Source organism: Amia ocellicauda, chromosome 4, assembly GCF_036373705.1.
Source record: "Amia ocellicauda isolate fAmiCal2 chromosome 4, fAmiCal2.hap1, whole genome shotgun sequence".
Classification (NCBI taxonomy): domain Eukaryota; kingdom Metazoa; phylum Chordata; class Actinopteri; order Amiiformes; family Amiidae; genus Amia; species Amia ocellicauda.
In genome coordinates this window covers 52,209,171-52,270,118 of record NC_089853.1, presented here as the reverse complement: position 1 = coordinate 52,270,118, position 60,948 = coordinate 52,209,171, and the positions used below count along the sequence as shown (strand labels likewise).

General features: G+C 42.4%; 2 protein-coding genes across 4 annotated transcripts; both read left to right on the top strand.

Annotated features, from left to right (window-relative positions):
• Positions 1-10,014: 10,014 nt before the first annotated feature.
• ube2v1 (ubiquitin-conjugating enzyme E2 variant 1) lies at positions 10,015-15,283 on the top strand. Its single transcript, XM_066702736.1, has 4 exons — positions 10,015-10,127; positions 12,260-12,408; positions 13,139-13,264; positions 14,400-15,283. The coding sequence occupies exons 1-4, from the start codon at positions 10,070-10,072 to the stop codon at positions 14,544-14,546; spliced, it is 480 nt and encodes a 159-aa protein (XP_066558833.1). The 5' UTR covers positions 10,015-10,069; the 3' UTR covers positions 14,547-15,283.
• Positions 15,284-17,139: 1,856 nt separating this feature from the next.
• On the top strand, positions 17,140-37,260 carry slc52a3-1 (solute carrier family 52 member 3-1). 3 transcript variants are annotated; one of them, XM_066702720.1, is made up of 4 exons: positions 17,140-17,355; positions 34,004-35,117; positions 35,919-36,042; positions 36,634-37,260. In XM_066702720.1, exons 2-4 carry the CDS (start codon positions 34,084-34,086, stop codon positions 36,844-36,846), a joined length of 1,371 nt encoding a protein of 456 aa, XP_066558817.1. In that variant the 5' UTR covers positions 17,140-17,355; positions 34,004-34,083; the 3' UTR covers positions 36,847-37,260. The 3 variants fall into 3 exon arrangements, with proteins under 3 accessions (XP_066558817.1, XP_066558819.1, XP_066558820.1); XM_066702722.1 differs by having other exon boundaries at positions 17,143-17,206; XM_066702723.1 differs by lacking the exon at positions 17,140-17,355 and adding an exon at positions 17,364-17,450.
• Positions 37,261-60,948: the final 23,688 nt, after the last annotated feature.

Below are 60,948 nucleotides of genomic sequence, written 5' to 3'. Positions count from 1 at the left end.
AAGCATAGAGACCGCCCTCGCTTCAGAGGTGTCTCCAAAGCCACGCCCCCTATATCACACATGAACACACAGAGCAGAGTCTCAGCACCAGGAGGAGAGACGTGTTGGAATCGATCGCAACAATTTCAGATTACCTCATGTCTCATTCACAGGTTCTGGACCATTCATGCAGAAGCAGGGGGCACGTAGTGTAATGGCTATTTCTCCTTAATGCAACAATGAATATGGGCATGTATGACAATAATCTGTTTCTTTTTCTTTTCATGTCATGTAGAAATGTTTTTTTTAATTACTAATATGGTACTAAAAGCTTATGCACAAGAATGAAGGATACAGAACATTATTTAGCCTTTCATGTATTTTTAGGAAAGTGGACTGGTCCAATCATGGGAGGAACTACAGGAAGGGGATAAAATAGGCCTTAACTCAACCTGTAGTGGGTTCAGTTCTAATGGTTGATACCTGTGAAAGGTAATGGTTGCTCTCAGCCAGTGAATTAAATAAGCAAGCAAGCTTATGGTAGCTGTTCCACTGTCTTAATGGCATAAGCCAGGAGTTAGCTATATTTTTTGGTTTACTTAAAGCCTAATTTTCCTGGCAAGTTTTTTTTTTTATTATTTTATGTGCAAGGTTCCTGTTCCTGGGCTTACTCATCCAGAAGTTATTGCACAAACCTGATTGCTCATGTTGACTCATCGAAATAATAAACATGACAACTTTATTGGTGACAAACTCTGCTCTCCTTACCACTTATTCCACCATCCTTGGTCGTTGGGTCTGTCTACTTTCTCACAAATGGTGGCAGCAGTGGGATCCAGTGGCTATAGAGACGGGGCAAAATGTCCCCAAAGCGTGTACAGGATGAGAGAGTTGAGGAGGATGAAGAGCAACAGTCTGAGCAAGGAGCAGAAGGACCCAGGGCAGCGGCGGCTCAGTCTTAATTTGAGAGCACTGCAGAGTTGGGGGACATGCTGAAGAACTTCATGTGGCTCCAGCATGTAAGAGAGGAGCGTCTGGAAAAGAAGACACAACAACAAGACCAGCGGTGGAGAGCGCTCCAGCACCAGTTCGGGCTACTCCAGGAGGAGGTAAACCAGGACAGGAAAGACCAGCGGAAGCAAGGGGGAGCTGCACCTGCCACGCCTGGTCCAGCTCTAGTGCTGGTTCCAGCCCCTTTGCAGCCCTCTAGAGGCTGGAAAGACCCCTCGATTGTTCCGTACAAAGCTGATGAGGACATCGAACATACCTCACTACCTTTGAGAGGATTGCTCTAACATGTAATTGGCCAAGGGCAGAGTGGGCATTGAGTCTGGTCCCACTTCCCCCGAGCAGCTTATGTGGCCATGGACTTACAGGACACTCAAATATATAACAAGATCAAAGAGGCAGTGCTACCCGAATTTGAAATCCATGCTGAGACATACTGTGAGAGATTCAGGGCTGCAAATGTGCTCACTGGAGAAACGCCTAAGGAGCTTCAAGCACGGTTTAAGGACTTGTATGAAAATTGATGAACCTTAAGGTTTGGTCAAAGGAGGACATTGGAGAAACCATTATCCTGGAGCAGTTCATGCAGACACTGAGCCCTGAAGTGCGTGTTTGGATTAAGGAGCATCGAACAATGACTTCCAAGGAAGCAGCGGAGTTGGCCGAGGCCTACATTGCAGCCAGATGGAGTTACACAGGGAATCGGTTCGGGAGGGATCCTCAGCCATGGTCAAATGTCCCAGGGTCCGGTATGTCTGTGGGAGATTATGGTTGTGGTTTTAAGCACCCAGGGAAACCTCCTTTTAGGCACCATAGTCAGTCATTTAACTTTGAGAAGTCTAGCAAGGAAGCAGACCAGGTAGTTTGCTATGGATGTGGCCAGATCGGTCATATAAAACCTAAGTGTCCCTTGTAAGATGTAAGCGAGTTAAAAGTGTGCTTTGTGCCTAGGGCTAGGGAGAACAGCAAGACTGAGGAAACAGTGAGTGAGAGAACCGGGGCTGTTAACATCACTGGGAAAGTGTAATAAGCCTTTATAGATCGTGGTAGCTCCCAGACCCTAGTTAGAGCTGACTGTGTTGATCAATGTTGTTTGAGCAGGGATGGAAAAGTAAAGGTTAGGTACATTCATGGAGATGAAAGAGTTTACCCAGTGGTGGACATTAAAATGGAAGTGGCAGAACAAGCTTATGTCTTGTCTGCTGTCGTACTAAATGAAGCCCCCTATCTGGTATAAGGACAATGAGAAGAGAAGTTCATAGTCAGAGAAGGGAAACTGTTTTACAAGGATGAGCTGGGGGAACTGTTGGTGGTATCCAAAGATCTGACAGAGGAGGTCATGAGATTAGGGCATACCGTACCTTGGGCAGGTCATTTGGGTCAAGCAAAGATGAGGGACAGATTCTCCGTGCATTTCTTTTGGCCAGGCTGGTATAGTGAGGTAGCTCAATTTTGTAAATCCTGTCCAGAATGTCAAGAAAACTGGTGCAGTAAAGCGTGGGGACAGGGCTCCCCTTATTAGTTTGCCTATTGTGGATGTGCCATTTGACAGGATTGCGATGGATGTGGTTGGGCCATTTGGAACGCAGTAGTACAGGGAATCGCTACATACTGGTTGTCTGTGATTATGCAACCAGGTATCCAGAGGCATTTCCATTAAAAAAGGTAAAGTCTAGACAGGTGGCCAACGTTCTGCTCCAGCTATTTTCCAGGGTAGGTATAGCAAAGGAGATCATAACAGACCAGGGAACAAATTTGACTTCAAAATTAATGAAGCAGGTCTACCAACTCTTAGGGATTAAGGGAATTAAAACCACCCCATATCACCCGCAGACTGATGGTCTGGTTGAACGTTTCAATCAAACTTTAAAGAACATGCTGTGAAAGTTTGTCTCCGAAACAGGATCCGACTGGGACCAGTGGCTCCCATACCTGCTGTTTGCATACCGAGAGGTCCCCCAAGCTTCAACTGGATTCTCGCCTTTCGAGCTCATGGTCATCCCGTGCGAGGTCCCCTTGTGGTGCTGAAAGAAGCCTGGGAGAGGGAGCATAGGGAACCAAAAATGAACATTCTTTCCTGCGTCATCCGGATGAGGCAGAAGTTGGATGAACTAACAGAGTTAGTTCGGGAGAACATGACCAAGGCCCAACACCAGCAGAAAACTTGGTACGACGCATCATCCCGTAGACGTGCATTCATGCCAGGGCAGCAGGTGCTGCTGTTGCTGTCCACTTCGGACAGTAGCATACTTGCTAAATGGCAGGGCCCCTATAAGATCATGAGTAGAAAGGGGCCAGTGAATTATGAACTCCTGCTGCCAGACAGGAGAATGAAAAGGCAGATCTATCACGTTAATCTGCTGAAAGGATGGATTCCGAGAATGGAGTCCGGCTCTGTACAGCTGTTTGCTCGTCAAGTGCAGGAGGAAGAGGAGCTCAAGGAGCAGTACTTCCCCACCTCAGAGGGAGCATCAACATGGTGCTGCATGGAATATTTGACTGCACAGCAGCAAAGCACTCTGGGACAACTTATACCAGAGGGGCTATTCCAGGAAGAACCAGGTCGTACCAGTATAGCAAGGCACCACATTCAACTAGTGTACCCTGGTCCACTGAGACAAACCTGCTATCGAGTACCAGCCAGGCTCATACCGACATTGAAGGAAGAGGTCGACATCATGTTGCAGATGGGCATCATTGAGCCGTCGCACAGCAAGTGGTGCAGTCCTGTGGTCTTGGTACTGAAGCAGAAACGCAGTTTGCCGTCCTTCATCGACTTTTCCAAGTTCAATGCCATCTCTACTTTTGATCCCTACCCAATGCCCAGGGTAGATGAGCTTATTGAACGACTCAGGAAGGCCAAGTTTTTAAGCACTTTGGACTTGTGTAAGGGCTATTGGCAAGTTCCTCTGACGGAAGCAGCTAAAGAATTGACGGTATTCAAAGCTCTGTTTCAAAGAGGCTGTTTTAGTTCACTGTGATCCCGTTTTGATTGCATGGAGCTGCAGCAACTTTCTAACTCCTTATGGATCAGGTGGTGAATGGAGCAGAGAAATATGCTGCAACCTACATAGACAACGTGGTAATTTTCAGTGAGACATGGGAGGAACATCAACATTTGCGCGAAGTGTTTAACAGAATCCATGCAGCAGGACTGGTCGTCAACGCAAGCAATTGCTCGTTAGTGCAATCTGAGGTCCAGTATCTGGGCTATGTCATCGGAGGGGGAGTTATCAAGCCACAGTTGGACAAGGTGGAGGCCATTAGGACAAAACAGATACCCACCACAAAGAAACAAGTGCGGTCGTTTTTGGGACTGGTCTGGTGGTACCGCCGTTTCATCCCCGAGTTTTCAAGTAGGGCGGCTGCCCTTACAGTGTTCACAAAAAAGTCGAGTGCCAACCAAGTGAAATGGACTACAGAGTGTGAAACATCCTTCACCTACCTGAAGGACGCCATGTGCCAAGAGCCTGTACTGCAGAGTCCCAACTTTCACCTCCCATTTACTGTGCAAACGGATGCCTCTGGAGTAGGACTTGGGGCAGTGCTGCTGCAGGGTGAAGGAGAGAACCGGAAACCAGTGGTCTACATCAGCAGGAAGCTGTTCCCTCGTGAAATTAAGTACTCCACTGTTGAGCTAGAGTGCCTTGCAATTAAGTGGGCTCTAAACACTTTAAAATATTATCTCCTAGGGAAACACTTCAAGTTGGAGACGGACCATCGAGCACTACAGTGGTTGCATAAGATGATGAACACTAACGCCCGAATCATCCGGTGGTACCTGTCCATGCAACCTTTTAAATTCACAGTGAGGTACTGTGCTGGGAAGGACAATGTCATTGCCGACTCTTTGTCCCGCCTTTCAGCCTGGGACAAATCTTAAGGAGGGGGGTGTGTGATGATGCGTTTGTCCCGACTTCATCACGAACAATAATGTTTTTAAATAACAACAATCGTGTTCTGAGTGTGGTGCATTAAACCCACACTATCATTCAGAGTTAAAGACATTGCTGCAGAATTGCAATTATCTTCAGGATAAACAAACGAAGACCCTTACCTTGTGCAAACGGCACCTGCGGAGCTTCCGTGTTAAGCCATGGGGAAAGACAAACGGGACATTCTATCTTTGTACAATATGGAAATAAAAAATAATTTGCTGGGTGCTTATATGTGCACTTTGCTTGCTTTCATACAGTGTTCTGGACCATTCATGCAGAAGCAGGGGGCACCTAGTATAATGGCTATTTCTCCTTAATGCAACGATTAATATGGAGATGTATGACAATAGTCTGTTTCTTTTTCTTTTCATGTCATGTTGAAATTGTTTTTTTTTTTTTAATTACTAATATGGTACTAAAAGCTTATGCATAATAATTAAGGATATAGAACATTATTTAGCCTTACATGTATTTTTAGGAAAGTGGGTCCAATCATGGCAGGAGCTACAGGAAGGGGATAAAATAGGCCTTAACTCAACCTGTAGTGGGTTCAATTCTAATGGTTGATACCTGTGAAAGGTAGTGGCTGCTCTCAGCCAGTGAATTAAATAAGGAAAGCAAGCCTATAGTAGCTGTTCAACTGTCTTAATGGCATAAGCCAGGATTTAGCTGTATTTTTTTTGTTTGTTTGTTTTTTTGGTTTACTTAAAGCCTAGTTTTCCTGGCAAGTTTTTTTTTTTTTTTTTTTATTTGCAAAGTTCCTGTTCCTGGGCTTACTCATCCAGAAGTTATTGCACAGACCTGATTGCTCAAGTAGACTCATTGAAATAATAAATGTGACACTTTATTGGTGACAAATTCTGCTCTCCTTGCCACTTATTCCACCATCCTTGGTCGCTGGGTCCGTCTACTTTTTCACAGTTACCTTGTCTGTCTCCATGAAGTCTTCCCTCCGAACAGCATTAATGGCCTTCACCTTGTCTGGATCTGTTTTCAAACCATCTTCACCCACAATGTGCCCTAGGAACATGACTGACCTTCTCAAGAAATGGCACTTCTTTGGAGCTAACTTCAAATTGTGACTCTCAAGCCGATCAAACACCATCTCTAGACGCTCAAGGGCCAGTTCTTCGTTCTGGAGCAAACACCATCAGGTCATCGAGATAACAAAGCAGGCTGCTATCACTGAAGATGGACAGCATCATTCACATGAATGTTGCAGGGCTATTGCATAACCCTTGTGGGAGCCTGTTGTACCAAATGGTGAGGAAAAGGCTCTATACCTCTTGTCATGTTTGTGCAGGGGAACATTGTAGAAACCAGAGGTCAGGTCCATGGTGTAGGATAAACTATTTTCTCCCAGTGCTGCAAGCGCATCTGCTTGGTGAGGTAGGGGATGGGCATCCTTCACTGTTCTTGCATTCATCCATCTGAAGTCAGTGCAGATTTGGAGGTCACCATTTTTTTTCCAGACAAGGACCAGTGGCGAAGCGTACACACTTTGTGACTTCCTAATAATTCCCTTTTCCTCCATTTCATCCAAAGACATTTTAAATATCTGGTAGTAGCACAGGGGGTACCCTCCGTTAAGGCATGCGAAAGGGGTGATCATCAAGGAGGTGGATCCTATGGACAAAATCAGTAGCTTTCCCCACAGTCCATTTTGTGACATGAGAAAATTGCCTCATATTTCTCAATGACCTGCAGTAATTTCTCTTTCCAGGACTCTGACATTTCACATGAATCTAAGCCTATGTCTTCTAGACCTAAGATGTTCAAAGCAGTCTTAATTTCTGTATTTGACCTAGCACTTGTGACACACTGAACATTCACCTGGAGAGGGGCAGAGCATCTGTTCTCATTGTTAGTGCCCCTGTGACAGATACTGTGGTTACAGGAGTTATTCACATGAAAATCCTCAAGTGTAATGCAAGGTGACACATCAGCAAGTTTAGCATTCCTCCTCAGGACATTTGGTTTGTTACTTGCATTAACTACTTTCATGGGGACCCAACCATCACCCCATAGTGGAGTAATAATCCTACCCACCATAACATTTCAAGGCATTGACTTGGACTGTGTTGGCTCTACAATTACAGTGCTGCCCATAGAGATGGGTGCTGTACCAGGCAATTTACTCCACACCAGGTGCTCACAATGGGGCTGCAGGGTGACACTCCTTTTTAGTTTAACTGTGCCCACTTTGTCTGGGAGTTGATCTCCTCTCCATCGTTCTAGACTAGAGAGCAAGGAGAAGAATTGACCATTTTCATTAGCTGAGCCATCCACAGGTGATGACACCAGCCTCCAGTAGCCTTCAGTTGTCTTAAACTGGCATAACCGACTCTTGATAGCATTACTCCCTAGAATTAAGTCTTCTACTTGGCCTGGCACAACAAGGACTGGAAAAAGCATTTTACATCCATAAACTTCCAATTGTATTAAATATATGACCTTGGGAGAAACCTCATGCCCCCCACAACCCACAATCAGAACATAATCAGCTGGAGCTTTTGTGATGTTCGGGGTGCTTTCCAATAATAATGCTTCGGCAGTTTCACTCAGGGTGCATGCCATTGACCCACTATCAATCATGGCTTTTAAATGCACTTGATTTTCAACCAAAACAGTTGTATAGAATAAACTGTTGCTTGCCATTACTCTTTGTGTCTCTTGATAAACTACAGTTGTGTGTGAGGGTATTTTACTTCGGAATATTGTGTACAATGACTCATGATCTGCTACAATATAATCTGGAGGAACACTTCCCTGATCTGTACTGCCCTCCTCCAAGCACAGATCAGTTTGTTTTCTGACTGGGCTGCACTCGGGGATGTTGATGGCCTTCTCTCTGGGCAATCACGTATGGCGTGGTCTGCTGAATGACACAGAAAACACAACCTATTTGACATGCATGTAGAACTACCCATAGCCCTATTAGGTAGTCTGGCACCATGTTTGTTTGGCCAGCTTCATTTGGTATGGCAAGAGGGTTGTAGCAATGCCTTTTCCAATATGCCAATGACCCTTTCAAGTGCTACCGAGTCCGAAATTCTGGGTTAGTGGGTCTCCATTGATATTTCTGCTGTTGGTTGTGAACTTGGACTAACCTCAATTCTGTTTACAGCAACTTTCCCTTTTGTGTTACTAGGGGGCACTGACAAGGCAGTTTTCAGTATTTTTTCAGTAATGAGTGGTATTCATTCAGCACCTCCTGCACTTCATGTGCCGACCATTTGTCAATGGTTTTGCTCCTAAACATGAGTGCTAAGTCTCTGTTTGGACAGTTTCACACAAACATGCGAGTCACCTCAATGGCAGAATTCTCCAGCTTCTTACCCTGACTCTCCAGGCACTCAGCTGCGGTCTCTGCAGCTTTATTAATTTATTTTATGCGTCTTCCTTATCCCTTGGTAGAGTGGTGTAGAAATCAGCTAGAGGGATGGGTGAGCACGGGGATGCACTGTGCTGCCTCAGTAGACTGTAGATGGTGTCTGGGTGTTGCTTTACATCAATACTGCAATTTCGAATGTCAATCTTGACAACCCTGCCCATCAATCTCATTAAAATTTCCTCCACCTGATCTTCAACCCTGTACCTCCTCTTTTTGATGTAATTTCTCATAATTTCTTCCCATTTTCTAATAGTAACCTTATGGGATTTCCTTCACATCTGAATGGGTGTCTAAACTGAGATGCTTCAGATCAATTAGGTGCCTTTTTGACTCATCGTCGAAACTACCTGTGGCATCTTGCTTTGGTAAATCAGCCTGCTTAATTGTACTACTGAGGCTCAACTGGGATATAATTGTTTCAGCTAGTTGCTGACCCATTTGTTGCATTAAAATACTCATCTGGCCCATTAAACTGGAAACGCTTTGGTCACTAGGGTTGGGGGTGTATGTGGCAATATCCACATTACTGTGAGAGACTGTCTCCTGGGGGCTGTGTGGACATAATTGCTCCCTATTGACTCTGGGGGTGTTCAGTTGTCCTCTCGCCAATGCTACAAAATATTAACTCACAGTTAACACAAAAACATATTTAATGGGGAATAGAGATAGGAGGGGGGAAAAAACCCGTTATTTAGATTACAGGTGTGCTCACAAATGTTCCAGGTGAAGACTAGGTGAACTTGCTCCAGGAAATCACCAAAGATCCTTAGCGATCTGCTTCCAGTTGATCTAGTGGATCTGAGTCATGGCACCAATGTGACAGTTTAGGTTCCTGTTCCTTTTATTCACTGCAGAAGAGGGACTTGGAAAAACCACACTCGCAGTCTGGAAGAAATATTAAATCTGGGAAAATAATAACATATACAGGGTTCAGGGAAACGTTCCTCACTCGGCAAAACCACAGCAGCGAGACTCCATTAAACTGCTGCTGACTTAGCGAAGCAACACAAAATGGATGCCGAAAAGGAATGTAACCATTTAAATGCCAGGTTGCAATTAATAACTTTTAACCACTGATTTCAGCATGAATTTAATAGCAACAAGACAAAAATATCTCTGTCACACACACACTTGTGCAGTGGGCGAGCCCGCACTGTGTGTATGTATTGACACTTATAGAATCCCATTATTTGATCAGGATTGAGAAGTTTTCCATGTTTGGGTTATAATCAAATCTCAAATACATTTATAGCTTTTATGACTTGTGGTCATTTCCAAACTGAGGTACCAAATACATGTTTGAACAGCAGTTAAGCAGGTGCATGTGAATGGATACATATGTTGCATATTTTCTACCTTTATCTAATTCTACAAATACATACTATTATAATTGATTTGTTGTTGGTCTGGTAAATTACATTCAGCAAGGTGAGGAATTCACCGTGGTCCCCTGTTTAACGTCGATATTCCCTGATGGGTAATTCTATACATTACATCTATTCGGTTGCCTGTCTTGTGTCTTTAAACAAGAGGTGGAGTTGCAGTAGTTTTGGGTGCATACGACACACTGCACCTGCCTAATCCAGCCCTGTCGGGTCGCAGTTGTTGCCTTTTGCGGCGCGGCGCTGCTGCTCTTGCTTCCGCAGACTGTGCGCGTCCACGCGGTGCTAGCACGTGCCTTACGTGCCCGCGCCCGAAACCTTGAGCGTGGGCGCGGACTCGAACGTTCCCACCGCTCTCGCGCCGACGCATGGCATCGTGCGCGTTCCCGCTAGGCAGCGACAAGATGGCAGCTGCCGCCGGATCGGGTAAGTGAGGCTTACAATCAGATAAATAAATTATGTACAAAAATAAAAATAAAAAATGTCTTCTAAAACCAGAGGAAGAGTGTTGAAGCGCCTAAGGTTGTGGGAGACTATTTTCCCTGTCAATGTTTCGGGGATTTTGTTAAAAAACAGAAATGGATCAGTATTTGTTTTATTTCGGGGCGCTAAAGCAGCAATATGGTCTTAGTCTTGCGAGGCTTCCTACGAGCTCCAGCAGCAGTATAGTCGGTGCTGCGGTGAAAATCGCAAAATCATTCAGATGCATCGTGCTTTATACCAACCTACGGGATCCTTGCTTTATTAGAGATATGTATGTGTGTATTGCCGACTGTCTGCGCTATATAGCACGTCATTCCGATGATTTGAAAAGAGTTACACAGATTGCCATCTTTAACCAGCTTGCTGACACAACACAACATGCTCTGCGTGTCCACTACACTGGAGTAACTTCGCTTTAATAATCTGGATCGAGAATATGGCAGGATCTGGTCAGGTCTTGACAGATATGGTTCATTAGTATTCTTCTCGTGTTTGAGCAAGCATCCTATCAGTAAAGTACATGTCCAGATCATGCTGTACCTATATATTTTCCGTTCATGTTTACGACAGCAGTAAACCTGAGTTCCTTACCCAATTTCCTGTTATGTCCTCCCATGTTAATTGTGCTTATTAATAGTGAACGCCACCAGTCGTGTGGTGGTGCATTCGCAGATGACGTCACCTTGCCAGCAGGAAATACTCCAGAACACATGAAGACTCTCCTTTTAATAATTGCATGTTTTCCCTTTATCCGCCGTCTTTGTAGTCTACAGTACGTGAACGCTAATGTAATTAGACATGCGTTTTTAGCATATTTTATTATTTACGTCAGAGCAAAATCTGTTGCATAGCTTTTTTTGTTTTCGTTGGTATTTGTTTAACAAACGATATGCGTAGATCTGCAAAACCTAACCTGCTATTTTCCACATATAAATAACATTGCAAGGGTAACACAAAAGGTAACACAAACACAAATTAACGTCCACATTACACGGATTAAAATTAAGGTACATGAGTATTATCTAATCAAATGTGTTAGTGTTTTTAATGATGCAAGCAATAGCACAGCCACCCTCATAGTCGGGGGTGGGGAACCCTGTTAACACACAACGTTACCACAACGTTGTAATAACGTAATTTACGTGGAATCCTTTATCCTTATATTTATATTATTATGCTTATCAGTATTGTTAAATCATAGACCTTTACCTTACACATCATTCTCAACAAACCTTGGGGTAATTTAATTGTGAAGAGGGGGTGTTTAAAGTAGGCCATGCTGTCCAGAGCGATTGACTGGGTGTAGCGTCAATCACACATCTTAACATGCATTTATGTTTTGCACTTCCAACCAAAATATAGATTAATGCTCTTCACTGTGATTCGCTGCATACTAAATTTTCTAAATGTTTCCAGAGAGAAAGGAAGAGTTCAGCTATGCATTGAAGTTGTTTAAGGACCAACTAGACAGCCATTTCTCACACTCGAAATCACTGTGGGGAACTGGGCATAGTATCTACTCTATTTAGAGCTGCTGTTGTGAGTGGCAATGGGACCAATTGAATCCAAGTGAAATTAGTTCCTTCTAGGAATCCTACCTCAGGCTCAAAATGTTTGGTTTTAAGATCAGAAAAATAAGTGTGTGGTTCATTCAAGATTACATCCTGGGGGTCTGGGCAACTTTTTGCCACCCCTCCCATTCTGGCAGGAGAAGGAATATTTTATGCAAGAAAATGCAGCATCCACTTCTGAAGAAGTTTGGGTTTATGGAATGGGGTGCTGTTGATGTTCAGCTTTGTGTGTGTGTGTGAGAGTGAGTGAGTGAGTGATGTCAATGGGATTGGGTGCAGAAGTCTGCAGTATCTTTTATGACATATTCAGAGCCCAAATCTGAACTGCAGTCTCAGGAACAGTCCCACACAGCTGAAACCAGCAGCACACCCCTCCTCCCAAAGTCTGGACCCTGAGTGTTGGAGAATTGAAGGGAATTTAGAATAATTTACTTACCATAACAGTTTCCTTTGCACAGTGGGCCTCACTACATCACAGGATCGTTTTGTCTTTGCTGTCCACAGGCGTGAAGGTACCTCGTAACTTCCGGCTGCTGGAGGAGCTAGAGGAGGGGCAGAAGGGCGTGGGAGATGGGACGGTGAGCTGGGGTTTGGAGGATGATGAGGACATGACCCTCACTCGCTGGAGAGGGATGATCATCGGACCGCCAAGGGTGAGAGCAGTCCCGCCTGCATGAATAAGAAGCTATGGAGGGAAGGGGGGTGGGGCAGTCATATTTGCACCTCTCTGTGAACTTCTCTTGAAGTCCTTGGTGTAGCCCTCTTTGTTCCCACCCTCTGACAGCTCAGGTGTACAGTGAGGGGAGAGAATTGGCACGCACATACTCCAGGTGTCACTTCGCAAAACATGTTGCAGCTTTAGTGTGAATTGCACACATGGTTTAGTGAACACCCTGGAGAGGAAATATTGTGAGAGTGGGAGAGGCGGCACACCACGTTGGTGGAATGTAAGCAAATGAGGACTCGGAGATGAAAGTTGTGATATGGAAATTATTTTGTAATAAAAAATAAGAAAAGTAAACAAGATCATAGCAGACCCTCTTCCTTAAAGACTCCCCCAAGCCTCAATTGGGCTGGTCCTGAAAATATTTTTTGGTGCTACATCACAACCTTAAAACTATCCACTGGTTTCACAGACCCAGATTAGCTCTAGTCATGGATTACCTTACCTAAAATAACATTGGGTAGTTAAAGACTAGTGCTTATCGGTGTTTCTTGAAACCAGCCCTACATGTAATAAACAAATTGTACTTTCAAAAGTAAGCCTGCAACCCAATCCAGGCTGTTTGAAGTGAGGAAGGTGAAAAGGGCTATTGCTGTTGAAGGAAGGGCCTGTTCCTGGAGAGGCTTGTCTTTCATTTCTTGCCACACCTCTGCTTACAGACAATCTACGAGAACAGGATGTACAGCCTGAAAGTGGAATGTGGGCCCAGATACCCAGAGACACCTCCCTTTGTCAGATTTGTGACCAAGATCAACTTGAATGGCGTGCACAACTCCAACGGTGTGGTGAGTAGCTTCAGTGGGCGGAGAACATTCCTGTCACATGAAGGAGAAAATAATATATATATATATATATATATATATATATATATATATTAGCATATTGAGCTGAAAAAATCATCCCTGCCACTGGATATTGCACTGATTTATGAATTTCGTTTTCGTTCTAACTTCCCCCATTTTAATATCTTAACTTCCACCCTCTTCTTCCTCAAAAACAATACATAAAAAAAAAAAACGTATTAATTATCTTTTACATCAATGTCCACTGTGAAGCACAGGTAGGCAAGAGTGGTTCCACTCTGCACTGAAGGTGAACCAGAACCTGACACTCTCATGATAATCTCTCTTCTGCACAAGAGAGAGGCACATATGTTTGCATATTTTTACAGTTGGTTTCCTTTTTATTTATTTTGTATTCACGGCAAGAGGAGTAATTATCCAGATGTAGAAGAGCAATGGCAATTATTTTACTGTAATTAAGTTCAACCATAACCAGTATGGAGGTGTAACATGAAATTCCAGAGGCAAACTACATGTTGTTTGCAATAGACAACATTTACAGATAATGCTGTTCGTTCAATCTGTACCTGCTGCAAAGCCTCTGACTAGTAGGTCCCTTGAGGTGTCTAGTACAAAGCTCATTTGCATATTTGTAAAACTGTGAAAATAAATATTAAAAAGTATTTATTTCTGCAACACAGATAGGACCAAGAACATAATAGATAATGCAGAAGCAACTAGGAATCAAAATTTGTGTGGATTTGAGTGGTGGGTTTTTATCTATTGTATTCAGTCTGTATTTGACCATTCATTTTTCTGTGCCCCCCTTTTTGTAAGATTCAAAAAACATATCTGGAATATAATAGCGCTTATCATCACCCTACTTGACAAGAGCTACCACACAGCTTCAGAGGTCACCAAATTCCATTTCCCCCCCGAAAGAAAAGCAACCTTTCTGTAGATCCTGTGTTATCCAACAGTCACAAAAAACACATGTACCCCTAAATAGAAACCGTTCAGTCAAGCACATTAAGTCTGTGACTGTCTGTGTGGCTTGCCTGGTAGCTGGATTTGCATTGTTCTTCTCACTATGCGGTGGCCCTGCTCCTTTTCCCCTCTCCCTCACCTTCCCCTCCAGGTGGATACCCGGGCAGTTTCGGCTCTGGCAAAGTGGCAGAATTCCTACAGCATCAGAGTGGTGTTGCAGGAGCTAAGGAGGCTCATGATGTGCAAGGAGAACATGAAGCTCCCACAGCCACCAGAGGGCCAGATCTACAGCAACTGATCACCAGCTACAGTTTTTGGTTTTCTCGTTTTTTCGTCTCATCTTTCCCCCCCCCCACCCCCTCCTTCCCTCCATTCACTCCACCTGGCAGCCAGCGACTTTCCCCATTCTTCTCTGAGACTCTGGAAGATACCCTCCCCTTCTCCCACTCCCCTCCTTCACCCACCATCCTCCTGTCCTCCCTCTGACCCTCTCGCTGGACATAAGACAAGACTTGCAGAGACCGACTCTGTAGTGCAGACCAGACCATTAAAATACTGTACATCTTACTAATCTTTTTTTTTTTTTTTTTTTTTTTTTTAATTATTATTATTGTTATTTGTTATAAATGCAGGTTGTACAATAACATAAATAATCTTGTTACTGGGTGTAAATGTTGTGTGTGCTGCGTTTTTTTTTTTTTTTTTTTTTTTTTTTTCCTCTTTTCCCATTTTAAAGGCAATTGTTCTACTTTACTGCCAGGTACAGTAGGAATAAATGCAGACCGCATTGTTCTGTGAAACAATTGGACAGTTCTGTATGTGATCTTTATTATGGCCCCTTTCATTAAAATGACACAGCTCTTGGGTTTGCACTGACTTATTGTTAGTAAAGCTAAGGATCAGGGCCTTGTTTTAGGAAGTTGACAGTTCACTCCCTGTTTTTGTTTTTTAATGTTCTACATTTTAATTTTTTTTTTTAAAGAGAAAAATCACTTCCTTGAAATAAAAAGGCAAAACAAACAAACAAACAAAAAATGGTCTAAATTGTCAAGTTTCTGCATTGCAAGCTTTCCCCAGTTTACAATCAGAATTGTTTACAACTGTTTCCATTCTTTCCATTAATTCATCTTGTATGGGCATTGTCTTTCCCAGGGTTTATGTTAGTCTGCTTGTAATTGAAAGGGTGCCTGATTGACCCGAGAGGTTCCCTCATCTGTGAAGAGAGACTTCCTTTGACGTTATGTCAGCAGACCTCTGGTTGACTTGTTTCCACAATGGTGTGCAGAGTTCAACTGTATTGCCCTATGTGTGAGAGAGCAGCAGCAAGATTAATGCACTTAGTCCTCCAAATCCCTTCACCCTTGTTGACCCTGGTGCTGTTGCCAAGTAAAAGCACCTGGGAAGACTTAACCAAAAGCCTGTCAGGTGTCTCCATGTTGATTAACCCAACCCCATTGGTGATTGTGTACTAGCAAGTGACCTTTAAACCATTGACTGTTTTGGGGTGGTCTGCTTTAACCCTTAAAGTATCCTTTTTTGCCACAGTTACTGTTTCAGAAAGTGTATCGGTGCCATCAACCTAGACTTAATTCTAGTCTTCCTCCTCTTATAATTAGTAGTCTTCCTCCTCTTCTCGCTGTTGTTATTGTACATCACTCTGCTCACTGCTCACTTGGTATTCCCGCACAGTAAGCAACATGCAGTTCTTTTAAGACAAAGATCAACTCCTATCAACTGTTGACTATTATTTTCAGCCCTAAGTAGAGGCACGTATGGTTCAATTTGGAACAGTGGGCAGTGATGCTAGTTTAGTGTAGAGCACAACTGTGACACGGCCCCTTGGTTTATGTAGCAGTACTTGTGTTTTTGGAGCATGGGTTGTGGTTGCCTGCTTCCGGTTTTGTATTTGCATCCTGATCATGAAAACTAGCAAGAAATAGTGCCCTTTGTTTTTCAATAGAGATCACAGCAATCTACCTAATCTACAATTAACTTGGCCTCCACCTGTCAACCATTAAAGTTGATGTCACATTTTCTGGATAAAAAAACCCACTGTTGAAGGATCATTGGACAGGCTGTGGATCTGAAGGAAAATTAATACCAAAGAGCATTCTACAGAAGTTAAAGTAATACAAATTAATAGATAAGGAAAGGGTACAAAATAATATTCAAGTTTTTGAATATCCCACTGAGCATAGTTCAGGAAGTGGAAGCCACCCAGTCACTGCCAAGAAAAGACCATCCCTCAAAGCTTAGTGCTCAAACAAGAAGGAGACTTGTGAGAGAAGCCACAGAGAGGCCAACAATCACTTTGAAGGAGTGCAGTGTTCAGTGGCTGGGAGTGGAGTAATGGTGCACCAGCCAACCATAGCAAGACCTCTGCGTAACACTGGCCTTTATGAGAGGGTGGTAAGAAAGAAGCCGTTACTCCTCAAATACCATCTCACCACAAAACCTTTTCCCACATCGCAGCTGGGGTTACTCATACATCCTCCCATACAGCCCAGTGTTATGCAGAGCTCTTGATATGTTTTTTTTTTTTTTTTTTTTCACTGGTAATGGTAGTGATTAATGCATTATACTTGTCTTTATTGGGATTTACGTTGATTCTTTCTACCAGGAGTCAGGCAGCATTTATATGATTAGTGCCCACGTAATGTGGGAGAAAGTGGACAATTGACAAATGTATTTAGTTCATTTTTTAGTTCATCAATTTAATGCAGAAAGAGCCCGTGAACAATGTGACCTAGCATTTTGTGTAATTGGGCACATCAAATGGTTTGGGCCTGCAGGGGGAGCTGTCAGTTGATTGCATTCCTACTGTACAGCACAGGGTTCTGTATAAAACAAGAATTCTAAGACCCTCCCACTGGTTCCTGGGCTGTGCAGTGCAGAGTGTGTGTAATAGCTGTCGAGGCCAGTTGATGGAGAGCTTCCTGGGAGCTTCACAGCAACTAAGTAAGTGCAAACAGTTGAAGTTGCACTGCCCACGAGAGACAGGCTGCCCTGTCTGCTGCAGAGAGACCAACCTATACTCTCCGGCAGTGGAGCAGGGGAAAAACTGGATGTCACTTCTCCATGTGGATCTGCCATGGTGTTAGTCTACAGTGAGTAGCGAATGTTTTTTTTAGTTTTTTTAGTTTTTTGGAGGGGCGGATTTGGATTTTCGTGTGGTGATACTGAGCAAGCAATTCAATGTACTGTGAGTTTTTTGGCTTCCTTATTTTTTTTAATAGAGTCACCAGACCATGTTTCTTTTTGTATTTGTAGTTTTTTATTCTTAACCCCCCCACATTCCAAAAAAGAAAAGTGCCAGTCCTGCAGTCTTTCTCTCTTCACTTTGTATTTAAAGTTTCTTTAATTTATATAGTGGGGGGGGGGGGCTTGATATCACAAGACCCACAAGGAAGTGTGTTCCGACATTCCTTTAGAAACTTGAAATCAATTTATTTAAGCACTGAGAAGCAATGAACCATTACATTTGAAATCTGTAGCTTACATTGTTTATGTATACAACTTTTTATTGATGGAGATTAAGGTACAATTGGAAAAGAGAGATTTGTGTTATCAAATGTCTGAAGGAGCAATATATTGCTATGTGCAGAGCTTTATTTTAGAGGTTTAGTTAATCTTTCTCAAATGAGCCTGGTTCATAGGGCAGGTTACATTCTCTAAGTAGATCTCAAATGTGTCTGACAGTGCAAATAAAGCAGTACATATAAATTATAGTTTCGTATTCTCGGTTTGTGGCTTTAAAAAGATAATTACATTTTGCAAAGAAATTCAGCTCGTTTTGTGGTGTATTTAATGTATTTGATTCTTTCTGTTGATTTTACCAATGACACATTTTCTGAGAGGAAGTGAATGTTTTTAAGTAACACCTCCATTCTGTCAGCTTGTAATAACCTTTGCCTGCTTTTTTAATCACTGGAGCTCACCCAGTTCTTGCACCTGCTTGCTTTGTTACGTTAGCATGCTATCACTGGTTTAAATTGCTGACTAGAACTTTTTAGTTTGCAAATAGGCACTACAGTACACCTCCGCTGCAATTGACAGGGTCAGTGCCAAGAGGCGTGCTACAAATATAACGTGACTAAACACAGACCTTTTGCTGGCAGATGTTATAATGCCAACAACTTTAAATGAAGTTTCTGAACATTACATAATTTACTAAAGATGATTGCTGTACAATGTTCCAAGATAACATACATTCAGAGTCCAGAATTGCTGGGCAAAGGTTGAGCCTTATAGTCTAGACAGCACTGCTTCTAATCTGGTCATAGCCGACTGTGGCTGGGATTCTCCAGAAAAGAGTGTACAATGCCCGAGCAAAGCCTGGGGTGGGTAAACTCGAGTTGGACAGAATTTCCTTGGCTTGCCCCACAACTGCTACCCCGTGTCTTTCCTGTGAGGTCAGGGGCAACATTTTGCTAATGTTACAGGATGGGAGAGTCATTTAGAGAAACCAATGTTTTTATTTATTTTATTTATATATTAAATAGCATTGAATATACCAAAGGAGCAGTGGCATATATTGGGGGATGATCGTTTTCTTTATGTATTTCACTGCACATGCCTATCCATCCTTGAAGATGCCTTTTAAATTCAAAGACAATCTGAAAGTAAATAGACACTCATGCTTTGGAACCAAACCTACTCCAAGAAAAGACACGGCGCGATATTTAAAACAAGAAAACCATACTCTCAATTCTTAGGCTATAAACGCTGTATCAGTACATTTACATAACTACATTTTTAATTACTGGATCTGTCAGTAGTCATTTTATTTGTTCAAATCTTTTCTACCAGTGCATTCTTAGTGTGTTACCATCACCTAGACTGAAAGTATTATAAGTAGCATTCCTGCCAGTTGTGAAACAGCAGATGCTCTTGATTTGGATTGTTTTTTAGCCTGCCTTGCTTTCTTAATTTGATCCTGCCCTATTCTATACATATGTCAATATAGAAAATGACAAACTGTGTCAATAACATCCTTATCTCCTGAAGGTACCATAGGCCAGGATTAAGTGTTTTACAATCCGTGATAAATCTGACATGATAATGCCTGGTAAAATGAATAAGAGCCTGATAGGAACAAATTGCACAGTCATCTTTGTTCCCCTTGAAGCATTGACCCAGATATGCATTCTTGTTTATTTTGCAAGTAAAAGAAGGAGTTGATGATAACCATTTTGTTACATTTTAAGTTGTTGTTTTAAGGAAATTGAAATACTAAAAATAAAGTCTGTAGTTACTAGTCTAGACACCTCTACCCCGATATAACACAATCTGATATAATGCAAATTTGTAAACCAATCATATTACAGCATCTTTATTTTCAGCCCGATGTTCATATTTTAGCTCCCAAATGTTTGCTAAAATACCAGAATATATTTTACAGCACTTTGTAAGGATGTGTAATTAAAAGCGTTTCCTGATGTTTTATGTGAATTTTGTGTGTTCCTCAGCATTACACGAAGACCAACGATTGGTGTATGATAAAACCGAGCCCACATGGTTGCATTTACCAGTGTTAAGTACCTGTGTTGTTAATAATACACTGCATGTTTTAAGTAAGCTTATACAATAAGTGTTGTAATTAAATAAAGAAGATACAATCTAACCATTGTAGAGCAGATTTATTTACTACATACATCGTGTTACCACTAACAAAAATAATACCGGAAATGCACAAGGCCAAGCGAGTTCGATGTAATGTGGTTTCACGTAACGTATGGCGCCAAATGTAAAACAGCGCACGCTTTTTTCAAGTGTCTTTTTTCACACATTTAACTTGAATCTTGTGGTTTTCTCCACATTTATAAATATTTCACTTTTTAAAATAAATACTTAAATAAAAGTATATACAATACAATACATTACTCCAAGTCAGTAACATAATCAGAATACTTTGTTTTTCTTTATTAAAATACAAACGCAGCTGAGATCAATAAGTGAAACAAAATGTACTACACATTCTAATATGGATGACGGATGGAAATTGTTTATTTGTATCCACAGTTCAAACAATTAAAATGGTAATTAAGATTTGCGTCAGTTTAATTCTCTTGCATATTTATACTTTGCATTTTGTAGTAGTGTATGCATTTTTAAACAAGTGAAACTCATCAGTCCCGGCAGCAGGATGAACTCGGCAGGGGGGCATCAGAAATGACTAATGACCGCTGCCGATGGTCGTGTAGTGTGAGACGGGCTGCGATGCGATCGTAAGGGGGCACAAGTAGGTCTTTGAATATTGGGGGGAGGTGCGTTCAGTGTTCGAATTGTGTCAGAGGTCTCGGGTCCCCAAGGTGCTGGCGAAGTGCGGTCCGGGGGAGGGTGGATGGTGCCAACGAAGTGCTTTACGGGGGTGGATGGTGCCATGATAACGAGATTATCAGTGTTATTCACTTCACTTGTCAGTGTTCATGATGTTGTGGCTGATCGGTGTATTTGTTACATTTTCTTTCTTTGGAATTTATCAATTGCCTGTACTTCCACGAATTAAATCCCTGCTCTCTTTTAAAAAAGTATAGGTAATCAGAATACTCGTCTGACAGGAGTAACGTAACAGAAATACAAGTATCAAAATTCTGTAATCTGATTATGTAACGCTGCTACTTGTATTCTGTTATTTCCCAACCCTGAATATAAATATAAAAGTTAAATATAAATATAAATGTTAAATGTGGGGTTTGCAAAATAAATATTTAACTAACATGCAAATACACTCACCTAAAGGATTATTAGGAACACCTGTTCAATTTCTCATTAATGCAATTTTCTAATCAACCAATCACATGGCAGTTGCTTCAATGCATTTAGGGGTGTGGTCCTGGTCAAGACAATCTCCTGAACTCCAAACTGAATGTCTGAATGGGAAAGAAAGGTGATTTAAGCAATTTTGAGCGTGGCATGGTTGTTGGTGCCAGACGGGCCGGTCTGAGTATTTCACAATCTGCTCAGTTACTGGGATTTTCACGCACAACCATTTCTAGGGTTTACAAAGAATGGTGTGAAAAGGGAAAAACATCCAGTATGCGGCAGTCCTGTGGGCGAAAATGCCTTGTTGATGCTAGAGGTCAGAGGAGAATGGGCCGACTGATTCAAGCTGATAGAAGAGCAACTTTGACTGAAATAACCACTCGTTACAACCGAGGTATGCAGCAAAGCATTTGTGAAGCCACAACACGTACAACCTTGAGGCGGATGGGCTACAACAGCAGAAGACCCCACCGGGTACCACTCATCTCCACTACAAATAGGAAAAAGAGGCTACAATTTGCACAAGCTCACCAAACTTGGACAGTTGAAGACTGGAAAAATGTTGCCTGGTCTGATGAGTCTCGATTTCTGTTGAGACATTCAGATGGTAGAGTCAGAATTTGGCGTAAACAGAATGAGAACATGGATCCATCATGCCTTGTTACCACTGTGCAGGCTGGTGGTGGTGGTGTAATGGTGTGGGGGATGTTTTCTTGGCACACTTTAGGCCCCTTAGTGCCAATTGGGCATCGTTTAAATGCCACGGCCTACCTGAGCATTGTTTCTGACCATGTCCATCCCTTTATGACCACCATGTACCCATCCTCTGATGGCTACTTCCAGCAGGATAATGCACCATGTCACAAAGGTCGAATCATTTCAAATTGGTTTCTTGAACATGACAATGAGTTCACTGTACTAAACTGGCCCCCACAGTCACCAGGTCTCAACCCAATAGAGCATCTTTGGGATGTGGTGGAACGGGAGCTTCGTGCCCTGGATGTGCATCCCACAAATCTCCATCAACTGCAAGATGCTATCCTATCAATATGGGCCAACATTTCTAAAGAATGCTTTCAGCACCTTGTTGAATCAATGCCACGTAGAATTAAGGCAGTTCTGAAGGCGAAAGGGGGTCAAACACAGTATTAGTATGGTGTTCCTAATAATCCTTTAGGTGAGTGTACAGTCCCACCTTAGGAGCGAAGGCTGGCCCGTGTGGTCTGATCCAACAGACGAGCAACTGTAGCTCAAATTGCTGAAAAAGTGAATGCTGGTTATGATAGAAAGGTGTCAGAACACACAGTGCATCGCAGTTTGTTACGTATGTGGCTGTGTAGCCGCAGACCAGTCAGGGTGCCCATGCTGACCCCTGTCCACTGCCGAAAGCGCCTACAATGGGCACGTGAGCATCAGAACTGGACCATGGAGCAATGGAAGAAGGTGGCCTGGTCTGCTGAATCATGAGTTCAAGCTTGGCCTCCAAATTCTCAATCCAATCGAGCATCTGTGGGATGTGCTGGACAAACAAGTCTGATCCATGGAGGCCCCACCTCGCAACTTAGAGGACTTAAAGGATCTGCTACTAACGTCTTGTGCCAGATACCACAGCACACCTTCAGAGGTCTAGTGGAGTCCATGCCTCGATGGGTCATGGCTGTTTTGGCAGCAAAAGGGGGACCTACATAACATTAGGTCATAATGTTATGGCTGATCGGTGTATATTTAACATTGATATTTAGACAAAATATTTATTTAAAACCTATATATTTATTTTGTGACTCAGAGATTTAGGATTTAGTTCAATATTTAATCAAACTAAAAATATTTATTTTTTATGGAGCCCCTAAAGGGACATGGTGGTGCAAAAATTATAAGATGGGAGGATTTTTTTTTTTTCCAAATCTTTGCATTCTCTCACAAAGATATTTTTGTTCTCTCGCAAAACCTGTTGTGAGTTCGAACAAACAGTACTTCTGATTTAATTTCACGCTGGCAGCCGAGCAGTGGTTCAGACATCACACGTTCACAATGGAGCGGTTCATAGAGTTATACTTTGAGCTTGGACTAAAGTATAAAGAAATAAGGTCAGTGCTAAGCTCAAGGCATGGTTTTCACTTAAGTGAAAGACACCTAAAAAGGATATTACGTGATAGAGGATTGTCTCGACGGAAACATTACTCAGACTTAGTGGATCTTGTTGAGTTTATCTGTAATCAGCTGCAATACTCTGGACAACTTCATAGGTACCGCTGGATGTACGCTAAATGCAGAGAAAGTGGTCTGCGTGTGAGAAAAGAGGATGTGCGCTTGGTGCTGAAGGAATTGGACCCTAGAGGAGTTTCCGTGAGGAAAGCTAGACGTCTCAGACGGCGCAACTACTTTGCTAAAGGACCCAACTTTATTTGGCACTTGGACTCGTATGATAAATTAAAACCATATGGTATTTGTATTAATGATGCATTGATGGCTTTTCGAGGAAAATTATCTGGCTTAATCCCTACACAACTAGTAGCGATCCGAAGCTGATAGGAAGTTACTATATTGAAGCGGTGCAGCATTTAGGGGGATGCACTACAGTTGTTATGGGGGATCTTGGAACTGAAAATGGTCATGTTTGCACGTGTGTGTGTGTGGTGGTGAGAGAGAGTATTCTGTCCTAATTAACTTCCCATTGTTCCAAAGACATATGACATATTTTCTGTGGAACTCAAAATTATATATTTAAAGCAGAATTTTGTTCAATATATCTGGATGTTTGGAACAATGAGGCATTGAGAAATGAAGACAGGATTACATTTGTAAGTAACTTATTCCTTTGAATTAGGGCTGGGCCATTTGAAATATCTCAATATTTGTAGAAGTTTGGGCGATACACGATATATATCGATATTTCTTGTTTTTATCCAACCAAGCTACAAAATAAGACCAAAGGTATTCAAACTACAAGTATTTCATTAATCATTAAATATGCAAAACTAACAAATACCACATTCAGGCTGTCATGGTAAATATATGCAGAATGCAACACATTACAGCACAAGTGTTGTATGATTAGTATTAAGTGTGTTATGTTGTTATGGTATATATATATACACTGTATGATTTACTGTCACATAACAACAATAACACAAAAGTTATCAGGCAACATATGCACTGTAAAATGGTATAGATTCAGGTAGATTTACCACAGCCGAGTTTATGGTGGCACTAGACAGGTACATTTCTTCTCTGACTGTCTCGTTTCGATTCTACTTACCGATACAGCACGTGTTAATACAAAATAGTTATAATAATAATAATAATAATAATAATAATAATAATAATAATAATAATACAAACTGTTGTACCACTTCACCATCTTAATAAAAAGAAAATGAAACTTTCTGCATCTGTTTGCATTGCTTTCCAATTTATTAAAATGCAAACAAACTTTATTATTATACAATTTTATTCAAATTATATACATCTAAATTAGCGGGGGTGGGGGGGCGATTGCGTATTGTCAGGGGTGCTTGCAGATTGAGTTTAGCCCAGCGATGAGAGTGGTATGGTATTTCTTTCCATACTATGTAAGTCAGTGGGGACCAGCAACTGTTTGGTTACCAGCATTCTTCAAAATATCTTATTTTATGTTCCACAGAAGAAAGAAACTCATACTGGTTTGAAACAATGTCTAAATGACGACAGAATTTTATTTTTTTGGTGAACTATCCCTTTAACAAACAGGTTAAAGATTCAGAGTACTTTCCAACAAAAGTGATATTGCATAAGATTAAAAACAAAATAGCCATCTGTTTCAATACTTTACATCTGCAGCCTAAATTAAACATACCAGTACAGAGTATATTTCAAAACATCATACTCAAATTTCTTCATTTCTGTGTAAACAAAACACATGCAACAATAAAACTCAAATTCAACATTACTTTGAGTACAGTTCTGGTGCTATGCTTTGAGGAGAACAAACCATATGGTACCATATAGAGAACCACTTATTTGAAAACTCCAAACCTATTGGAATAAAGTAAATCGATTGTTACAACAATCAAATGTAAACAAATTCATACATTAAGGGCTATTTAAAGGAAGAGCTACCCGAAGCATGTTGTTATATTCCTCATTGAACGCTCAATACAAATCTTCTTGTAGATTTTTACCAACAAGTTCATAATGACTATATACTGTCAAGTTCCAAAAAAATGACTATGATCACTATGAACTATTTCTGAGAAGCATCAAATTTACAGGATGTCCATTTCAATGTAATCACTGGACAGAATGTTATCAAACTCTGTGCGGAGGTCTGGGTAAGAACTGTAAGTATATGGTAAATCAAGAGTAGCTCCACAAGTATGAGCAACTGGCCTTCTGCTGAGGCCAGATTCTGCTTTGAAGCTTACCTTGATTTGACCAACACGTATAACAGAAGAACCAGTGCAGAAGCATAGACATTTTTCTGCTTTGCTTTGGTCAGCATTTTTGACATAACGTTGCAGATATTGAATACCATCTGTTCTTTCTGAGAGCGATTCACCTCTGATGTTTGAAGTAACTGTGCTACTTTTTTGTCAGTGGCCTTCTTTGTGTCATACAGAGACACTAGATTTTCTTTATCTGGTACTTTCTTCAGTGCAAATTGCATGGTTTTGGAGAAGCAATCTATTATATACTTGGGCTCTTGAAGAATGGCTTTATGAGCAATGGTTTGTATGGCAGCCTCCATGTTGTGTTTTGGAGGGATACAATGAGAGCCCATTCTTGTAAAGAGGTCAAGCAAGTCCTCTTCATCACATTCCTCCAATGTGCCTTGAAGAGCCTTTGCAATGGCAAATTGTTCAGTTGAAGAGAGATAGTTTTGGAAGGTTGATATCAGGACATCAACATTGACTGAGAGTCAATTCCATGCATGCATGCTAAAATGAATGCACTGGAAAGCCTCACTGGCAGCACAGCCGAGATCAAGTAATCCTTTTACCCAGATCCTTCCTACTGCTTCCCATTCAGCTTCAGAAAAGTCTGGTCTTAGTCTAGGAACCTGCTCATCTTCCCCTTCACACTGTTCAAGGAACTGTAAACTTCTCTGGACACTCCAGCATCATCTACAGCAGTGGTTCTCAATTTTTTTTAACCAAGTACCACCCCTGATCAAACCAAAGCATCCAAGTACCACCTACAAGTCACCTTCTCATAGGAACCACTGAAAATCTCAATGACCAACATGAGCGCATGCATGCACATGCACAAATAATAAAAAGAGCACTGAGCTCTTACCATTTTAGTGAGAGGGGTGAACCTGTTTAGCTGAGGAAATCCTTGCAATGTCAGGGATGAGGGCAGTGAGCTTCAAACACAGGGCTGGGTAGTCACTCTGTCTTTTGATCCAGAAGTTCAACAATGACAGTTGTTTCAATTCTGACATCAGAGTATCATCAGATGTTAACTCATGCAACTTCTCCTGCACAGGACAGATCATCTGGTATTCCCATGACATCAACAGTAAAGGGGTTCCTGATCCACTTTGGTGTGGCCTCTACTGGAAAGTACTCTGAGAACTGTTCTTCCAATTACGAAAGTTGCACAACAATCACATCACAAACTGCAGCATAAACTGCCACACCATATGTAAGCAGATGGTTCTTCAGAGTTGGGAAAACAGAGACATTGCCTGCCTTGATTTTATTAATAAAAAGCTGTAGCTTCTTCATAGCAGTGATCTTGTCAAACACATCACAAATTGTTAAAGAGAGCCCCTGCAGTCCCATATTCAGCTCATTCAAACGTGAGAATATATCAGCCAGATAGGATAATTTTACCATCCACACTGGATCATCAAATAGACTTGCCAAAGGAGATTTCTGGTCATGCAGTAACATCTGTACCTCGGAATGCAGTTCAAACAGCCTCATGAGCCTCTGCCCCTTGATAACCATCTCACTTCAGTATGTAGCAAAAGCTGCACATGTTCACTGCCCATTTCATTACAAAGCACACTGAACAGATGTGAATTCATTGGTCGGGCTTTAATAAAATTCACTACTTTGACGGCAGAGTCTAGCGCAGATTTTAAATCAGGCATGTTCTTGACTGCCAGTGCCTCGCTGCAGTGCGTCCACTTCATATCCAGAGCGAGCCCCCTAATCCGTGCAACTACACTGTTGTGTCGGCCTGTCATCGCTCTGGCACTGTCTGTACAGACTTCGACACATTTTTCCCAGTCGATGCCATTCTCTTCGATAAATTAATTCATTCAGAAGAAAAATATGCTCCCCTGTATAGTTCTTGGAGGTAGCGGCTTACAGAACATAAAGTCCTCATGGGACACGCCCTCAAACTCATATCTAATATAAACGTGCAAATTGGCAAAATCAGCGACATCAGTAAACTCATCTAATTGTAGTGAAAAGCATCTGCTCATCTTAATGCACTCTATCAGTGTACTTCTGACATCATCTACCATATCACTAACTCTGCGAGTGACTGTCATTCGAAAGGGGCACCAAGTCGAGCCGTTTAGCAGCTTTTTCTCCACACATAATACGTCAGCACTTTTGCCAATGGTAAACAAAGTTATTTGCCAAAAGTGTGGGGCTTACCTGCTTTAGCAGACTAATATGGTATGATGCTTCTTGGGCTTTGGAAACTGGAGTAGCACTGTTCCTTATGGTGGACTTGCATTGCTACAGATCTTTTACGTTTCCTCTGAAAAAGTCAACAGGCTCATCCTCAAGATCACATGTTTCGTGGTGAAGTGGTGCCTCAGATGCGCTGGCTTCATGCTCTCATTGCTGAGCATCTCACAGCACACGACACATGGTGGTCTTGGCTCTTCCTCCTTCCTGGTGTAAGTAAATCCCAAACTTAGATAATTTTGGATTGTACTGCCTAGTTGCCGTTTTCCAATGCTTGCTAACACCAGCAGTCTGTATCGGGTTTAGCAGCAGAGCTAGTGTCCATTTATTATTCTCCTCGTTCTCAGTATATGTGTCTATCGGAGCTGGGTTCAGTCCTCTTAGAGTCTTGAGTTGAGCCTTTCAGCCATGCTATAACAGTTGATTTTTGTGAGGTATTCATTTTAATTGTTCCATTATTAATGGGTACACGCATTTGCCATAAATGCAATGGATACGTAACATCTATGGTGTACTTTTGGTCAGCTACATTGCATGCATTTGAAAATTAAATGCAGGCTGGTAAGCTATGTGTACCACAGTTAAGCAAACAAATTGGAAATGAGTTACCTTCGTGGCAGTCCTGTAGTAAATCCGAGTCTCCCACAGCATCAGATACTATTCCAGAGAGTACAGTGACACCCATGATAGAGGCAACTCTCTGCTCAAGGGGTGTAAGTTCATCGACCCCTGTACCACTGCCTGTTCTGCCCACACTTTGATGGTGCGCAGCAGTTCTCCGCTTAACTTCCACCTTTATATCAGACCATTTATTTTTAAGGTCATTTACAGTGCGATTTTCAGATCCCACCAATGCTGCGTCAGCCAAACTCTCACACTCATTTTTTTTCCTTTTGTTATTAATTGCGGAGGACAAAGTTCCAAATAAAATATTTTTTCTCGTTTCTACCTCCGATAGTAGCACCTCCAATTCACTTTCCGTAAAGTTTCGTTTCTTGCTGCTGGCTTTTGCCACAGTGGACTCATTACCATATTGAAATTTATTTAATTAAGGGAGGAGACAGGGTGGGGTGTTGTGCTCGTGCATGTGCGCTCAATTTCACGTGAATTGGGATGTACAAAGAGAATATGCGTGGGATCCTGCTTACGCAGATTCATACATTTTTTTTTTTTTTGCGTACGCACATTTACAGCTTTGTCCATTCGCAATGTTTTAGTATGAATTCAACGCAAGTCTTTGTACATGAGGCCCCAGGAGGATGCAAAGTTTTGAACAGTCATTTGTGTCATTTAGGTTATTGTGAATTAAATGTAATTATCTCTTGTAAAACAGCTTTATCAGGACAGTACTAAATAAAAATTAAGCAATTTTAGTGATCCCTCTTATTAGATTTTGCAAGGACACCATTATGACACCATTATTAGTGAACCAGTAAAGTGTTTAATGTATGTAAATCAATTCTGATTTAAAAAAAAAGATGAGACTTAAGAAGTGGTATGGTTATACGCTAGCTTTGGTTTCCTTGGTTAGTAATAACAATGCAAATGTGTACAAATGTGGTCATGGTTTTTAATGATAATATTAAAACTTTTAATGTGAATGATATCCTCTTCAGGAACATGTCATGCCTATACGAGTTATATATATACACTCACCTAAAGGATTATTAGGAACACCTGTTCAATTTCTCATTAATGCAATTATCTAACCAACCAATCACATGGCAGTTGCTTCAATGCATTTAGGGGTGTGGTCCTGGTCAAGACAATCTCCTGAACTCCAAACTGAATGTCTGAATGGGAAAGAAAGGTGATTTAAGCAATTTTGAGCGTGGCATGGTTGTTGGTGCCAGACGGGCCGGTCTGAGTATTTCACAATCTGCTCAGTTACTGGGATTTTCACGCACAACCATTTCTAGGGTTTACAAAGAATGGTGTGAAAAGGGAAAAACATCCAGTATGCGGCAGTCCTGTGGGCAAAAATGCCTTGTTGATGCTAGAGGTCAGAGGAGAATGGGCCGACTGATTCAAGCTGATAGAAGAGCAACTTTGACTGAAATAACCACTCGTTACAACCGAGGTATGCAGCAAAGCATTTGTGAAGCCACAACGCGTACAACCTTGAGGCGGATGGGCTACAACAGCAGAAGACCCCACCGGGTACCACTCATCTCCACTACAAATAGGAAAAAGAGGCTACAATTTGCACAAGCTCACCAAAATTGGACAGTTGAAGACTGGAAAAATGTTGCCTGGTCTGATGAGTCTCGATTTCTGTTGAGACAGAGTCAGAATTTGGCGTAAACAGAATGAGAACATGGATCCATCATGCCTTGTTACCACTGTGCAGGCTGGTGGTGGTGGTGTAATGGTGTGGGGGATGTTTTCTTGGCACACTTTAGGCCCCTTAGTGCCAATTGGGCATCGTTTAAATGCCACGGCCTACCTGAGCATTGTTTCTGACCATGTCCATCCCTTTATGACCACCATGTACCCATCCTCTGATGGCTACTTCCAGCAGGATAATGCACCATGTCACAAAGGTCGAATCATTTCAAATTGGTTTCTTGAACATGACAATGAGTTCACTGTACTAAACTGGCCCCCACAGTCACCAGATCTCAACCCAATAGAGCATCTTTGGGATGTGGTGGAACGGGAGCTTCGTGCCCTGGATGTGCATCCCACAAATCTCCATCAACTGCAAGATGCTATCCTATCAATATGGGCCAACATTTCTAAAGAATGCTTTCAGCACCTTGTTGAATCAATGCCACGTAGAATTAAGGCAGTTCTGAAGGCGAAAGGGGGTCAAACACAGTATTAGTATGGTGTTCCTAATAATCCTTTAGGTGAGTGTATATGTATCAGGATTTACTGAGGCTAGTTCTCGGTGTAGAGCTCAACAGTCCTGGAGACACTGTTGAGGAAGGTAAAGGCCACCAGACAGAGCAGCATCATGCCAGCCAAGAAGAAGAAGAAGTTTTCAGTGGAGAACCCGATAGGGAGATACTGAGTCTCCAGGCCTCCATGACCTGGGGCACCATTATCCGTCATGTTCTCCTGTGGCTGGGTGATGTTGACACACTTGGCCAAGCTGACCCCCTGGCCCAGCGCCACTATCCCTGGCACGAAGCCGCTCAGCCCCTCCCCAATGAAGTAGGTGGTCACATATTTGGCCGACAGCTGCATCATGAAGGGCAGAAAGGTGACAGAGGACGTGCAGTCCACCAGGGACAGCAATTTGGAGTGGGACAACCTGGGAGTGGAATAGAGTGGAATAGAAATCCAGGAAGATTGGAAGGCACCAAAGTGGAAATCCAGAAAGGACTCAGGACCACAACTTCTCCACCAAAAACCTAGAAGACCTCAATGTCAGTCTGCCAGCCCTCCCTGCTACTGAACGTTTGCATAACTGACCCTCAGTAAATCCTGATACATATATACATATATACATATATATATACACTCACCTAAAGGATTATTAGGAACACCTGTTCAATTTCTCATTAATGCAATTATCTAATCAACCAATCACATGGCAGTTGATTCAATGCATTTAGGGGTGTGGTCCTGGTCAAGACAATCTCCTGAACTCCAAACTGAATGTCTGAATGGGAAAGAAAGGTGATTTAAGCAATTTTGAGCGTGGCATGGTTGTTGGTGCCAGACGGGCCGGTCTGAGTATTTCACAATCTGCTCAGTTACTGGGATTTTCACGCACAACCATTTCTAGGGTTTACAAAGAATGGTGTGAAAAGGGAAAAACATCCAGTATGCGGCAGTCCTGTGGGCGAAAATGCCTTGTTGATGCTAGAGGTCAGAGGAGAATGGGCCGACTGATTCAAGCTGATAGAAGAGCAACTTTGACTGAAATAACCACTCGTTACAACCGAGGTATGCAGCAAAGCATTTGTGAAGCCACAACACGTACAACCTTGAGGCGGATGGGCTACAACAGCAGAAGACCCCACCGGGTACCACTCATCTCCACTACAAATAGGAAAAAGAGGCTACAATTTGCACAAGCTCACCAAACTTGGACAGTTGAAGACTGGAAAAATGTTGCCTGGTCTGATGAGTCTCGATTTCTGTTGAGACATTCAGATGGTAGAGTCAGAATTTGGCGTAAACAGAATGAGAACATGGATCCATCATGCCTTGTTACCACTGTGCAGGCTGGTGGTGGTGGTGTAATGGTGTGGGGGATGTTTTCTTGGCACACTTTAGGCCCCTTAGTGCCAATTGGGCATCGTTTAAATGCCACGGCCTACCTGAGCATTGTTTCTGACCATGTCCATCCCTTTATGACCACCATGTACCCATCCTCTGATGGCTACTTCCAGCAGGATAATGCACCATGTCACAAAGGTCGAATCATTTCAAATTGGTTTCTTGAACATGACAATGAGTTCACTGTACTAAACTGGCCCCCACAGTCACCAGATCTCAACCCAATAGAGCATCTTTGGGATGTGGTGGAACGGGAGCTTCGTGCCCTGGATGTGCATCCCACAAATCTCCATCAACTGCAAGATGCTATCCTATCAATATGGGCCAACATTTCTAAAGAATGCTTTCAGCACCTTGTTGAATCAATGCCACGTAGAATTAAGGCAGTTCTGAAGGTGAAAGGGGGTCAAACACAGTATTAGTATGGTGTTCCTAATAATCCTTTAGGTGAGTGTATATATATATATATATATGTATATATATATATGTATATATGTATATATGTATCAGGATTTACTGAGGGTCAGTTATGCAAACGTTCAATAGCAGGGAGGGCTGGCAGACTGACATTGAGGTCTTCTAGGTTTTTGGTGGAGAAGTTGTGGTCCTGAGTCCTTTCTGGATTTCCACTTTGGTGCCTTCCAATCTTCCTGGATTTCTATTCCACTCCCAGGTTGTCCCACTCCAAATTGCTAGTTTTAACTTTCTGGTTTTATAGGTTTTACACAAAGAGATTCTAATCTCTTTCCCTACAAACTTCTGATTGGTCATGTTCGGGTAATACATTTTTAATTAAAATCAATGCAGCCCTTGCCATTCCTCTCCTTTGCTTTTTGTAGGATGTTTATTGGGGGTGTGATGGTTTTGAGGAATGTGAAAATGGTACAAATGTTACCTAGAGCTTTTAACTCTAGATTGTAAAGTTTTAGTTCTATGGTTTACATTTGTTGTAATGTTAAATTTGAAACTTGTCTGTGAAAAGTATCCTGTGATTGATTTTGTTAAATTGTGTTGGGCCAATTTCTGTTCTACAATTTGAAAAAAGATAGTGGGGTGACATAGTGCATTATTGTTTGGTTTTTAAGTTAAGGGTTCAGCAGCAAACATTTTGTATCTTTAGTTTTGGATTTAGAAACACTCATCAAGCTGCTAGCAGGCTTGGTTCTGCAACTGGCTGGGGCATGCTTGAATTATTCCCTTACCAAAAGTTAATTTTATAAAATGCAAATGGTCCAATAGTTGTTTTAGCACATGGTCTTCCTTTTGGCCTGGGCATGTTTTGGTATCGAGTTAGAATTACTTAAATTAAATTTGTCACCTTTTCTTGTTTGTTATCAAATTGAGGAAGAACCTATTTAAAGCTTATATTACCAGCATGTAACATATTACCAGCATGTATGTATTTTGGCTTGTTGCCCTGGTTTATGGAATATATAATGTATCTTGAATGTCCATGTTTCACAAAATCTTGTAGTGCTGACTTCAATTGGAATTTGGGCTAGAGTCTCTTTAGAGACTGGGCATGGCAGTCATTTGTCTGATTCCTGCTGTATGCCCATTCGTCAGTGAGGGGGTCTGGCCTTGTAAATACTATCATGGAAGTGTTATCTGTCATGCTTTGATGAGCACAGGCCTGTATTGTGAAAACGCAGAGCTTCAAAGATGTCTCCTGGCAAAGTCAACTTCTTTACCACAAGCCTACATTTCTCATTTAGGAAGGTATATAAATTTGCCAAAATAAGGTTGTATGATTTATACCTCAGTTGAACTCACTTGCTTCATTTGACTTTTAAAATTGTGTAGCTTGTAAAAAGTTGGAGAGTTGAAGTTCCATCTACAGTTTCATACTTAACATAATAATTTAAGATCTCCTTAGTTTAAGCAAAATATTAGTTAAATTAGGGTTCCATTAATTACAGTACTATTAATGAATTGAGTAATTGAGCGCTCAGTTGGAACAAAAAACAGCTTGGCAGGGGGTCTCAAATACTAACATTGAGAACCACTGACCTGAAGGCAACTGCTTGAATGATTTTGTTCTGATTTGGTTATCACTTTTAGGGATATTCTCATGCTTGCATCCTATGAATGACTGATCTGACCATTGTTTTTTTATACCTTCTAGATTCAATCATGAGGAGTTTCTTCTGAGACTGAAATCCCACCGTAAAAGAGACTAAGACTTCCCCCATTATCCCCTTCCAAATGGCGCTGCTTGTCCACTTTCTAGCATGTGCTTTCGGGATGGGCTCCTGGGTGGCCATCAATGGTCTTTGGGTAGAATTGCCTGTGATTGTTAACAAGCTTCCTGAAGGCTGGTACCTGCCCTCCTACCTGACTGTCATTATCCAGCTGGCAAATCTCGGACCCTTGCTGGTCACCTTGATGTATAAATTGTCTCCTGGCCAACTGAAGGAAGAGGCAGTCATATACACCATAGTGTCAGTGGGGACTGTCTCCTGCTTTCTGCTGAGTTTCTTCTGGAAGGAGACCACAGTGGTGGCAGGGAACCGACACAGCACTGCCTTCCTCATCATCACCTTCTTCCTGTCCCTGGTGGACTGCACGTCCTCTGTCACCTTTCTGCCCTTCATGATGCAGCTGCCGGCCAAATATGTGACCACCTACTTCATTGGGGAGGGGCTGAGCGGCTTCGTGCCAGGGATAGTGGCGCTGGGCCAGGGGGTCAGCTTGGCCAAGTGTGTCAACATCACCCAGCCACAGGAGAACATGACGGATAATGGTGCCCCAGGTCATGGAGGCCTGGAGACTCAGTATCTCCCACTCGGGTTCTCCACTGAAATCTTCTTCTTCTTCTTGACTGGCATGATGCTGCTCTGTCTGGTGGCCTTTACCTTCCTCAACAGTGTCTCCAGGACTGTTGAGCTCTACACCGAGAACCTAGTGCCGGATCCTGTGGTCTCCATCTCACATGGTCTGGACAACAATGGCAGAGAAGCCACAGGAGAATCCATGAATGGGCAAAATCTTGGTGACCGAGGGGAACCAAGAGAGGCTATAGCTGAGAGCAGGATGACCAAATCTAGGTACTCAGTGTACCAGTTTGCGTTCATTTATTTTCTGGTCGTCTGGGTCAATTGTCTGAGTAATGGTGTGCTGCCATCTGTTCAGACTTACTCCTGCATGCCGTATGGGAATATGGCTTATCATCTGTCGGCCACTCTGGGATCCATGGCCAACCCTGTGGCCTGCATCATTGCTATGTTTCTCCCCAAAAGGTAATTGTGTAAAGTGCATGTATATCTCCATTAGAAATGTAATTTATTTCAGCTTTATGGGGATGCAAATGCTTGACATCTCCAGGGTTCAAACTTTAGCGTTTGTAATTGGTTATTTTATTTATTTTGTCAATAATAATTAGTTTTGTTTACTTTGATAATGTTTTTATAAAATAGTTTTTACTTTTTTTATTTACTTTTATTTATTTAGCTCTTTTATTATATATTGCCAGGTAAAAAGTTTCAAGATATGCATCTAGATTGGTCCCAATGCGTTATTCTAAAAGGACATTTCATGACCATTAGGAGCTTTGGTGAATTAAATTCACATTCACAGAGAAGAGAAGAAAAACAACATGGGTCACTGCAGGACAGGGTTTTAGGTGGATTTTTTATTTCAGGCACTTCCACACCTGGAAATAATAGAAAAGCTAATTATGGGCTATAAACTCTGATTCTTGGAAAATGTATATGAAAAAAATCCCAAACTGAATGTCAGCATTTTGCAGGGTTCTTTTTTAAAGGGACTTATATTTATTTAGCCTATTTTCTTCAGCCCATTTGAGTACACCTCACATATCACTATATTTACCCAAAGGTAGCCAGTCAGCTTTACTTTTATCATACTTTTTTATTTACTTTTGAATAGTTACAGTATTTACCTAGTCCTGAAATAGATAAACTTTAATGGAGTATGGTAACATTCAGTCACATACTAGTTAGTTAGTTTTCACAAACCGGCATTTCAACAAGTACAATGGCTTACACTTCTCCTAACTTCTCTCTGTTCATGTGTTTTAGGTCTCTTTTATTCCTAGGAGTCCTGTGTCTGTTTGGGACTGGCTTTGGCACTTACAACATGGCTATGGCAGCTATGAGCCCCTGCCCTCTATTGCAAGGGTCAGCAGCAGGAGTTGCAGTCATTGTAAGCAATTAATTTTGTACCTCGATCAACATTTTTCCCATTACACATTTTACATTTCGTAAAGTTTGACAGAATTAAAGTGCTGTGCAGGTTAGCCATGAGACCGATGGTGCTATTCTCACACATACAGAGCACAAAACACACAGACGAGCTTATTTACAGTCCTCCGAATGACATATTATGCTCTTGTGAGTGTAAACTATTTATATTGCATTTATACATGGAAATAGAGGACTGGCCAAATAATGCTTTTTCGGTGGGTTCCAGCTGGCCCAAAGTGTATCCACTTGCAGCACATGACCACCCCCCCACCCCTCCCCAAAAAATGAAAATAAAGAATAGAGTAGTATATTTATGACAATTGCTTATTTTGTATACATGTTAGTTCCTTAATACATTGTTGATATGTCTTTATAGGTAAATTGAAATGTTGCATTCAATTAAGTAATTGAGAGCTCGGTTGGAACAAAAACCAGCAGGGTAGGGGATCCTCCAATACCAGGGTTGGGGACCCTTGGTGTAAGACATGTGCTACAGGCTGATTAAAGTCCAGTACATTCATTTTTCCCCTTTTGCTTCCTAATACCACAGGTCCTGTCATGGGTTTTTTTTACTGGAACCTTATCTTACATCAAAGTGATGGTGGGGGTCATACTGCGAGATGAGAGCCACAGTGCCCTCGTGTGGTGCGGGGCAGCGGTGCAGATCGGATCAATGGTCGGAGCCCTTGCGATGTTCCCGCTGGTCAATGTGTATAACTTGTTCCACTCGGGAGATATCTGCAGTGCGCAGTGTCTTGTCTGAAAACCAAAGACTGTACAGAAAGGGTGACGTTCAATCTGCGAAGGACAAATTGCAAGACTTTGTATTACTTTTGGCCATGTTCTTGAATGACACTACAGAAAGTTTACAGTGCTTTCCCCAGAAAGCTCCTTTCACACAAGCTGATAAGGTAAATTATAGCCAGAATATGTCTTGAAATAATGCTTCACTTTTTGTGTATGTTATCCAATGCACACATGTTTTTAATCGTTTCTAAATGGAAAAATTGAAATGTATGACTTTTTGAGGGGTGAAGGATTTAATGAAGTGTCTAAATATATTAAGAACCAGAGCGTGTACTAGAAGAAATCACAGAATAGGGCTTTAAAATCCATTTTATTTTATTTTTGTACAAAAAAATGAAATTAAAAAATAAAAATAAAAGTACATCTCAAATGTTTCTCTTAATTTAATTCCAATATCACACACATTTCCATCTTGCTTATTACCATGATTTGTTTAAGGGGGTGGGGGCAAATTACCCCTGTGCCCCTCCAAGCACCTTCATGGTGATGTCACTGTTTGCCACTACACTACAGTTTTCCAAATGGTAATTAAACAAGTTTCCTTCCTTCTTATAATGGATTGTAGCAGTTAATGTGCTGTATATGTAAGATTGTATTTCTTCAGCCCTGCAAGTGTTTATAATGAAAGCAGTTGGGTGGTCAGCACGGGATGACAGGGATCAAACATCTAACAACTCCGTAACACGGTGTCACAAAATCTGCAGTCAAACGCAGAGGTCCCAGAAGAACAGTCTTCAAATATTTTAATTTTTCCAGAGATCTATTGGAGATTAAACTGGAGAATTGGCTGTAAGACACTTTGCATTTAGTTTTGATTTAGGATTAAATGGTGAAGGACATATAGTTCAGGGCAAGTACTCATATTGCTATATAGGACCTCCCTTAAGGTCTACTGGACCATTGCCTCATTTCAGATTGTCATTTTCATTCACCTTTATTGAGCATGGAGTTCACTTGTGTTCAGAAACTGAAAGAACAGAAGAAACCTCAATCGAGGATTGCTGTGAAGCAGTATCCAGCTATGAGTGAAAAGACTGAAGGCACACCACACTTGCGAAAGTTTGCTTATTCATTTAAACAACACTTTAGCTGGGAAAATCACAAGCAAATGACCAATGAACAGAAAGGTGACACAAGGCATTTAAAGGGCCTGATTTTCTAATATATACTTTGGGGTAGGGGCAATGTATATAAGTTCTTATTTAATTAAATACTTTATTTGTCTGGTTAGCTGATTGACTGGTTGAATTAAATATTTCTCTAGAGGTTTCAGATAATTTTATAGGATACAATTATATATTTATTTGGACAGAACTCAGAGACTACCACTGTAACCCTAAATTATAACACTAGAGGGTGCGATTGCACTGATTTATCAATCGATTTACTCAGTCTAATACTATCGGTCTCTCAGGTGTGTTCAAAAGCTGAAAGGATCCCTCGATGTATTGTTGGCTGCCTGCTTATGGCGTGGGAATACTAAAATATGCTAGATAATGAATGCATTAATTTTCATGAAAAAATTGAAATTCAAAACGTTTTACTTTTAAATAAGTAGTGTAATTCTAATACACTGTCGGATCGTGTCATCTGGAATTGGCATTGCTAGGCGAAATCTTACCTATTTTTTATTTTGCAAAAAACTCACAGACCAGAAGCAAATTAATCACTGTGGATCTGAATGCCATATCCATGGACCATTAAGATGTGGAGAACGGACTGCTTATTGCTGCTTTGAATAGATGTAACCAGGTTACTCTTATGCAGATGAAACAGCTAATGTTGCAATGACAGCTATTAAAAAGTGCAGTGAGCAGTTCATTGGAGCATGACTAACAAGGACATAATGTTCAGTATAAATGTGAGCGAGTTAATTTTTATAAGGAAAAAATGGCAAACAAAAAGACCTTCGTGTAGAAAAGACCATATGCTGGCTTTTGAGAGTAGCTGGCCTACGTGCCGTGCTTGACATCGACGTGCAAATGCATTCATTAGTAGCCAAGCATTTCCAATGGGGGAGGGAAATGCGCTGAAGATGTATAATTCGCTAACTAATTCAGTTGAAATACACAGCACAGGAAATTAAACCATGTCAGTGTTTTGCATTTATCATTCTGCCGTGTGCATTTTTCATTTGCCAATCAAGTGTTTTTGACAGACACGTATGACAACACGAGTATGGGAGACGGGGGGCGGTGCAGATCTGCCCTCGGCGGTGAGAAGCAGACATCGGGGAGCTGCTGCTGGCCGGGCCATGTGCGGGGGCGCTCACGGGGAGCTGATGCGAGGCGACAGACGTGGGACTGCCGCAACCTGGCCTTCCACTGCGGTCCTCACGCTTGGAGAAATCAATAACGATTTCTGTGTGCGTGGCCTCTGTTATCAGTCTTGCAACTTACACAGCTCGCAATGCGAACTCATAGTGAGTGCCACAGGTAGGGCATCACATACGCAATCCAATGTATTTCGATGGGCATTTTTCAGATTTTTATCAAATACCGTCTCAATGATCTTGAACTTGGTTGCATTGAAAAGGAGGAGACTACGTGGGGACTTGATCCAAGTCTTCAAAAGCATGAAAGGCATCGACCAAATCAAACCAGAGTAACTTTTCCAGATCAGCAGGGGCACACGCACCCGGGGACACAAATGGAAATTGGGCTTCAAGGCATTCAAAACGGAAAACAGGAGACACTTCTTTACACAGAGAGTAGTCACAATCTGGAACAAACTCCCCAGCAAGTAGTAGAAGCTGAAAGTTTGGGAACATTTAGTTAGAACATTTAGAAAAATAGACTAGATAGGATCCTTGGATCACTCTCTTTACTAATGGACACCAAACGAGCACGATGGGTCGAATGGCCTCCTCTCGTTTATAAACTTCCTTATGTAAAACTGAAACGAATATGGATTGTAATAGACTTTGGCTGTTTAAATTCCTTACAGATTACTTTACAGTCTTTGATTTGGTTCTGAATGCCTCTGAGGTGTCAACAGGTGACCACAAATGCACACACAACCATCTTAACCGTACTATGTACTATCTCCATGTCTTTGTGTATAACCATGCGTTTATAGCTGGTGGAAAGTCTGTGTTGAGATTATTGTATTTCTTTCTGCTTGTTTGTTTGATGGTCTGTAAATCAATCTGAACAGTGTATGTATGTACAAAGGATAATGTATATGTGCGTGATTGATACGATGTATACGGTCTTTGCACAGGTGTTAAAAAAAAATCTCATCATGTGGTGGTCTTTTTCATGTGACTTAGTTAGCGCCATAGTCGCCGACTACGCGGGGCTCAAGGGCTTCAGCCCCCACCGATCAGTAAAAAGGGGGGCTCAGCCCCCCCTGGAAGTTACTTAATCATTAAAGGAAGTTAATAAAACAAAAAACACGACTGCAATTAGATTGTCTTTTACACTGCATTAATTACATAAGTCCCCGTTAGTTGAGTTGATAAATTGTCCTGCATAGAACTATATAGTGCGTTTTGTTGCACCGTCTGCCCCCCTGCTCTCTTACGGGAGAAAATATCGTCAGCACCAACCCCCCCCCGCTCTTACCGGAGAAACCAGCGTCAGCACAACCCCCCCGCTCTTAATGTAGAAAACACCGTCAGAACCCCACCCCGGCTGTTTCACACATTTAGGGTAGTAACTCAGCCCCTCCTGGCAATTTCAAAACTCGGCGCCTATGGTTAGGACAATAGGTTTTTTTGTTAGTTTGAACACGAATAGTACCGTGATATTTAGGTGACATAACCTATACTGACTACCCAAAATGATGCACCAATCATGTCAGCATTTGTATTACATGTTTTTTGTAGAATTTCAACACATTTATTTTAACAGTGTGTGTGTATGTGTGTGAAAGTACATATGTGTCCATGACAAAATAAATGCAAAACAAACAAATACATCTTAACATTTCACTAGTCTCAATTTCTGTGGCAGTCTTTAGTACATAGATCCGGAAAATACATTTTCATCTAGGGTCAAAAGCGGTTTCTGCTTTTCATTCCACCTAGTCTTGTTTACTTAATTGAAGTGCTTATTGGAATTAATTGAATGGAGCCTCTAAACCTCACAAGAAAGCTGGAGTTCAATAATGAACTACCCCTGAGACACTACAGCTTACTTTGCAGTTTTAAGACCTGGGCCTGTGTTCCCCCAGCAACTCTGTTTTTTTAAATGACCTCCTCGTTGCGGCTGTCACTTTACAGTGCCTGGAGGGGAGCTTGAACTGTTTCATCGTGGCTTGAGTGAAAGGGGATTTTAAAATCCATTGTCAGTGGTAATATTCCACTTAAGCTAGCTAACAACTCCAAGAACGTCTCCTTCAAGATCATCTTCAACTCAGATTGTTACAGCTACACACTAAGAGTTAAGTTAAAATGTGTATTACTGCTGGGCCTTCATAAGGTGTCACAGAATTGAGCAGAACAAGGCAACAGAGGGCAGTTTGATTGCCCGTTCTGGGGTTTGTTCCCAGTGCACCTAGTATGCTGATATGCATATGGTGACAATTTGTATGTATTGAGAAGCTCCAGGTCCATGAGAAACTGCAAGGGGACTCCACTCAGCAGCTGGTATGCTCCCTCTTGCCTTCTCTTGGACCCAAGTGAGGCCTGGACTGAGACAATGAGGTTGCCTTGACCTGGGTAAGAGAGGAGACACTAATTAATCACAATTAGAGCTTGGTTTTGTCAGCTGCCCACTTTGTTCCTCAGTCACTTGGGAGCACTCCCTGACCCCTGCTGGCGTGTTAAAAAAAAACCCGAAAAACAGTCAATTAGCCCAACTCTTCCTGCAGGGTCAGAGGTCAACCAAGGAGCTGCCCACAGATGCAGGCTTCTCATCACACTGATACAGCCAGAGAGGAAATGTCAGCTTTATCCGCAGAGCTTTGAAAGGGTTGATGGAAATACATAGTGAAATAACAACAAAAATATGTTTCCATGGAATTAAACATGCTCTAGTTTCCCCAGTCGCATGCTACAGAAATGGGCTACCAACAGCATCTAACTCAAAATTTTGTCTTTGATAGTTAGTGCTAAACTTTAAAGGTCTATAGTAGTGTATGTAAATGCTATAACGTGTGTGTGTGTGTGTGTGTGTGTGTGTGTATATGTGTATATATACACTCACCTAAAGGATTATTAGGAACACCATACTAATACTGTGTTTGACCCCCTTTCGCCTTCAGAACTGCCTTAATTCTACGTGGCATTGATTCAACAAGGTGCTGAAAGCATTCTTTAGAAATGTTGGCCCATATTGATAGGATAGCATCTTGCAGTTGATGGAGATTTGTGGGATGCACATCCAGGGCACGAAGCAAAGATGCTCTATTGGGTTGAGATCTGGTGACTGTGGGGGCCAGTTTAGTACAGTGAACTCATTGTCATGTTCAAGAAACCAATTTGAAATGATTCGACCTTTGTGACATGGTGCATTATCCTGCTGGAAGTAGCCATCAGAGGATGGGTACATGATGGTCATAAAGGGATGGACATGGTCAGAAACAATGCTCAGGTAGGCCGTGGCATTTAAACGATGCCCAATTGGCACTAAGGGGCCTAAAGTGTGCCAAGAAAACATCCCCCACACCATTACACCACCACCACCAGCCTGCACAGTGGTAACAAGGCATGATTGATCCATGTTCTCATTCTGTTTACGCCAAATTCTGACTCTACCATCTGAATGTCTCAACAGAAATCGAGACTCATCAGACCAGGCAACATTTTTCCAGTCTTCAACTGTCCAATTTTGGTGAGCTTGTGCAAATTGTAGCCTCTTTTTCCTATTTGTAGTGGAGATGAGTGGTACCCGGTGGGGTCTTCTGCTGTTGTAGCCCATCCGCCTCAAGGTTGTACGTGTTGTGGCTTCACAAATGCTTTGCTGCATACCTCGGTTGTAACGAGTGGTTATTTCAGTCAAAGTTGCTCTTCTATCAGCTTGAATCAGTCGGCCCATTCTCCTCTGACCTCTAGCATCAACAAGGCATTTTCGCCCACAGGACTGCCGCATACTGGATGTTTTTCCCTTTTCACACCATTCTTTGTAAACCCTAGAAATGGTTGTGCGTGAAAATCCCAGTAACTGAGCAGATTGTGAAATACTCAGACCGGCCCGTCTGGCACCAACAACCATGCCACGCTCAAAATTGCTTAAATCACCTTTCTTTCCCATTCAGACATTCAGTTTGGGGTTCAGGAGATTGTCTTGACCAGGACCACACCCCTAAATGCATTGAAGCAACTGCCATGTGATTGGTTGATTAGATAATTGCATTAATGAGAAATTGAACAGGTGTTCCTAATAATCCTTTAGGTGAGTGTATATAAAACATCTGTTGATTTGACCAATTTTACCTCTGTAAATGCAAGGGCCCAACAGTATTAACTTGGACTCAATATACAATGTGCCTGTGTTTTAAACTAGTGAGAGTGAATTGTAATGTGATCTACACAGTACAGACTGAACTGGTCTTCTGTAAACTGCACATTTAAAGGTCAGCACATACAGTGAGGGAAAAAAGTATTTGATCCCCTGCTGATTTTGTACGTTTGCCCACTGACAAAGAAATGATCAGTCTATAATTTTAATGGTAGGTGTATTTTAGCAGTGAGAGACAGAATAACAACAAAAAAATCCAGAAAAATGCAGTTCAAAAAAGTTATAAATTGATTTGCATGTTAATGAGGGAAATAAGTATTTGATCCCCTATCAATCAGCAAGATTTCTGGCTCCCAGGTGTCTTTTATACAGGTAACGAGCTGAGATTAGGAGCACTCTCTTAAAGGGAGTGCTCCTAATCTCAGCTCGTTACCTGTATAAAAGACACCTGTCCACAGAAGCAATCAATCAATCAGATTCCAAACTCTCCACCATGACCAAGACCAAAGAGCTGTCCAAGGATGTCAGGGACAAGATTGTAGACCTACACAAGGCTGGAATGGGCTACAAGACCATCGCCAAGCAGCTTGGTGAGCAGGTGACAACAGTTGGTGCGATTATTCGCAAATGGAAGAAACACAAAATAACTGTCAGTCTCCCTCGGTCTGGGGCTCCATGCAAAATCTCACCTCGTGGAGTTTCAATGATCATGAGAACGGTGAGGAATCAGCCCAGAACTACACGGGAGGATCTTGTTCATGATCTCAAGGCAGCTGGGACAATAGTCACCAAGAAAACAATTGGTAACACACTACGCTGTGAAGGACTGAAATCCTGCAGCGCCCGCAAGGTCCCCCTGCTCAAGAAAGCACATGTACAGGCCCATCTGAAGTTTGCCAACGAACATCTGAATGATTCAGAGGAGAACTGGGTGAAAGTGTTGTGGTCAGATGAGACCAAAATCGAGCTCTTTGGCATCAACTCAACTCGCCGTGTTTGGAGGAGGAGGAATGACCCCAAGAACACCATCCCCACCGTCAAACATGGTGGTGGAAACATTATGCTTTGGGGTGTTTTTCTGCTAAGGGGACAGGACAACTGCACCGCATCAAAGGGACGATGGACGGGGCCATGTACTGTCAAATCTTGGGTGAGAACCTCCTTCCCTCAGCCAGGGCATTGAAAATGGGTCGTGGATGGGTATTCCAGCATGACAATGACCCAAAACACACAGCCCAAGGCAACAAAGGAGTGGCTCAAGAAGAAGCACATTAAGGTCCTGGAGTGGCCTAGCCAGTCGCCAGACCTTAATCCCATAGAAAATCTGTGGAGGGAGCTGAAGGTTCCAGTTGCCAAACGTCAGCCTTGAAACCTTAATGACTTGGAGAGGATCTGCAAAGAGGAGTGGGACAAAATCCCTCCTGAGATGTGTGCAAACCTGGTGGCCAACTACAAGAAACGTCTGACCTTTGTGATTGCCAACAAGGGTTTTGCCACCAAGTACTAAGTCGAAGGGGTCAAATACGTATTTCCCTCATTAACATGCAAATCAATTTATAACTTTTTTGAAATGCAATTTTCTGGATTTTTTTGTTGTTATTCTGTCTCTCACTGCTAAAATACACCTACCATTAAAATTATAGACTGATCATTTCTTTGTCAGAGGGCAAACGTACAAAATCAGCAGGGGATCAAATACTTTTATCCCCCACTGTAGTCACCACAGAAAGAGGAATTGTCCCTTCTCCCATAGCCCTTTCTGTTTGGAGGTGGGAGCATCAGTGATCTGAGGTGGGCTTGTGATCACTTTGATGTGCTGAAATGTTGTTGCTTGGTTTTGCAGATGGGTATTGTCTAAAAAAAGACACTTTTATTGATTACTTTTTTCAGATGGGAAGTCATCTTCTACTTTGATTGTGAATCTTTGCTTATTTTAGAATGTGGCAATTAGCATCGGAAATGAAAAGAGCATCTAGAAAGGTTTGTTTTTCCTTAATTAGTAATTCTGAACACTGATGGCAACAGATCTGCTGAAATTCATGGTTGCTTATTTCCCCCACTGCTATGACATGTTAATGTAATTTATTCCGCAGCTGAAAGGAGAAACACTGTTACAGTGGTGTGGTTAAGTAGGGCAGGATGTAGATAGCTTTTCAAGTTTTAAACAATCTTAAATGTCAGATTGTATTTAAATACTGCAGTTGCCCATTTTCAATTGTCTTTTTAAGTAAACAAAAAACAAAGAATATATATTCTGATTAATACTACTAATATATAATAACTCCTTCTCCTGTTTTATTATTACAGAGCAGTTATCAAATATTTAACTCTACTCATGCTCCCTGATTACCAGTTGTATACCTTGCTTCTCAATTTGGCTAAAGATGTTGAAGTTCATTAGAAGTGTAGGTTAATTTAAATTACAATAGTTCTCATTATTATTATTATTATTATTATTATTATTATTATTATTTATTTCTTGGCAGACGCCCTTATCCAAGGGTGACTTACAAAACATAAGTGCAGTACAAAGTTGAGAAATACAGTCCAGTACAAGGCATCAAACATGCTTAATATGTAGCTTTAACTTGAAAATTACACTTGTACACTACTATGATATTAACTATTTATATTGAATGCCCGAAAGAAAAGAAGTGAAAGTAGGCCATATTAATAGAGTCCCTAAATAATGAGATCCATTCCTTAAATGGACTGCATTTGTAGTTGTATTGAAATGCAAAGCACTAGTTGAAAGTGTATAATTTCTCCGTGTCAGATGGCCAGTGCTCGCCCAGCTGGTCGGGAGGGGCAGCCGCCACCTGGACTCCCCCTCTTACTCCTGCAAGATCCTGCCACCGCCACTGCCACGAAGGAGTCTGCTTACAGCGAGACTAAGAGCCCATCTGCTCAGAGCTGACACCTCCGAGAGATCTTCTCCCCTGGCTAGCACACCAAAGATGCCAAATGAGCAGTTTGGGATATGCAGTTGTCAATGGAAATTAGATTAGCCCACTTTTTAACTGTTTTCATGGACCAGGAATGAACTCTGGGAACAATCAACACTTGTCCCAGGCCTGTCATCCAGGGAGAGATCTGTCATCTGAGAGTTTGTCATGCTGCTCTGACACCAGTATATCTGAGTTCAGAAATATGTATTTAATTATTTTGAAGAATCTGAATCTGTTAATTTCAGTATGTACAGGCTGTCAAAATCATTGACAGTCATTGAGAAGAGCACCACACAACCCCCAATCTGGGCATCTATTGAAAAATAGTCACATTTATTATTTTATTTTTCGAGAAATAGTAGTACTTGTGTAGCTGTTAGATTTAAAAACAGCATTTCATAGAAAATGTACAACATTCACAATACATTTTTCAATACATCTTTTATAGCCATATAATATCACATAGAATCAATATGTATATAAAGGAACAGGAAAATGTATGTAGATTATTTTGTTTGTGTATTTACTTTACCAGTTTGTAAAGTTTGAGTGCTATATAATATTCTTTCTGAGCTAAATGCTATAAATATTCATTACCTAGCTGATTAGTCCTCTTCTAATTAACTTTGCTGCCACTTTTCAGACTGGGGAAAATGGCCACTACTTTCCTTTCAAAAAGAAAGCACAAAAGTGGAGTATATACCTAATTTCAGAATATTTCATTTTCTGGCAAGGGTGCTGCCTGACAGTTACAATCATTACTTATGCATTCAGTTATTTTCTGTTTTGTATTTGTAATTCATTTAGAACAATTTGCAGATTATATTTTTCATGTTGACATTATGGTCATTTTCTGTATTGATCAGGGCAAAAAACTCCTGATTAAATCCATTCTGACTTCATGTTGTAACACAATGACATGTGGAAAAGTCCAAGGGGGGTGAATACTTTTGAGAGTAGGGTAATACACCTATTCTATTCGAGAAATGCCCTGGTATTTTTAGTGTCCACAGATAGAATCAGGACCTCGGTTTCACATCTGATACAAAGGATGGCACTTATTCACAGCACAGTGTCCCCATCCCTGCGCTGTGCCATTGGGTTCCACACAGACCACAGGGTCTTCCCAACACCTCTTCCAGCAGCAACCTTAGCTTTCTGGCCAGGCCCAGATCTGCTTAGCTTCAGTGGAGTACCAGTGTTGCAGGAAAGCATCAAATCATTGCCCAGAAAAAATATGATGGCACAACAATCAAAAACAGAGATGGGATTATTAGAAGAGTGGAAGAATTCTACAAAAACCTATATAGTAGTGATGACAGCAGTAAAGGGGAAGAAGAGGCCTCAATGAACACAAGTGAAATACCAGATGTGATTCCAGAAGAAGTAGTTGATGGAATTAAGAAGATGAAAAATGGAAAAGCACCCGGAGATTGGTGGAATCACAGTGGAGATCCTTAAAGAAGCTGGAGAAGAAATAAATAAGATTCTGGCAAAACTACTAGATAAAAGGAACAATGCAACTGTCATTCTTCTTCACAATAAAGGAAACAAAGAATATATGAAGAACTATAGGCCCATAACCCATTACTACAGATAAACAAAATAAACTAACAAAATCTATCAAAATAAATAAACAACTAAATAAACCACAAACAATTTATAAAATAAACCATTAGGAACAGAGGAGAGAAAAACAAAACCTCCTATGTATGGCAGATTATTATAAGAGTAAATAAATCTCTGGGGGTTCATGGCTTAAGGTCTAGGCCTAATGGTTGCCTCCCCTCCAGGCAGTATAAGTCTATGGTGGGGTCGAGGTGCCTCGTCAGAGTGGGCTATTGCTGGAAGACAAAAAAAAAGACTGCTGCTGATCATAAAATGCAGGAGATGACAGAATACATTGTGCATAGCATGGCCATGGCACACCAGCGTCACTATGGGTTATAGTGACTAGAAAAACAGAAACTATGATTTAAAGGTTGAGACAGAGGCAGATCATTACACAGTTTCGGAGCCCTATAACTAAATGCCCACCTGCGTTTTTCTTGTGTATTTTAGGGACCACTAAATAACCAGCTTCCTGGGATCTCAACGGCTGACCTGGAGTGTTTTCAATAAGAAGATATTTTAAGTAGTGAGTCCCTTTAAATTAGTGCTTTAAATGCTAATAAGAGAACTTCTATGCTGTAGTGCACTGGGAGCCAGTGAAGAGAAGCTAATACTGAAGTGAGGTGTTCATGTTTTTTTTAATTTAGTTAAGATACTTGCAGCAGCATTTTGAACGAACCGAAGTTCAGAAATAGCTCTGTTTGTGATACCTGACAGTATGGCATTACAATAATCCAATCTAGATGTAACAAATGGACGTATCAATTTCTTAGTGCCATGTTATTGTGAGGAATTGTCTTAATTTAGCAATGTTTCTAAAATGGAGGTAGAAAGATCTCGACACATTCTGAATGTTTGATTCAAAGGATAGATTATGGTTACAGATGACACCCAGGTTTCGTGCCATCTCCTTAGGGGTGAAATTAAAGCTAACATTACTTTAGAAACTGTTTTTGTTTGGGTGTTATGTTTGTAATCTTGCATTTCACAGAGTGTTCTGCTCAAATACATGTCTATAGAAAAGTGTCCCATAGACAGCCATCTTCCCCTTTCACACTTAGGCCAGCCCTGGGCACTAATACGTGAATGTTTACCGCTCTCGAACTCTCAGAGACAGTGTGGCACCACATTCGCCAATAGAACAATTAAAATCAATACTGAATACTGTTAAATCAACTGTTATATCATGGCTGAAAGGACAAGACTCCAACTCAAGACTCCAAGAGGATTGAACCCAGCTCCGATAGACACACGTTGAGAACGAGGAGAATAATAAATGGACACTAGCTCTGCTGCTGAACCCAATACAGACTGCTGGTGTTAGCAAGCGTCGGAAAATAGCAACAAGGCAGTACGATCCAAAATTATCTAAGTTTGGGATTTACTTACACCGCGAAGGAGGAAGAGCCAAGACCACTGTGTGTCGTGTGCTGTGAGATTCTCAGCAATGAGAGCATGAAGCCAGCGCATCTGAGGCACCACTTCACCACGAAACATGTGATCTTGAGGATGAGCCTGTTGACTTTTTCAGAGGAAACGTCCACCATAAGGAACAGTGCTATTCCAGTTTCCAAAGCTCAAGAAGCATCTTACCATACTAGTCTGTGGATTGCTAAAGCAGGTAAGCCCCACACTTTTGGCGAAGAACTTTGGTTACCATTTGCAAAAGTGCTGATGCATTATGTGTGGAGAAAAAGCTGCTAAACAGCTTGACCTGGTGCCCCTTTTGAATGACAGTCACTCGCAGAATTAGTGATATGGTAGATGATGTCAGAAGTACACTGATAGAATGCATTAAGATGAGCAGATGCTTTTCACTACAATTAGATGAGTTTACTGATGTCGCTGATTTTGCCAATTTGCACGTTTATATTAGATATGAGTTTGAGGGCATGTCCCATGAGGACTTTATGTTCTGTAAGCCGCTACCTCCAAGAACTATACAGGGGAGCATATTTTTCTTCTGAATTAATTAATTTATCGAAGAGAATGGCATCGACTGGAAAAAATGTGTCAGAGTTTGTACAGACGGTGCCAGAGCGATGACAGGCCTACACAGCAGTGTAGTTGCATGGATTAGGGGGCTCGCTCTGGATATGAAGTGGACACACTGCAGCATCTACCGCGAGGCACTGGCAGTCAAGAACATGTCTGATTTAAAATCTGCGCTAGACTCAAAGTAGCTGTCAAAAGTAGTGAATTTTATCAAAGCCCGACCAATGAATTCACATCTGTTCAGTGTGCCTTGTAATGAAATGGGCAGTAAACATGTGCAGCTTTTGCTACATACTGAAGTGAGATGGTTATCAAGGGGCAGAGGCTCATGAAGCTGTTTGAACTTCATTCCGAGGTACAGATGTTACTGCATGACCAGAAATCTCCTTTGGCAAGTCTATTTGATGATCCAGTGTGGCAGGTACAATTAGCCTATCTGGCTGATATACAGTGCATCTGGAAAGTATTCACAGCGCTTCACTTTTTCCACATTTTGTTATGTTACAGCATTATTCCAAAATTGAAACAATACCCCATAATGACAACGTGAAAGAAGTTTGTTTAAAATCTTTGCAAATGTATTAAGAATAAAAAACAAAATAAGCACATGTACATAAGTATTCACAGCCTTTGCCATGACACTCAAAATTGAGCTCAGGTGCATCCTGTTTCCACTGATTATCCTTGAGATGTTTCTACAACTTGATTGCAGTCCAATTGTGGTAAATTCAGTTGATTGGACATGATTTGGAAAGGCACACACCTGTCTATATAAGGTCCCACAGTTAACAGTGCATGTCAGAGCACAAACCAAGCTATAAAGTCCAAGGAATTGTCTGTAGACCTCCGAGACAGGATTGTATCGAGGCACAGATCTGGGGAAGGGTACAGAAAAATTTCTGCAGCATTGAAGGTCCCAATGAGCACAGTGGCCTCCATCATCTGTAAATGGAAGAAGTTTGAACCCCCAGGACTCTTCCTAGAGCTGGCCGCCAGGCCAAACTGAGCAATCGGGGGAGAAGGGCCTTAGTCAGGGAGGTGACCAAGAACCCGATGGTCTCTCTGACAGAGCTCCAGCGTGACTCTGTGGAGAGAGGAGAACCTTCCAGAAGAACAACCATCTCTGCAGCACCAATCAGGCCTGTATGGTAGAGTGGCCAGACGGAAGCCACTCCTCAGTAAAAGGCACGTGACAGCCGCCTGGAGTTTGCCAAAAGGCACCTGAAGGACTCTCAGACAATGAGAAACAAAGATCGAACTCTTTGGCCTGAATGGCAAGCGTCATGTCTGGAGGAAACCAGGCACCGCTCATCACCTGGCCAATACCATCCCTACAGTGAAGCATGGTGGTGGCAGCATCATGCTGTGGGGATGTTTTTCAGCGGCAGTAACTGGGAGACTAGTCAGGATCGAGGGAAAGATGAATGCAGTAATGTACAGACTTCCTCGATGAAAATCTGCTCCAGAGCGCTCTGGACCTCAGACTGGGGCGAAGGTTCATCTTCCAACAGGACAACGACCCTAAGCACACAGCAAGGATAACAAAGGATTGGCTACAGGACAACTCTGTGAATGTCATGAGTGGCCCAGCCAGATCCCAGACTTGAACCTGATTGAACATCTCTGGAGAGAAAATGGCTGTTTTTGATGCCTTTTGCTATTACCTATCTTTGCGAGACAGATTTCTCTGATCTTACTGTAATCAAGACAAAGTATCGCAACAAAATTAATGCTGAGCCAGATCTGCATTTGAAGCTCACTGCCCTCGTCCCTGACATTGCAAGGCTTTCCTCGGCTAAACAGGCTCACCCCTCTCACTAAAATGGTAAGAGCTCCGTGCTCTTTTTATTATTTGTGCTGGTTGGTCATTGAGATTTTCCGTGGTTCCTATGAGAACGTGACTTGTAGGTGGTACTTGGATGCTTTGGTTTGATCAGGGGTGGTACTTGGTTAAAAAAGTTTGAGAACCACTGGTTTACATCATTATAACTCATTACTTAGCTTATACTTTTTTAATATATATAAAGATGTGAGCTAGCGAAATGTATCTGTACATTTAAGGCTATAGATCGATATGACATTCAAACAATATAGAGACAATACTGTAAGCTTGTTTGGTGCCTGTGTTTATTCTGCATCGGCAAGAAGCGGTGTCTCCTTTGAAACATACACTCGAGTCCCTGGGGGCGTGGCTTGAGTTGCATCACGCACTTACGCTTTCCACCCAGCCCAGGGCCCGGCGCGTTCATATTCTCATTTAGGCCGCCTCAAAAGATTTAGGCCGGGTCAAAAAGCGGGACTAGTTTTTAGCCGGCCCTGCCCTTAAATCTATGACCCCATTCACATTTGAGTTAAGGCGGCCCTGGGCCAGCCTAAATCTCATATGTGAACGGGTAAACTGAGGAAAGCAGAGGAAATCCTAAGTGACATTAAAGAAGCTTTGTTTTGGTTTGAGGGAATGCTTGCACTGTTACTGTGTTTAAACATACTGCATGAAAACTGGCTTAAAGCCAAGCCATGTCTGTTGTCTGTCAATAGCTGTTCTTCACTTTCATGGAAGCAATGAAGCTTCAGTATTCATTGTAAATGTATTGCCTTCTCTAATCAATGTGTGTTTGTTTCTCTATTGTAACCTCTTTGCTTGTGTCTGTCAAACTCTGTATTTGGAGTGCGTGGAAGAAAGAATTTACAACTTTAATCCACTTTAATTCATCTTTTAATTTATCTTTATCTTTATTCATCATAAGATCTGGAAGGAATATTAGTCATTTAGTATTTTATTTATTTATTTAATTAATTATTTTTTAATTCTTTTCCCTTTTCAACCTGCCTAAGCCAAGCAGACTGTCTAGATATGCATTGGCCTAGGAAAATAATTCCAGGTTTATGTGGGAGATTGTGAAAACAAACAAACTATAACCTGACGAGTGCACCATCACACTACGCAACCGTGTTGATTTGCTTAAGAGGTCAGGGTCCCCTAAATTAACTGCTGTAATAACTTCCCTGGGATATTTTACCAGTTAAGTGGGCACATAAATGTAATGTTTAAGTCTGTTTTATTTGAAAACATTAAAAAGATGATCACATTCATGTAGATTCAATCAAAATAAATACAGAAAAGAGACCAACAATTAAAAGTCTTATACTCAGTCACACAAGTGGAGTGCAAGAGAGCAGGAAAATCACACTCTAATCTAAAATATTTATTTATTTTTTAAATACCCTGTTTGTGGGGTATTCCAGCATCAAACATATTATTTTTCTATTTAAATATCTCCTTAGTCTTGTTTCCCCTCACTCCTGCACTGCACCTCACATACATTTTCACTCCAGGGGGATGGCCATCCTGCAACAAACAAAAACAGGAGTTTCATACCAAAGCAAAAAGCTGATTCCAATTATCCGATTAACAATACATTAAAATAATTGCTAATTAGAGCAGACTGGGTAGGGGAGTTCACCCAGTGAAATAACATTAAACACAAAAGAAACCATGCAATAACCTAAGTGAATAAATATAAAACTAAAAAACGAATTTGCAAAAAAAAAAAAAAAAAATTATAACTTATAACTTATTGTAACTACAATACCACAAGTATTTATAGAGGGGACCCTCACACCACCCTGTATGATCCCCCACACAACCTTGGCCAAGGATCTCAGAACACCCACCACAGACAGAATTCATAAGAAACTTTTCTACACACAGGGTGAGAAGTCTATCTAAGGAAACAATTTAAAATCACCTTTAATAATACAGGGGGTGAATACAACTGATACAACTCCTAATATCTCTTAAAAGCAATTGCTTCCTTTATACATTGTACGTTAGAATTTTTACGTAAGTGGCGTAAAAAAGTGCCTCAGGGCCTAGGCAATATTGAAAAAAATAAGTGCGGACACCCCACTAAGGATTCAAACTCCAAGCGCCCTAGTACTTGTTATACCCGCTAGACTATTTGGGGTGATATTTCGATGCTCATATACCATACCAGTTATGACGGCAACAGGGGAGAGATCATTCAGTGAGCTAAAACTACTCAAAACATATTTGCGCTCCATTATGACAGAAGAACGACTTTTATGGGCTAGCGCACCTGTGGATAAACTAATGTATGGAGAGGTTATTGATCAATTCAGGCATCACAACAAGACACTTGCATTCACCTAGAAACTCCTACATCAGCAGTGGATGTTTTATTTCCAATGAAGACCCATATATCTAGCAGGCGCACAAATCGAAAATTATGCATCCTCACACGTTTCAAGTACAGAGCTCCACCAAAATAGATCTCTTTCATTGACAAGCACCAGAACCTAATCTAGTTTGCCTGCATAATATCGGTTGATGTGTGATTTTTCACTGGATGTGTCCCATAGTGATATGCGGTTGTGAAGCAGAGATATGTTTGAGTTAAAATCTGCCTGATTTAATGGATTTCAAGTTTTTCGACTCCAAAATGACTTAGAATCATGCATTTCAGGTATTTTTCAAAATTGTATGGGGGAGGCCCCCCAAACCCCCTGCCATGAATTCCTCATTCCCCATGATCATTGATTCCTTGTAAATCCTGCCCTCACATAAAAACTGTGCCAAAACTCGTCAAAAAAAGGGAAATCGAATATATGAAAGCAAAGATTCTCGTATCATAACCAAAGGCAGTAACTCCAGTTCAAATTTTGTTCTTGCTTTAGAATTTGCTTTCAGGTTTGTTTTTTGTTTTTGATATTATTCTTTTTGTTTACAATTCTATACATACACAAAAGTGAAAACATCGCTTTCAACTTTATTTTTCTAATTCACGGGATAATTTATTTTGAATTTGTTACTTATGACGTTAATTTGAGCCCATAGTGCCGGCTCATCTGGGAAGTATTATAAAGTTCAAAAACAGTCAGTCAGTCTCTCTCCCCAGCATATACTTAGTGGTTTACACAAGGTCTCACAATGCATACTCTGTTTCAGCTATTTCCCATCTCCTCCGGCTGTCACTCACATTGAATATTGCTGTTCTCAGTGCAGGGAGCCTAGACATTATTGATCAACAAATTTTTTTAAACTAACAAATCACCTGGGCCAGATGGTATATTTCCAACAGTACAGGAAATTACAGACCAATCAGTCTCACCTGTATTACTTAAAAAAATATTAGACAGAAAATAGAGAAGAATCTTAATGAAAACCATATTCTTGGATATAGTCATGGGTTTAGATGAGGCAGATCATGTCTTACTAATTTATTTGAGTTTTTTGAACATGCAACTGCAGCTGTAGATCATGTGAAAGCATATGATATGATATACTTAGATTTCAGAAACTTTTGACAAGGTTCCACACCAAAGACTGATCCTCAAATTGGACCATATCAAACCAGGGGAGCTTTTCCAGATCTGCAGGGACACATGGACCCAGGGACACAAATGGAAATTGGGCTTCAAGGCATTCAAAACAGAAAACAGGAGACAATTCTTCACATAATGGACACAGAAGAAACCCTCTTGAATTGACGAAAATGGCAGCACATGAGTTGTGTTGCAAATGGTAAAGAAGTCTTTAATCAGGCCGCCTGGAAGGAAAACAGAGTGAACACGAGGCGGTCTCGGGTTCAAACAGCTTTTCTTACAGATCTCTTCCGTGTTTGCATTTTTATACAGTTCTAAACAAAAGGTGACTAATTTCCAATCAGCAGAGGGCAGTGTCCCGGATGTGCGTGTCGATTGGCTCGGTCCTCGCTTCTCTACTTCCTCTGGAGTGTAGGGTTACCAAACAATAAATACAATAAATGACATATCAGCTCTGCATAAATATTCAAATGTATATGAATATGTATATATATTTCCTTGAATGGAATATATAAAATGTTGTTGTATAGTTCTGTCTGTCTATCTCTCTCCCCCTGCACACCCACTTTTCTGGTTACACGTGTAAAACACGTGGAACAACTCTTCCCTCCCCCTGCACAGCAACTTTTCTCTTTGTCTGGTTCCACGTGCAAAACACGTCGAACAACTCTCCCCCCCCCAGTCCTTTGTACATCCCAGAATGCTTTGCAGAGGAAATGGTGACGTCACCCCTGGTGATTGGTATACACTCCAGAGGAAGTAGAGAAGCGAGGACCGAGCCAATCGACATGGATGTCCGTGACACTGCCCTCTGCTGATTGGACATTAGTCACCTTTGTATTGTTTTTATTCATGTAAAATGAAAAATACTAAATACAATAAAATAGTATTTTGTTTATAACTGCAAGAGCCCCGGAGGTGGAAGCTGCTCCCCAGCCATGTGGACTTGCCCCGACCTCCGGATTGAGAGCCTCCCGACCCTTCTCCCAGGTAGGAAAGCGCAGCATGGCCCAGCGAACCGCCGGTGTGAGGCGCCATAATGCGGTGCGCTTCAGCCGTGAGGCTGGAGCCGAGACCGCGGCCCTCACCCGGCTGGAGTTCAGCAGGTCCGTGCTGCAGAGGGGCCTGGGCTTTGCCCCTTCTGAGCTGAACTGTGTGGTTAAACTGCCTGGACCTAGGGACGTGTTTGAGGTGAGCTTTAAGAACCCTCAAGTGCTGGAGAGTTTTTGGGATTTGTATAGAGATAAAAAAGATAGTATGCCCCTGAGTGACTTTGTGGTCGACGCCCTGACAGACAGAGAGATAAAAATAGTAACTATTCAGTTCTATAATGAAGCAGTGGCAGAGTATGATGTAGAAGTATGGCTGAGGAGACACTGCGAGATCCTGTCTGAAAGCAGGAGAGTTAATGATGAGGATGGGGTCTGGACCGGTGCTCGGCGGTGGCAGGTGCGCCTGCAGGTGGAAGTGGCCGCCATCGGCGGAGTACGCCATCTGCCGAGCACCGTGGTATTAGGAGCAAACAGGGGGCTTGTCTTCTACCATGGCATGCCCAAATTATGCAGGAACTGCGGGGCCCTGGGTCATTTAGCCGCAGCCTGCACTGTTGTTAAGTGCAAGGTCTGCGGCGGAGAACATCTGACCAGGGCCTGCAAGCAGGAGAGGGCCTGCAACCTGTGCGGTGGGGGAGGGCATCTCTTTAGGAATTGTCCCTCCTCCTATGCAAATAGGGCGCGGGCCCTCGGGGGTGGTGGAGAGAGAGAGAAACAAGTGGAGGCTCCTCCAAAGGTGATACCCCAAGATGGGGGTAGAGAGGAAACAATCCTCAGGAGCCTCATAGGCTCCCTCTCTGACTCTGGGTCAGAAGTGGAGGCAGAGGGAGAGTGGACAGTGGTAGCGGGGAAGAGGAGGAGGGCAGAGAAGAGGAGCATGGGTAGGGGGGGTATGATGAATAAAAGGATCCACTCTGCAGATTCTCCCCCCCTGCCAGCTCCTCCCCCGCTGCAGAGACCTCTCCCTCTAATTTCTACACGCCCCACTCTGACTCCGGAGAGGAGAGCAGTGGGCCTTCTCCACTGCCCCGAGTGGGCAGCCTGGTGGATGAGGGGCCCCCTAGAAATAACATTCCTCCTGCCCCACAACTGAGACTCTCCCAGGGGAGGGGTCAGGTGTGCCCTCCCGGCAGTAGTGGGAGAGCCGCAGGTCCTCAAGAGACGAGAGTCGGCGCCAGTGTCCTTTCCCATAAAGACATCAGGGATGTAATGGCAAGGTCACTGGCGCTGGGGGAGGAGGCCTGCGGCGGCAGACAGCCGGGAAGGGAGAGACCACCCCCTCCCCCACCATTAGTCAAAAGAACAACTAGCGGGGTCTACACAGTTTTCTCCCCAGTTGTACATAAAGCCTCTGCCCTGCCATCTGCTCGTCGGGCCTCGGCCACAACGGAACCAGGGAGAACCTCCAGCACCACGGGCCCTGAGCCCAGTGGAGTTCCGCCAGCCTTACCGGGTGGCGGGAGCCGAGCCCCCCCCATAGTCTTCCTAGAGGATCAAGCGGTGAGGCAAATGATTGAAATGATGGGTTCTAGCGCTAAGCTAGGTGAGGGAGAAGAGAGGAGTGGGGAAGAGAAAGGTTTCTTTACATGATTGTTATGGAGCGGGTATTGCCCTCACAGCCATTATGGCATTAATTATTATTTCAATAAATGTGAGGAGCATTGCTGAGGTGAAAAAGAGGACCGATGTTTTAAACTCTCTGGCTGGAATGAAGGCGGACATTATTTGTTTGCAGGAGTGCGGCATCCCGTTCCAAAAAGAATATAAAGATCTCCGGGACACTTGGACCCTAGGAGAATCCTTCTGGTCGGGGTCCAATGTGTCCCGAGCGGACGGGATTGCCGTACTCCTGAAAAACCCCTTCATAGTCGTAAAAACATTTAGGGTAATAGAGGCGGGCAGACTGGCCAGCCTCGATTTTAAATACAAGGGGGCTGTATTGAGGCTGGTCAATGTCTATGCCCCCACCAGCCAGAGAGAGAGAGTCCTCTTTCTCCCTCAGCTACGCCCGCTCCTGATCGGCACCTTGCCAGTTATCATTGCAGGTGATTTCAACTGTGCTCTGAGGGATGTAGACCGGAGTAAGCCCCGCAACGATAGATCCAGCAGGGACCTCGCTGCGTTCGTGGAGGACTTTGAACTCTGCGACGCAGGTCGGGACCTGGTCCCCTTGTTCACCTGGGTGAGTTCTTCTGGCTCCTCCTTCTCCAGGATAGATCTCGTCCTCCTCAGTAAATACTGTTTATTAGGTTAGTATTTTACATTTCTTAAAATAAAACAATTCCAATTTTAATACTTATGATTAAAATCATTTAAAATATCAGTTCTTAAAATCACTTAAAATTTTTAAAATCTTTGTGATTTTTAACAAAACTAAAACAATTAACTTTAAAATAAACGTGCTCAAATCAAATAAACAAAACGTGATAAAAGCAAAAACTGCACACCAACAAAGGAGTCAAATACATTGAAAATAACTGAAAATGCATTAAACAAAATAAAGAAACAATTAAAAAGGAAAAAATAAAAAACAAACAAAAAAGTCTAATGCATTTTAAATTAAACCCAAAAACGGTCAATGTATTTGACAACAAAATATAACAAAACTCTACCAAAAACCCTAAACAATTGTGATTTAAAAACAACTAAATCTTTAAAAACAATTAAGATTCATTATTTAAAATCTTTTTTAAAAACAGTCATCCGTAAAATCTTTAAAAGATCTTGGACTCGGGCTCCAGCAGGGGGAACTAACCGTCCCCGGAGGTGGGTCCCATCATGGGATCCTGAGCTCCCCCAGATCTTGTATGCGCCAGTTCTTGTAGGCTTCCTCCTTGCCCCTCTGATGGACCTCCAGATTGACATAGTCTCTTACAAACACCATGCCCCTCCGCGCGATGACGATCGGGTCCAGCTCCTGCTTATTAAACAAACAGATGTTCCATCCCTCCCACAGTGCCTGCTTCACTGCGCAGACGACACGCCACCAGCACCTCAGGGTTGATGTTGAAATTCCCCTGGCCGGACCGTACAGGATCTGCTGGGCGGTCGCCCACGCAGGAACGGCGAACCTGTGGAGGAACGGAGAAAACAGGAGCCAGACCCTGTGGGCGGAGGGGCACTCACTAAAGATGTGAGCCTCCGTCTCCTTCCCCAGGCAACCCTTATAGGGGCAGGTGTCATAAGGAGCTATGCCCCTTCTGTGCATGAACACTCGGGTGGGGAGACACCGACTCACAGCCATCCAGGAGACATCTTTCTGCGTGTTCGTGAGGCAAACGTGCGTAGCGTTAGCCCAGATAAACCGGCAGGTTTCGGGAGGGAAATCTTCTATCCGGCTGGTCTCCTGGGCAGATCTCATCTGACTACAGATGGTCTTGTAATCCCAGGAGGCCAGCACGACTTTATGGAGGCCTACTTCGAGCGCAAAGGCTCGGAGCGCCCTGTAGAACGGCGGGGGATCCCACGAGTGCGGCCTGGTGTTATCCATGGCGCAGAGGCCGAATGGTCTCAGGCTGCTGGCAAAATAAAAGCGGTTCATGAAACTCACTTTCTTGCCAGCAGCCTGGATGTTCTTGACCACATAGGCCACATAGGGGGGAAGATCATTCCTACGTAGAGGAGTATCGGGAAGAGGATGGCCTTTACGACCAGCACCTTACCAGCCATCGTCAAGGTCCTTGTGCTCCAGCCGTGGATCTTCCTTTGGACCTTTGCTATGGCCTCCTCCCAGCTCCGGGTGCCCGTGTTGGTCCCGTCGATCGTGATCCCCAGAACCTCCTCAGTAAGCCACTGGAGAGGACCGCCATGTCTTCGGAGGCGGTCTTCTTTTCAGACCACAGGCTCCTGACGACAGAGGTGCTCATCCCGAGCACACGGGAGTCCGGGCCTGGGGTCTGGAAGCTCAACACCTCCCTGCTCGATGACCCTCGTGTTATTAAGACCTTTAGCAGACGCCTCGAGGAGTGGAGGACCCTGAAGGACCTTTTTGATTCTCCCATAGAGTGGTGGGAGATGGTGAAGAAAAGAACCAAGGGCTACTTCATTCAGCTGGGGAAACGGAAAGCTCGTGAGAGGCGGGCGAGATATTCACATCTAAACGCCCGCCTCCAGCGCCTGAGTCTTTTACAGCTCAGAGGCTTCGACCTAGCTGAGGAGGTGGCCCGGGTCAAACTGAGTCTCTTCGCCCTCTATCGGGAGGAGCAAGAGAAGATCAAGGTCCTTTCCAGGGTCCGCATCATGGAGGACGATGAGAAATGCAGCCGCTTCTTCTTCAAGAAAACGAAGGAGAGGCGGCCTGCAATGTCCTCCATGATCGACTCCTCGGGGCAAGAGGTGGAGGGCAGAGAGGCTGTTGAGACAGTGGTGCGGGATTTCTACAGGGAGTTGTACGATCAGAAGGTGGTGGATCAAAATCTGATCCATCACTTTCTGTCCCTGTTGGAGTCCCGCAATGAGGGGGACGAGGAGGAGGAGGAGGATCCAGAGATCACCACCACTGAACTCTCCCAGGTGATAAAGAGTCTTAACTCTGGAAGGACACCGGGTCCCGACGGGATCCCTGCTGAGTTCTATAAGATCTTTTGGGAGGTGCTTAAAGAAGATCTGGCCCAGGTCTTGGGGTCGATGTACAGAGAGGGCAGATTGGCCCCTTCTATGAAGAAGAGTATCCTCTCCCTTCTTCACAAGAAGGGAGACCAAA

Excerpts from the sequence above, each read along its gene's own strand:
- slc52a3-1 (XM_066702720.1), top strand. The coding sequence starts at position 34,084 with ATGGCGCTGCTTGTCCACTTTCTAGCATGTGCTTTCGGGATGGGCTCC. Across the intron at positions 35,118-35,918 it reads GCTATGTTTCTCCCCAAAAG|GTCTCTTTTATTCCTAGGAG; the intron begins GTAATTGTGTAA and ends CATGTGTTTTAG. Across the intron at positions 36,043-36,633 it reads CAGCAGGAGTTGCAGTCATT|GTCCTGTCATGGGTTTTTTT; the intron begins GTAAGCAATTAA and ends CTAATACCACAG.
- ube2v1 (XM_066702736.1), top strand. The coding sequence starts at position 10,070 with ATGGCATCGTGCGCGTTCCCGCTAGGCAGCGACAAGATGGCAGCTGCC. Across the intron at positions 10,128-12,259 it reads GGCAGCTGCCGCCGGATCGG|GCGTGAAGGTACCTCGTAAC; the intron begins GTAAGTGAGGCT and ends TGCTGTCCACAG. Across the intron at positions 13,265-14,399 it reads TGCACAACTCCAACGGTGTG|GTGGATACCCGGGCAGTTTC; the intron begins GTGAGTAGCTTC and ends CTTCCCCTCCAG.